We start from the raw sequence: 71063 nt of genomic DNA, 5'->3' as shown, positions 1-71063 counted from the left end.
ACAATGAATTTGAAATTCTCAAATCACGTAAGAGGCAAGTTCCTTTAAGTTTGAACAATGTGATCTTTATTTGTAGTTTTATTGATTGTTCTGTCTTTACATAAAAGGGACAAAATAATTACTGCTATTGCTTCTTTATTTTCGACGAGAAGAACATTTCCTTCTGCAAAGGTAAGCATGTTTACAAACACAAAGGTATTGTAAGATAGTCGTTGATTCTATAAATAATTGTTTTATACCGAAACTAGACCATTTTGTTCACGATTGTATCAACAGTATAAACAAGGATGTGTACGTAAGCAACATGTTCTTTGAACGTATTCATTTGTAATCCCAAATTTCACATAACAAATGTTGGCCGAAAATGTCATAAATTATTTGCAATACAGCCAAATGGTAAATAGTACCTTCATAATCCGCCTTCAGCGTTTGTCGAAGGAAATTATGCATTAAATGTAATTTGATAAAGTGTCCTTTATTCGCCCCAGGTGTACCCCTGCTAAGCCGTTCCCAATACCACCAGCTAACAAATCACTTTAAGCCATTTGTTTCACATCTGCTGTGTCATCAAAAACGATAATTTTCGCATTAGTACAACTCCAACGCGATATTTGTCTCAACAACTTTGACATTTGTTTTTATTAAACTATTCAAATAGTACCCGACACCATATTTGCATACGTACCAGTTGTCAATATTGAAAATAGGTGGACCACCTGCCCATCTGCGGGTATTTAGCTGCGTCCCAACATCGACTGCAGATAACGAACGGTTGGGGTTCCAAATCTAAAGAACCATTCGACAAAAGTATATTGATAATCGATCACTGTACAAATACCCTATTATCTTGTTAAAACATTGTGTTCTAATGTGGCTCAGACAAATGCTTTACGGACGTTATTTTACGCCTTGCCCTTTTACAGTTATCATCAACGCTGCGTGTTTAAGCTTTCTTGATGCTTTTTGTCATTTGATTAGAGAACTCTAACCTCTTTGATCATGTTGAGTTTGAGGCTATATACAAACATTAGACAATGCCATACATTGATACATATCGGGTTAGTAGCTTTTGATGTCGTCATGTAGGAACCTTGTTGTAATTTATCATTTGGTAATGTGGACATTATTCAATTCTTAGAATCATTCAACGTCATAATCTCACGAGAAGAGGGTCATAATCTCGATCGAGGGTTTGTATAAAAGTAAAATAACAAAGAAACGAAATTTAACATTCGTTTCTTTTTCATTATAGGTATAGCACTTTGTTGAGTAAGGAAATGCAATAAGACCTGATAAGAAGAGTTGCAATCTACAAATTATTAGAGTGGCGGGTAGTACCCGAAGGACAGGATCGCTTCGCAGACATCTGCTGCCATCACTGATTTTCAGTGATCCTTTCAGACGAGGGCTGGTCAAAAGGTTCTAAGCCTAACAAAACCAACTCTTGTGAAAGTGTTTTTAATTTTAGTTTCCGACATAATCTCCCTGCTTTTCAATACACTTCTCTTATCGATAGTGAAGCTTTTCAATTCCAGTTAGGAAGATGTGTTTTTGTCTTGTCGTATGAGGCGACTAACGTGATAGGGTGGTCAGGCTCGCTGACTTGGTTTGATGCACGTCATCGTATCCCAATTGCGTTGATCGATGCTAAATGATCGATGATCGGTAGTCGGTTTTTTTTCCATTTCTGTGTCCATTTGGACCCCTATAAGGTTCAACTGTCTGTCGAGAATACACAAACGGCCTTGCAATGAACTTCTCAAACAATGTACTACATTGACGAGTTCACTTTGTTATGGCCGATAGTTGAAAGTTAGTCAGGCTTAGAACTTTTTTCACTCGCCCTCGTATAATGTTGATCGCTATTTTTCCTTTTACTCCCAATGGAATCTGTTTCGTCTGGCTATTCTCTGGCCTTGACGTTACATGTACATGCTACAGGATAAAGAAAGGTTGTCATATGGGTGTGTGAGTCGGTTTCAACCCCGCTGTTGCCATTATCCCAGTCGTACTACGGCGACAGGGCACCTAAGGCACCATATTTTACCAATGTGGGAAGTCGAACCCGGGTGTTCGGCGTGGCGAGAAATCGCTTTTTCCACTAGACCTCACCACCTAAATGCACCTACCGCACCTAAATGAACCTACCCAACCTAAATGCGGCTACCCCCACCTAAGTGTGTCTGGTTGTGTTCATACCCCGAATGCATTAGCTTGCTCTCATTCAGAGGGAAGTAAAAATGTGTTTTAACTTCGCGTTCAAGATAATTGCTCTTAATATAATGTGCGTAGCTGCTTCTACTAGTTCTGACTAAAGTTGATTTTATAGTGCTAGCCCACTGAGATACCATGCCGCAGTTTAATATGAATAACCCACTCAGACACAGTATACTGGCTCCGAGCCGACCAGTCCTTGTTTTAGCCCTTTAATGGCGAGCGCCAGGCAGGGTACCCAGTACCATCTTTTGGTATGACGCAATCATGGATCGAACCCTGACCTTCCGCTCTCCGGGAAGACGCTCAACCACTAGACCACAGGGGCGTTCTTCTCCCATTCGGAGTCTGTTTCCAAGCAACCTGTTTGTCTCATTAATGATATTTCCCTTGATGTCGAACAGGTCGAAACCAAAACGACGCTCCATACATTTTTTTATCAAGATAGTTGCATGTCAAGCGTTAAGTTCGACATCCGCGGATCAAGTTTTCTTTCCTTTAACCTTGTACACGTCTAACCGGGATAGAATAGGTCTTCAGCAACCCATGCTTGCCGTAAAAGGCGACTATGCTTGTCGTAAAAGGCGACTAACGGGATCGGGTGGTCAGGCTCGCTGACTTGGTTGATGCATGTCATCGATCCCAATTACGTGGATCGATGCTCGTGATATTAATCACTGGATTGTCTGGTCCAGACTCGATTATTTACAGACCGCCGTCATAAGGCTTGAATATTGCTGAGTGCGGCGGTAAACAACAAACAAACAAGCAAAATCTAATCAAGCAATTGCTGTCACCGTGAGACCGTATCCGTAGCCTATTGCCTGGAGATCGGAAGGTATGTGGTTCGGTACCGAAAGACGTTACGAGATAGTACTTGTTGTTACCCTGCCTGACGCGAAGGGCTGCTCTGATCATAGTCAGTATATGGGGTATCCATGTTAAACTGCGGCATGGTATCTCAGTCGGCTAGCGCTATTAAACCGGCATAAGTCCGAGCTAGCCACACACGCACCTGCAATACTCTTGAACGTGACATTAAACCCCATACCACTTCCCCTCTGTCACTGTGAAATGGGTACCTGGTGGGTAAAGTATAGTCGCCTGGGCAAACACGGTTCCACGGCCTGAAAACAACGATTTTCGTTACTGCGGGAACGTTTGCCATAAGTTGAAGAAATAGATCGCATCTTTAGCCTGACGCTACCAAACATAAAACGCCAGTTAGAAATATGATTTTATTCCCTTTAATGCCCAAGCTTAGGAATAAGAAACAGAAACAAACATTGACATTGACTCCAAATAACATTGAAATGAGTTGGATATAATTAATCGTTTTCACTACATTTTTAGCGTTTGGTATTCATGACAATTTATCGATTTTATCCTGTATTGCCCTTTATTTTGAAACGTTTGAAAAAAGTATATTCATAGCGAAGATTTTGTTTGCTTGGTTTGTACTCAGTAACATTTTTTTTTTATAATAAATGGATATTTGTAAGGCGCTATAGGCCAGCTGTTGACATATGATCAAAGTGCTAACACCGTTTTAACAGTCAATGGATCAATGTGCAGTCAATGTTCTCTCCAAGGTCCCAAGGGGGTATCCAACCCACGCTGCCTATAAGGCGCACGAAGGTTAACACACATGTAACCATCCCATCCTACCAATTCACTGCTTGATGAACAGAGGCACATTTCGAACAAAGCCCTTGCCCAAGGGGACACCCTATGTGATACACGTGCTTCAAGTGCGGGGCAGGACCGAAGCCTCAGAAACTCCCAGGAATCAAAGTGCCGAACGGGTCACCTATTCAACTACTCTCATTGATCAACGTTGCTTAACTTTGCCTGTTGTGTGACCTACGCACTGCGCACTGGACCTTGTGCCACAAGAGAGATGTCTGTTTGCATTAGATTAACAATACATGTAGGCGACTATGCTTGTCGTAAGTGGAGACTAACGGGATCTGGTGGTCAGGCTCGCTGACTTGGTTGACACATATCATCGTATCCCAAATGCGTTGATCGATGCTCATGATGTCAATCACTGGATTGTCTGGTCCAGACTCGATAATTTACAGACCGCCGTCATAAAGCTGTAATATTGCTGAGTGCGGCGTTAAAAACAAACAAACAAACAAAACAATACATGTGCTCTGTTAATGTTTCTTCTATTCGTAGTACAGTGCCTTTATTGTCACATGTTACCACTGGGAAGAATCGATTTTGCCTATAAGGTCCTTGACGAAATCTCGACGAAAATTCATGACAATTGATTTATTGTTTTATCCGTCGAGTTTTTGTCGTATTGGGAATATATCTGCCAATTGGTATCAACGATATGTACTGTTACACCCAACTGAGGAAAAAACAGGCACGCGTTTTATTAAACCATTTCAAAACTGGCTATGATTTAAGTTGTTCGATACAAGTACTAGAATATGAGTTGATGTTGGTCTCAAAATTCCGATAATAGTGACGTAGCTTCTCTTTTCGATATACAGTAGACTACGGTTAAAACGAATTCGAGGGGACCACAAACTTTAGTTCGAAATAACCATAGTTCGTTATAAGCATACATACAACAAATGGTTGGGACTGAAAATAAGTTCGTTATAACCGTCAGTTCGTTATAAGCGTGATCGTTATAAACGTAGTTTACTGTACCTAAGTAGCCTTCCGTCTTGCTTAACATATTTCATGTGCCAAACGCACACGCACGCACATACGCACGCACATGCATACGCACGTAGAGATCTGTGTGTTATATTTATTTATAAACAGTTGGGAGGGTAAAACGTCAAAACATAAATATAAATACAGTGAGTTGGGGGTTTTACGCCGCGTAGTTCAGCCTTGCGTGACAACGGTATAAGGACCCATACCGAAACGTCACCTTTATAATAATTTATTGTTATCCATAAATGGTGTCTACTTTGTCATCCGTCAACTTCTAAGTAATGCCTATAAAAAAATTCAACACTCCAAAAGTATATGTTTTAATTTCATCGAAACCCGCTGCATATTTACACTGTTTTGGTTCAACCAAGTCATTTCTGGAAATCAACATAACATCTCCCATTGTAAGGATAACAGGTTGTGGAAATAGTGAAAAATATGCTGATCGAATTTATTTATCTCCGGGAGACACTCAGGCTCTGTGAGGCTCTGTGAGGCTCTGTGAGGCTCTGTGAGGTGAGGTGAGACGTCGCGTCCAAAAGTATTGCACTTATATAGCGACGTGCATGCCCGTGTATGTGTGTGTGGCTGCTTGTTCTTGGCCGGACTGATGCTGATTTATAGTGCTAGCCCCCTGATATAGCCGCAGTTTTAACGTGAATATCCCACTCAGACACAGCATACTGACTCCGAGCCGACCAGTCCTTGTTTTAGCCCCTTAATGCCGAGCGCCAGGCAGGGTAACAACTAGTACCATCTTTTAACGACTTTTGGTATGATGCGGCCGTGGATCGATCCCCGGACCTTCCGCTCTCTACCACTAGACCACGTAGGCGGTCGCTAGCACGAGGTGGTTGTATTTAAATATTATATGTATATAAGAGTATATGTATATGCATTGTGGTTCCCACCTACCAGGTATGATATCAAGTTTCTATGAACAGTCATTTTAAAAAGGCGACAAAACCTTTTCCATATTCATAAGAAAGATAAATATTCAAAAGAGATCTCATAAAAAATCGATTGTGCGATTCTGACTATATCATGAGCATGTGTTTATGAATCGCGAAAAAAACCGGTATTCGCGGAAACGTGAGTTTATCCTCCCCCAACAATGGCACCCGTCACAAACACAAGTAAATATATATAAATTGTAATTGCAAGAGAATATCCTGGCAGATTATCAACCGAAACATATTAAAATTTGGATAAAGGGCGCAATTGTTGTGAAATTTATAGGAATGGACCACTGAAAATCAGTGATGACACCAGGTGTTCACGAAATGGATTACGCATGAAAAAAAACACACAGGAACATGTGGTACAAGTCAAAATCAGGAATTGGATCGAACATCATTTTTGTCACTGATGAGTCCAATTGGGAATGTCATCAACATGTCTAGCATAAACCTTTTTAAAAGCAGCGCTGAGGCCTTGGGTGTTGTAACCGTCATTACAACTGAGCAAGAGTCGCGTGAAGCGCTTTTAAATCTTACCCGTGAAGATCCGGGGTAGAATAGGTCTTCAGCAACCCATGCTTGCCGCTGACTTGGTTGCTGCATGTCATCGATCCCAATTACGTGTATCGATGCTTATGATATTAATCACTGGATTGTCTGATCCAGACTCGATTATTTACAGACCACCGTCATATAGCTGGAATATTGCTGGAATATTGCTGAGAGTTAAACAAAACAAACAACAACAACAAACAAGCAAACAAACAAACATCTTTGAAATCTTGGTAGATTGTACCCCAGAAGTTGTGAAATGTAAACACCAAAGGTTGGATTTGCAGGAATATTGGAAAGTTGAAGTCATCTCTCTTGTCACAGTCTTGAAGGATTAATTGTCCGGAACTACTGGGTCTGATGTTATGTTGTGAACGGGCACGCCAGAAACCTATGATTGTGGGTTCGAATCACGGTTCATCCCGATTATGTTTCTAGGTTTGTCAGCACCATACCCGTGCTCGTGTGTTTCACCGAAGTGGTAAACGTCTGAGACCTGCATCACATCGGGCTTTCCTGCCACATTTAGCTGACACGCCGCGATATAACTGGAATACTGTTAAAAGCGGCGTTAACCCCAACTCACTCACTCACTAATTTTATAACCTGACACATGGATTAGTGGCCCCTTGTGCCTAGATTATCCTTAATCAAGGATTTACACAGAAAGTATTCGAGACAAGTGGAATTTATATCATGTGGATTCTCAGGAAGTTAAAGGACCAAACTGTTAACACATTTGATTTTTCAACTTTGTACACCACTATCCCACACGACAAACTTATCGGTTTAGATTGGACAAACACAATCAATATGTTAATAAACTTCAAAACATAGTGAATGAGTGACCCGGTTTCGATTCCCGACATGGGTACAATGTGTAAAGCCCATTTCTGGTATTCCCCGCCGTGATATTGCTGGAATATTGCTAAAAGCGGCGTAAAACCATAATCACCCACTCACTCCTTTAATAAAACTGTTAGCTTCGTTAAACGGTCAATATACAAGGGATTCATTTAATTTAATTGAAAAGTATATGCAATGAAGTACCTCGAGTTCTCACTTCACAAGTTGACTCGATTTGGTCTGTACTCTCATCTGCAAAGCTAGTGTACAATAGTTTGAAAGTCTAAATTTCTTCAGTTTTATCAACCGATTGTCTGGGCTCTTTTCTACTTCAAATTACAAGACGAAATACAATTATAAATCTCATAAATAGTTTCATATCAGAGAGAAACTGTTAGTCTAGATTTGACTGAATTGACTGACATTCAATACCACAGACATGGTGTCGGTGTCACGAAATGACTCCTCTGACAATGCAGCTATAATGAGATTATCCAGTAGTGCACTACAACACCTGAATTATATTTAATGAATGTTAATAATGTTATCAAGCAGACCTCAAGTTTCGTTTCATGTCTTCATAGGGTTATAACAGATCCTTGTCTAGTCTTGAAAACCTGACCGCCATCGTGGTCTAGTGGTAAAGCGTCCGCCCGGAGAGCGGAAGGTCCGGGGTTCAATCCCCGGCCGCGTCATACCAAAAGACGTTAAAAGATGATACCCTGTCTGGCGCTCGGCATTAAGGGGCTAAAACAAGGACTGGTCGGCTAGGAGTAAGTATACTGTGTCTGAGAGGGGTATTCATGTTAAACTGCGGCATAGTATCTAGGTGTGCTAGCTCTATAAATCAGCATCAGTACAAGCAGCCACACACACACACGTGCATATATAAGTGCAATAATCTTGGACGCGACGTTAAACCCCATTTCACATCACCACACTTCTTGAACACCTGTCTTGTAGAGACTGGAGAAAGTGTGGACAGTCAAGAAGAATTCATGCTCCTGGCTTCATTACGAGAAGATTAATTTGAAATTACTTTGAGCTATTTGAGTTACACTGGACACACGGAGAACCTATCAAACAGATAGAAAACCAATATAGCCATATTCCACACCAAACTAAGGCCTGTGTTTGAACAGTAATTGATTTCTGTTTTGAAAAAGGTAAGTTTGTAATTGATACCGTGTCATTAAACCAAACTAATATATCTTGAATGGATGTCAGTTCAAAGATAAAGTATCAACCGGGGTGGTATCAGTATGAGTGTTCTGGAGAGTGATACACTATACATCTCAATGCCGCTCTTCTATCCCTCCAGACCGCCTCCGTGCATCTCTTCCCGCGCTTCCCTATCGCTATCCGTTTCTCCCTCTCCCCTCTCTGTCAGCCCGTCTTGTTTTCCATTCTTTCCCTCTCTCCACCATATTCTTTCTATGGTATTCTGTCTTTCTCTCAATCAGAGAATCAACAACACCAAAAGAATATGAAAGGACATAAGTATTTGTGGCTTTGACTTTATTGCGAACGTTCAGCTCTGAACTCCAGATTTTCTTAAGCCTTCATTTGTACTTATTGTACATTTATCATTATTGTTATTAATATTATTGCTTTTCGTCAAAAGAAATACCTTATTTCATCAAAATTACATATATTCTGTTGTCTGTCCGTCTCTCTAAGTTAGTGTCTATTCCCACCTCTATTCTGTCTCTCGCAGTCTCTCGTTTTAACCCTCTCTCCCCTTTATCAATCCCTCTCATTCATCCTCCCCTCTTCTCTCTATCAATCTCTTCCCTAACCCTATCCGTTTCTCCCTCTCCCCTCTCTATCAGCCAGGCTGTCTTCCATGCTTTTTCTCTCTTTCCATCAGCTTTCTATGGTATTCTGTCTTCCTCTCAAAAGTGAATTACTCATGATTCGTTAATCCGGATTGTCTTAATCCGAACGATATGTTATGGAACGGAGCCGTTTGGATAAACTTTGTTACACTTTATATGTTTGTTACACGTTAGACAGAAATATTATACTTTAATCAGTGACTCACTTAATTGTTCAAAGACATAACAACCACAACGGCAGTCACGGTCAGTACTGAAAACAACCTCTCTGATGTAACATGAGGCACTAGGGACATAATCCTGTAATTACAAGTATGTATCAGGCATCTTCCAACAAACCAACAACATCAAAGAAATATTTCTTCATCGACTCCTTGGAATGACACGAAATTTTAATAATGTTTCATTTCGTCCAAATACCAGACACATACGAACCGTTTTCCTGTCTGCCAATTAGTATGATAGACATTTCTAAATTCGAATTCATCACAAAAATATCTTACAGTAAAGAACATGTCCATAAATTCTGATGTGTATTGGACCGCCTTCGTGGTCTAGTCTTAGAGCGTCTGCCCGGTGAGAGAAAGTCGGGGGCTCAATCCCCAGCCGCGGCATAGCAAAAGACGTTCAAAGATGGTACTTGTTGTTACCCTGCCTGGCGTTAGGCATTAAGGGGCTAAAAGAAGGACTGGTTCGCTCGGAGTAAGTGTACTGTGTCTGAGTGGGGTATTCATGTTAAACTGCAGCATGGTATCTCAGTGGGCTAGCACTATAAAATCGGCATCAGTCCTACAAGCACACACACACACACACAAACACACACACACACACACTGACACACACTGACACACACACACACACACACACTCACGTCGCTATATAAGTGCAATAATCTTGGACGCGACGAAAACTTTTAACAAACATTATGTGACTTGCAACCTTATACATGTATTTGATAAAAAACAAATTTGGATGAAGTAGAGATGTGAAATAGTCGGATACAATCGTAGAAAGTGTTTTGATCAAAGTACTGCAAGTAGATCAATAAAAAGTATGACATTGGTTTCACTGATGCTGTTTCTTGTTGTTTCTGCAGTCAACAGCTGCATCGAACTGTGATATACATGAAGTAAACTTACTTTCCGGCAAAACCTACTTACAGTGGTCATCGTGGCAAGACGATCCATTCTCAGTTGCAGAAAAAGTGGTTTTCCGCGCAAGAAATCCCGATGTCAGTTTTATTACAGTGGTCCTCGCAACATGAAGACCAACTCTCAGTTGTAGTAACAGTGGTCCTTGTTACAAAGAGACTCACTCTCAGTTGCAGTAACAGTGGTCCTTGTGACAAAGAGACTCACTCTTAGTTGCAGTAACAGTGGTCCTTGTGACAAAGAGATCCACTCTCAGTTGCAGTAACAGTGGTCCTTGTGACAAAGAGACTCACTCTCAGTTGCAGTAACAGTGGTCCTTGTGACAAAGAGACTCACTCTTAGTTGCAGTAACAGTGGTCCTCGTGACAAAGAGATCCACTCTCAGTTGCAGTAACAGTGGTCCTTGTGACAAAGCGATCCACTCTCAGTTGCAGTAACAGTGGTCCTTGTGACAAAGAGACTCACTCTTAGTTGCAGTAACAGTGGTCCTTGTGACAAAGAGACTCACTCTTAGTTGCAGTAACAGTGGTCCTTGTGACAAAGAGACTCACTCTCAGTTGCAGTAACAGTGGTCCTTGTGACAAAGAGACTCACTCTTAGTTGCAGTAACAGTGGTCCTTGAGACAAAGAGATCCACTCTCAGTTGCAGTAACAGTGGTCCTTGTGACAAAGAGACTCACTCTCAGTTGCAGTAACAGTGGTCCTTGTGACAAAGAGACTCACTCTTAGTTGCAGTAACAGTGGTCCTTGTGACAAAGAGATCCACTCTCAGTTGCAGTAACAGTGGTCCTTGTGACAAAGAGACTCACTCTCAGTTGCAGTAACAGTGGTCCTCGTGACAAAGAGATCCACTCTCAGTTGCAGTAACAGTGGTCCTTGTGACAAAGAGATCCACTCTCAGTTGCAGTAACAGTGGTCCTTGTGACAAAGAGACTCACTCTTAGTTGCAGTAACAGTGGTCCTTGTGACAAAGAGACTCACTCTTAGTTGCAGTAACAGTGGTCCTTGTGACAAAGAGACTCACTCTCAGTTGCAGTAACAGTGGTCTTTTGACAATGAGACTCACTCTTAGTTGCAGTAACAGTGGTCCTTGTGACAAAGAGATCTACTCTCAGTTGCAGTAACAGTGGTCCTTGTGACAAAGAGACTCACTCTTAGTTGCAGTAACAGTGGTCCTTGTGACAAAGAGACTCACTCTTAGTTGCAGTAACAGTGGTCCTTGTGACAAAGAGACTCACTCTCAGTTGCAGTAACAGTGGTCTTTTGACAATGAGACTCACTCTTAGTTGCAGTAACAGTGGTCCTTGTGACAAAGAGACTCACTCTCAGTTGCAGTAACAGTGGTCTTTTGACAATGAGACTCACTCTTAGTTGCAGTAACAGTGGTCCTTGTGACAAAGCGATCCACTCTCAGTTGCAGTAACAGTGGTCCTTGTGACAAAGAGACTCACTCTTAGTTGCAGTAACAGTGGTCCTTGTGACAAAGAGACTCACTCTCAGTTGCAGTAACAGTGGTCTTTTGACAATGAGACTCACTCTTAGTTGCAGTAACAGTGGTCCTTGTGACAAAGAGATCCACTCTCAGTTGCAGTAACAGTGGTCCTTGTGACAAAGAGACTCACTCTTAGTTGCAGTAACAGTGGTCCTTGTGACAAAGAGACTCACTCTCAGTTGCAGTAACAGTGGTCTTTTGACAATGAGACTCACTCTTAGTTGCAGTAACAGTGGTCCTTGTGACAAAGCGATCCACTCTCAGTTGCAGTAACAGTGGTCCTTGTGACAAAGAGATCCACTCTAAGTTACAGTAACAGTGGTCCTTGTGACAAAGAGATCCACTCTCAGTTGCAGTAACAGTGGTCCTTGTGACAAAGAGATCCACTCTCAGTTGCAGTAACAGTCGCCTTCGTCGCAGGAAGGCTTAATCTCAAATGCATGTACAGCGGTTCCCAAATGGGAAGAAGTTCACTCTCAGTTGCATCTACAGTTGTCCCAAGTAGGAAGACGGTCACACACAGTTGCATGTACTGTGCTCTCCGTCGCAAAAAAAGCCATTCTCACGTGCATGCATATGTGAGGCGAGGTGAAATGGAGGTTAACGTCGCGTCCAAGACTATTGCACTTATATAGCGCCGTGAATGCACCTGCTTGTGTACTAGCATGGTTATGATGGAGCAAAATTATAAATCTTGGGGAATCGAACCACCAGATAAGCGGATCCCGTCTCGCTAAGGGGCACAACTCTACAGATCACTGGGGAGAGTGATAGGTGAAAGCTCTGTCAATTACAAGACACATTATTTATTCGATATTTCAGAAGCTGCGGGTTTTACAGATTGATGTTATCACTTCTTAAAGGAAGAGTGGAGTGTTTCGACTTAAACAGCAATCGTACGTTGAAATAATACCAATTCGCTGTTTCAGATTTGTAACAATTATAATACATGGACGCCGACAGATAATACGACAAATTGGGCCTTATCTTTATAAGTCTGGCTGTTCCCCTGTAGCCACAAAAAACGAACGTCTATTTTGTTGCAGCATGGGTTCGATTTCTCTTTTATTACTTTTTTTGTTAAAAACAATCAAACGAAAAACAGCATACAGTTGTAAGTACAGACTAGGCACGTCAAAGGTGAAGGTTTTACGGTGATAGTTTTCTTATCAGCTAGCATTGAAGTCCAAATGTCAGAGGTGAAACGATCAATGTCAAGGTGACGATGGTTCCTTGTACACAAAAAGTGTCCCGATTTTGAAAAAAACATGTATACTTTGCAACGATCAACTGCATTGGTGGGGTCAGTGATGATATTTTTTTCAGATAGCTGGTTCATAAAATTCACAAAACAGTAGCAATGCAAATAATTCGCTAGCAATTTCAAATAACCCAACAAATCACACATTCGGAATTTATAAAGTCCACAAATGTCAATCCATGGTACTCCATCAACGATATGAAACGCCATCTTCAGAACAAATGGTCTCCAAACGAATCATGACCAACCATTTGCTGCAACAAGTTCAGTATCTCGGTTTAAGCCGGGAAACCAATTTGGCGTCAAGGCCAAGAAGTTCCAGAACGTTTGATGTTTAAGTTGGATTGTAATATAGTACTGAAACACTTTCGTCTGTCCTCCATGTCAGCACACAAGAAGTCGGATGAGCCCCGTTTACCGATGTTCCTCATCGAAACCTGGTCCGTCTCTCGCGCTGCCTTGCGGAGTCGGGCGTACAAGCGGAGATAGGTATAGAAACAATCCATCTGTTCCATGTCAGGAGGGCAGAGTGCCCAGGCGTCCACCATGTCCCTACCTCGCTTCACTGTTGACCATCGTCTTGAATATTCTGAAAAGTACAAAAAAAGACGTGTATCATCTTCTAATTGGATTCACTGTTCATGTCACTTCTGATTTCGCTCATCGTTAGGTACCGACTTACCATATCTTCCCAGTACCGTAATATAATGACTCATTGTGATATGCCATCCTGTGACAGTATCACTTAGGACTGAATGTTGAAGCAAAGTAATTACGATATCTGAGACGACAAATGCAAGGACTTTGTTGGACTGCAATAAGTATTTAATAAAAACTCGGAAATAGGTGGTCAGCAATGCTGAAAAAACACGGAGGATATTAAAAAATAAACCCACAAAACAATTTCTTCAATCATAAGAAATCATAAGAAATACTATGCATGTTCATGAATGCGACACAGTGTTAGAGCTAAAAGATACCACTTTCCAATGGTACGCTTTATCAATAATCATTATACATTCATCAAGCCATCTTCCCGGGGCAAGGGCGTTAACTGACCAAAAAAAATCAAATTTTTACCCTTGCCGAACGAGACAGGAATTCCGGAGTCTCTAATTAGCAAAGTAAGGTAGTGTGGCCAAGAAGTTTCACTTTAGCTTCAGGTGTATCGATGATATATCGTTCAATAACAATCAAATTGCCAATTCCCTTCCACTAATTTACCCACATGAACTAAAAAATAAAGGAGACCAGTGAGGCCGCCTCATCTGTTTCATATTTACATCTATGCATACAGATTCAGAGCGACAAGGCACTCTTCACAAGACTATATGACAAGAGGGATGACTTCAATTTTCCAATAGGCAACTTTCCCTTCATGTCGAGCAATGTTCCTTCAGCTCCAGTCTTTGGTGCTTACATTTCACAACTTTTGAGATACCAATCGAGCATACTCTGTCTACAAAGATTTCAAAGGGCTTCAAACGACTCTTGCTCAGAAATTGTTTGATCAAGGTTACAACATTCAAGGCCTCAGTAAATCTTTCAAACGGTTTATGGCAGACATGTGGAGAACATTCTACGCATCAGTGACAAGAGTGATGTCCGATGCATGTCCCTACTCTGACTTTTACTATTTGATAGTGATTCATAAACACACGCTCATGACATAGCCGTAATCCTCCACAACCGACTATGCTTTTGGCAGGTATTTCCTATGAGTATGGAAAGTAATTTGGGATTTTGTATGCAGATTTGATATTTTTTCAGTTTCAGCTGCAAAACCTGGTTAATTTTTTTATTTAAACGATGAGCCTAAAAAAGTGAAAACCGTCTTGCGACAATGTATTTTTGTGGCAAGCAATTTCTTTCTTTTTTCAGCAGTCTGAAGCAAAATTGTTCTTGAAGCATTTTCGATTTATATTTTAGACAAAATCCCAGGAAACACCCACGCCCCCAACCCCATAAGATCAAATGGTGGGCCCCTAGCTGAGGACCTTTATTCACTGGGATAAGCAGTCCCATGATACTGTCACCTAGGGTACTATATTTATAATCTTACAATATCCGGCGTACATTCAGATCATCTCGGGCACCGGACATGAAGTAATTCATTGATCAGTATTTTTGTGCTTTTCACTTCAAACTAATTTTACCTCTGTTCCTTTTCTGTGCTGTAATTTCCCATTAACTTCCATGAAATCAATTAATCGTTAAATTGAAAATAACAAAACGCCAAAATCACACAGTATGACTTACAAGATTGTGTGCTCAGACCCTTGATACGTACTTTGGACATCTGTTGATTCAAGCAAATTGATCATTTAATGGCTATTGATGTATCATTCACCTTTCGTAATGACATTGCTTTGATGGTTATTCTTGAAATCAGTTGACGTCCTGCTAACACGAGTGGGCTAGAATGGACGTATAGCCCATATAGGTAAGAAGTCGTCGGTGTTAATTTCCTTCCAATACTCATATGAAAAGGCTAGACTGATAATGTCAAACGAACTGGGTTCCATGTTGACTTATTCCGTGCGGAGTGACGCAAAGACTCGACGACTTCCGGTGCAAGGTAATGCGACATCGGATTCTTTGAGGTGTGGTTCACACAAGAAGATCACCTTCTCGGGTATAACATCAGGTATTTGAAGTTTTAATTATCCCTGGGAAGGTGCTTGGATAAAGGGACATCTAAGTATGAAATGGTTATTTCTTAACTTACTTTCCAATGGCTCAGCTTAATCTATAATGTGTTCAGAGGTCAGCCATATGACGTCCACGGACGTATGTGCACAGCTGGCGTCGGCACAATGACCTATCTGTTGAAAGTAATGTCGTGAACTTGTGAAGCTATTAATCAGACAATTATTATATGTTAGACATTTATTTTATTTCCACTATTAGTGTATGAGTGGGATTTAATATGTTTTTAAAGAAAGAAATTTCATTTTTCAGTTATATTGGGCTGGAGAGGAACAATGTTCTGCAGACCTTTGCTAATTTCCAGCTTTTGTCTTGACGTTCCAATTAGTCCTCTGTGTAAAAAACTAAGACCATGTGTGCGTAAGATCGGAACCATCAGTTTCCGCTATATTCATTAAACAACCTGAGTTGGCAGGTGGGGAAAACGTTTGAATGATCTTAATAAACCTCGTTGGAGCCAGCAAATTGTCCGAGTTCACCCTCAATCAAAGTGGAAGTGACGCAAGTTGTTGAGGCATATAATTACTTAAACAAGCATTGTCGCCTTTTACGGCAAGCATGGGTTGCTGAAGACCTATTCTACCCCGGATCCTGAAACGATGGAGCACACTGCCTTATCCTTGCGCCCGCAGACATGATGACGAACGTTGCGCCGTTACACATCTGTCGCGAAGATTTATATGAGAGTATTTCATGGGGTACCACACAAAACAACATTCAAGTCTTCTATTTTCACTAATAATTGTATACGATTTGGAAATTCATTAATAATAAGTACAATTTTGATGCAGCAATAAAGGTTTTGTGGGTGGATTTATGTAAATAGTTTTGAATGTAAATTTTTAGTAAGTACAATGAATCATTTAATAATTGATTCATCACATTTATTTCTTAATAAATATCACATTCATCTTTTATTATGATTATCGTATCACAATTTCTTTACAGTACTTGAAATCATTTGCCTTGTTGAAGCAGATGACCTAGGTGATATATTTTTAAAAATCAACATTTTTGTAAAAAATCATGTTTTATCGATATGACCTCGGTTACACAGTATGCACGTTTCTGCTCTTTTAAGCAAGAATGTAATTATGGCAAAATTCCCTTCCACTGCTTTACCCACATTAACTAGAAATAACAGATCAGTGAAGCCTCTTTATCGGTGTCATATGTAGGTTAATCGTGCAGAGTGACAAAAAACTCTCCATAAAAAGAGGGACGACTTTTTCAATAGTCAACTTTCCCTCTTTGTCGAGCACAATTCCAGTAGCTCCAAACTTTGGTGTCTACATTTCATTTTGAGGTACCACTGAGTATGCTCTTTCTACCAAACTTACAAAGAGCGTCATACGTCTCTTACTCTGTAGTTGTTTGATCAGAACTACAACATTCGAGGCCTTGGGAAAGATTTCAAAACGTTTAAGGTAACAGTGAGGAGGACAAATCCAAAGTTTATCCGATGCCATTCATCATTTTGACTTGTACTATAATATTATGTTTCTGTGTTTGTGCAAGTCAACACTAGACTTGCCTTTCCAGATGTGACGGTGTCACCGATGGTACAGGTACATGGGTAAACTCACCCATTCGAGAACATCTGCTACCATGCGTATTAAAAAGGTGGTTTATGGACACATGCTAATGACATGGTCGGAATCGTACAAAAGATTTCATATGAGTGAGTGAGTGAGTATGGTTTTACGCCGCTTTTAGCAATATTCCAGCAATATCACGGCGGAGGACACCAGAAATGGGCTTCACACATTGTACCCATGTCGGAAATCGAACCCGGGTCTTCGGCGTGACGAGCGAACGCTTTAACCACTAGGCTACCCAACCGCCCCGATTTCATATGATCATTGTCACTTTAAATTATGTCTTGACCAAAATTGTTTTTTCGCAAGAAAACAAACTGTTTTTCAAATATTCCAAGTACCGTCATACGTATACTAAATAAAGTGCCAAATTCAGTTAAACATCCAAAATATCCTTTAAGATGAGTGAGCGGAAGAGTGAGTGAATTAAAATTTGCCTGCTTTTGTCAAGGCTTTGTTAATTTATCACAACGAAATCCTATCAGACATTGGGACGTTTGCCTTGAAGTACGGAAAAGACGTAGTGATATTCGTCCCCAACATCATTTGACAGACTAATCTAGTGGTCTATTTTATAGGGCGTCAGTCCGGAGAGAGGAATGCTGGTGGTTCGATCACCGGATGCGTCATACCAAAAGACATTAAAAGATGGTACTTGATGTTACCATGCCTGGTGCTTAGCATCAATGGAATCTGTTCATTGTGTTTGAGTAATGGGTAACCGTGTTATACTGCGGAATGGTATATCAGTGGGCTAGCACTATAAAATCGGCATTAGTCCGGACAAGTACGTCTACCTACATACACGCACACGCAGGTACCTACGTGTACGCGTAGCTTCATAAGTGAAACAACCTTCAACGCGACATTTCCGCATCATTTACTTCACGTTACAGCAACATTCAAGCATTGGGGTGTTTCTCAATCATCCTGTCTCACAGGGCCATCTTCCCGAGGCAAGGGCGTTAACTGACCATAAAAGTAGCTAGACTTTTACAGTCAGTTAACGCCCTTGCCTTGGGAAGAGACCCGTGAAGATTCGGGGTTAGAATAGATCTTCAGCAACCCATGCTTGCCGTAAAAGGCAACTATGCTTGTCGTAAAAGGCGACTAACAGGATCGGGTGGTCAGGCTCGCTGACTTAGTTGATGCATGTCATCTATCCTAATTGCGTGGATCGATGCTCATGATATTAATCACTGGATTGTCTGGTCCAGACTCGATTATTTACAGACAGCCGTCATATAGCTGGAATATTGCTGAGTGCGGCGTTAAACAACCAACCAACCAACCAACCAACCCTGGGAAGATGCACAGGCCAAGCCGTGGCATGATATTCAAAAATACAAATATTTGATTGCTTATTCAGAGGGCAACCATAATAGATAATGAATCGATTGAAGAAGGATAAGTTCTTCCTTTGGAAGAAATTGAAATGTTGGTACACCATGTCTGCCGGTTGTTCTCGAAACATCATAGGAAGGATATAAATCTCTGTGAAAGCCAAATATAGGGCATTCCACGATAATCTAGTTTATAACGAAATGTCAAAGGTCACGAACATGTTTCCCAAACAACTAGCACAAATAACAGAACGTCAGTTATCATGTTCTCAAAGGACGACACGTATTCAGAGTCATAACGTATTGGTCTTTTCAACTTCTCGATTTAGCAACATGAAAAAAGACGCCAATTAGCCATTTTTTATGACGTTTTAAGCTGAATGAAAATTAAATTACGGGCATTAACCTGGTACTCTACTTACGTGACATTGACTGTTCGCATTCATTTCTGGAATGGAAACCTTAAGCTTTTCACACCGTATAGCATTGTTGAAAATAAATCCTACCTTAAATAAACTATACTTGATGAGTGTTAACTGATGCATTGATGATGGATTTATTTTTTTTATAATGACATGGAAAACAAGCAATACAAGATATTAAACCAGGATCAGGCCTAGTGTCTGTTTTCTAGATGATTTTACATCAATTATCGTCGTGTTACCAATAAGAACAGAAAATAGGATATCTATGAATTAAAAATACCGAACACATTATTTTTGGCTTTGGCTTTCAATACGTAGTTCACAAGAACACTGGGGAAAATGAAGTAGTCGTTGTGTGTCACGAGAGTTTGTTTAAAACTATGCACAAAATGAAAAAAGAAATCTTAAAAAAATATGCCTGTCACAATTCATCCGAAGGGAAATTAGTTGGTTTCATTTTCACACTAGTATGTTTTTACACCCGTAACTTTTTTGCATTTTGTGTTAATTTAACCATCTTTTTTATTTCTCTCAGAGCCTTTTGTGAGCCATATTTGCAATATGCCTGCTGTATAACAGCGATCTGTAAACAACCGAGTCTGATCCTGAACTGAACTGACGTGTATTTACACTCAGACCGCTATAGCGGCATTAGAGGTACACAATCATTTCAACAATGTATACATGTTCATATAAATATATACCACATACAAAACATCTGTGATGTCATTTAATTTTTCCTGGACTAAATGTGTAAGATAAGTAGCATTTTTAAAATTTTGTGAAAAAATGATGTTACTGAGTCCAAGTTTGTGAAAGGTTCGTTTGATTTCCATTTGTATGTTTATCAGTTATGTTTACACATTCTCCAGGTCGTCATTAACCAATACCTTTATACAAAGAAGGATAAATGGGATGATTTCCGGAGAGCAATGTTACCAAGGAGTATTTTATTCTTATTTTTTAGGGGCGGTCGGGTAGCCTAGTGGTTAAAGCGTTCGCTCGTCATGCCGAAGAACCGGGTTCGATTCCCGACATGAGTACAATGTGTGAAGCCCATTTCTGGTGTCCCCCGCCGTGATGTTGCTGGAATATTGCCAAAAGCGGCGTAAAACCATACTCACTCACTCATTCCCATTTTGGGTATGTTTGATAGATGGAGTCTTCCCCAGTTGCCATGAAATTTTGTGAGTTTTTTCTTGATGACAAAAGATGCCTTAGAAAACGTAACGTAAAATGAGATGCTTTCAAATCCTCATACTTCGCATCCTTAGAGATGAACTAGTGTAACCAACCTGACAAAAAGCTGCAATTGACATTCAAGTGATAAATTTAATTTCCGTCACATTGGTGGTTCGCAACATGAGCCGCGTGTACGTTGTCGGGTGACGACGATACACCATCAGCTTGGTCGCACACTATAACTACACGATGACCACCACGACACCCACAAGTACAGGGCACTGGGAACTTATCCTGTTCCAGTAGACCAACGCTGAAACAGTTGGCACCACAAGAAAAACGTCGCAAGTCACAATGATGAAATTTATTTATTAATAATAACACCGAATCATAGGCGGATCCAGAGGGTTTGGGAGAACCACACACACCTTTCAAAACCAAATTTAGTAATTGTAGGCTGGCACATTATCTGAGAAGGGATTTTTAATATTTTCGACCCCTCCCTTTTATAAATGCTGCATCAACCCTTGAACATGCTGTTATAAACAGGGGCCCGGGTGGCCCAGTCGTTTTAAGCGCTGCGATTCGCTATGCAGAGATGCGTCCCTTGGGCATGTCAGAAAACCTATGTGGGTTCGAATCCTGGTCCGCCCCGATTACGTTTCTAGGTTTGTCAGCACCATACCCGTGCTCGTTGGTTTCACCGAAGTGTTAAACGTCTTACACCTGCATCACTTCGGGTTTTCCTCCCACATTAAGCTGACACGCCGTGATATAACTGGAATAATGTTAAAAGCGACGTTAAACCCAACTCACTCACTCACTTTTATAAATTTGTAATTTTAAACACGTACTTTCCACTTCCTTTGTGAAATTACACCAAAATAGTTCTTGTTTTAAAAACGCGGACGGTCTGCTGACGACACAAGTCACTCTGTCCTTACTAACAGACCTCCTTGTGGACCCTTGCATTGCCAATGTGTGTCATTCTCTGGTACACGACTTGACCATTTGTCAAACGAGGCAGTCGGGTAAAGTGAAACCCATTAACAGTGACGGCGAGCAAGGGTTGTGTTGCTCTTTTTAATCTCGGGCAGAGAACTGTTGGGAATGATCTACTGGGTCAAGGAATTGCAATCATTTCGAGGACCTATATTTCTGCTTGCAGACAGAAGAATAGTTGGATCAAGAAAATACGGATAAAAGGTTTGCCTTGGCTTTTACAATAATGGTTCACTGGACATGGCGGATATCTTGGACAAATGTGTTATGAAAGAAATTGTTCGGCCCGTCTTTTCTAAGAAAAATGTTGTATGTCCTGTAAAGCTTTGAAATGCTTTCAGATTTTTTTTCTGGCAGACATGTGGAGCACATTTCAAAAGTTGACAGATGTGGGACAAACATTGTGTCCGAAAGCAATTCAATATTTTGATTTGTAACATATGTTACGGGTTTGGTTTTGGGTTTGTTTGTTTCTGTTTTGTTTTTTGTAGTTGTTTTTTTTAATATAATTTTTATTATTTTTTTAATGTTTGTTTTGTTTCTTTTGGGGCGGGGGTAGTGGAATATGTATAGATAATTGACTTGACTTGCATGTGTTTGGGACGGATGCCACCGGTGGAGCAGATTACGTTCACTGGAGCTATGATCATAATTTGATAATTGAAAAAACGACAAAAACCATTCCCTAACCCGTCCATTGTACGATTCCAACTATATCACATGGTTATGATATAGTCGGAATCGTACAATGGTCTCTGCGTTTAATGGAGATTTTTTAAGATAATGGAATGGTTTGCTGCATTTCTACTTTTATTGAAACTATGGCCGAAAATATATTCTCTCCCTCCCCCAGAATACAAAATGGCTGGTAGGTGAGGTGAAATGGGGGGGGGGGGGGGGGGGGGGCTTCTACTAGTCAGGACTAATGTTAGTTTTATAGTGCAGCCCACCACCACCATGCCGCAGTTTAACATGAATACCCTACTCAGACACAGTATACTGACTCCGAGCCGACCAGTCCTTGTTTTAGCCCCTTGATGCAGAGGAGCGCCAGGCAGGGGTACAACACGTACCATCTTTTAACGTCTTTTGGTAGACCCTCTGTCCACAAGACAACGGAAGCGGTTGGTACATTGCGACATGAGGAGATGATCGAATGACTGCTGCAAAATGTTTGTTCTGTCAACTACTTATATATCGAACTTCAACGACCAGGAACTGCAGAACTGCACTTATATCGAAAGTACTTCGATTAACGTTAACAGTAACGTTATTTGTCTAGGGACCCTGGAATTTGATTCGATATAAACTGATTAGACTGCACAGCAGTTTTGAAACAGATCATTCAACAAACAAACCAATTTGTTTCAATACAAATACATACCGATGGATTTCAATTACCACGCGGTATTATGTACAGCGTGAATTGTTTAACTGCGACGGGAAAACGAACGGTAATCAATACAACCTCCGGTCATTGCTCCGTCACACGACAGGAGTACTTCTGTACTGCAACAGATATATAAAACAACATTTATGGAACATTCTGGAGAAGTATCTGCTTCTATCCTTCCTACATGCTTTCATTGTTAGTGGTACATTTCCCGTACATTTCCTGGGCCCTGATCCACAAAGCGATCTTAGCGCTAAGATGATCGTAACTCCTATACTTTAACATAGACCTACGGTCCCGGAAGAAAATTGTTAAGAAGTCCATCCATGACCACGCAGAGAAGGAATGGAATACCCGAGTAACTCTTGATCAGGACCTTAAACATTTCAGGAAAATCCATTCCACCAGAAAGCCTCACCAAGCCTGGTTCATAGCAAAAGCCCACCCAAACATTAAGTGTGCATTCAATGTTCATTTGTGTGCCCTCTGGAGAACCGGCAGTGTCAGGAAGCTGCTTTCTCTGTGGTCTACACTACGACGACCTTCTTACATACGCCCTGTGTCAATGTGAGACTTTATGCTTGCATGTGGTGTGACATCATCAACATTGGTCCTGTGGAACACAGTGTCCATCTCCAAGATACATCCGACACCAATCTTGTCTGCAGTCTCCTGTCCTGTCAGCCTCCTGTTTCCCTGTCCAATGGGGATCAATAACTGTTCCAACTATCTGTGATAATCAGACTATATGATATGTGCAACTTCTAAAGTGACTCTTAATCCATGTTAAACCTCTCCTCGTCCCTGTTAACTTATAACATGTTTTGTACTCTCCTATGGGGGAATAAAAGCATATAAAACCAGTCTCGATTATCCGACAATCGGTCGCAAAAGGCAAATAAGCGGTGAAAAATATAATGAATGGATCACAAACACCTACATTTTATTATGCAAATTGTGTGAGTAACATGCTTACCCTCGTCGCGAACACCTTGTGGCATCGTTTATTTGGAGCGATCCATTCATAACCTTTCACCGCTATTTTGCCTTTTACACTCATTGGAATCAGTTTGGTTATCCTCTGATGATGACGTTTATATATATTTTAGATTTGTTGATAATGTTGACAGATTTAGTCGATCGTAATGACCGCGGCGTTCTCGTTACTTAACGCTACAGGACTGGCTAACCGTATCGCGAAGAACTCATGTCATCATGTCATCACTGCACAGGTTACTATGTTATTGTCGATCCAAACTTGTTTGACTCCAGTCGGTCTTTAAAGGTTTAATAACCGGACATTTTAATCGAAATCACATAAATTACGTACTGTTTGGTATTACGTCAAATACAAATAGGAGGTGAGGTGAGGTGAAATTGGGTTAAACGTCGCGTATTTGTGTGCGTGCGTGCGTGCGTGCGTGTGTGCGTGCGTGCGTGTGTGTGTGTGTGTGTGTGTGTGTGTGTGTGTGTGTGTGTGTGCTAGACCGAACTAATGCCGATTTTATGTCACTATCTCACTGAGATACCATGCCACAGTTTAACATGAATACCCCACTCAGACACAGAAAACTGACTCCGAGCCGACCACTCCTTGCTTTAGTCCCTTAATGCCGAGCGCCAGACAGGGTAACAACAAGTACCATCTTTTAACGTCTTTTGCTATGACGCGGCTGGGGATTGAGCCCCCGACTTTCTCTCTCCGGGCGGACACTCTAAGACTAGACCACGGGGGCGGTCCAATACACATTGGAATTTATGGACTTGTTGCTTACTGAAAGATATATGTGTGATGAAGAATTGGAATATAGAAATTAATATTATACTAATTGGCAGACAGGAAAACAATTCGTATGTGTCTGGTATTTAGACGAAATGAAACATAAAAATTTCGCGTCATTCCAAGGACTCGATGGAACACAGACGGCCTGATAGAGACGGGAGAGGGAGATTTTATAGCCTCCGATTGACCATTCAGATCGGGTAATTTCCAAATTACGAATTTCCATTAAACAAACAATCACGCAATAAAAGTTATAATTGAATAATAATCATTTACTTAACCATGCTTACTAGATTTAGAGTATTTCATGTCCAAATAAAAAATATTTTCTTCATTGTTATTAAAATTTTGTGACCGTAGTCATGACCCTGTGGAGGGGGTAAAAAAGTAAATGTAACATTTAACATTTGATACCTCACGCTGCGCGTTCGATTCCAAATTCAATTTCGCGCGTATAAATTCTACAGGTGACCTAACTCAACATTTAAAACACAGTGTGTTTATCTCCTAAATAATTGTGAATAACCGAGGGCCAAAATGATGGTTGACGGACTATACATGTCTTACATCAATATAACACCTCAGTTTAGTTTTGAGTGAGTGAGTATAGTTTTACGCCGCTTTTAGCACTATTCCAGCAATATCACGGCGGGGGACACCAGAAATGGGCTTCACACATTGTACCCATGTCGGGAATCGAACCCGGTCTCGGCGTGATGAGCGAACGCCTTAACCACTAGGCTACCGTGGTTTAGTGGAAGAGCGTCCGCCCGGAGAGCAGAAGGTCCGTGGTTCGATCCCCGGCCGCGTCATACCAAAAAACTAAAACAAAGACTGGTTGGTTCGGGGTCAGTATACTGTGTCTGAGTGGGGTATTCATGTTAAACTGCGGCATGGTATCTCAGTGGGTTAGCAGTATAAATCGGCATCAGCACGGACTAGTACAAGCAGCCCCACACACACACGTGCATGAACGTCGCTATATAAGTGCAATAATATTGGTCGCGACGTTAAACCCAATTTCACCTCACCTTTGACGAATCTCGTTGAATTCAAATTAATCCGTTATATACCTGATAAACGTCGGCATGTGTTTGTGAATGCTTAGTTGAACGTTTTACAATATATATGTATTGGTATGTATTGTGTTAAACACTAATACATTATCAGAGATCAGCTCCAGACATCAAAGATTAGACAAGTACTTTAATGTAAAGGGAATTCGAATTTAACATTTAAGTGATACGATGTTTCATATTGTTCAATTCTTCAAATAACTGGGGGCACGGGTGGCCCAGTCGTCTAAGGTGTCCAAGAAACGAGTGTATTTGTACAGTAGGATATTTGATGAGTGAGTGAGTTGGGTTTAACGCCGCTTTTAGCAGTATTCCAGTTATATAGGCGTGTCAGCTTAATGTGGGAGGAAAGCCCGAAGTGATGCAGGTCTCAGACGTTTACCACTCCGGTGAAACCCACGAGCACGGGTATGGTGCTGACAAACCTAGAAACATAATCGGGATGAACCGGGATTCGAACCCACAGTCATAGGTTCCTGGCGTGCCCAAGGGACGCAATTCATCACAGCGAATCGCGGCGCCTTAGACGACTTGGCCACCCGTGCGCCCCGTAATTAAAGAATGCATGCATACTCTCCAACTATTCCAAAGTAATCTGTCATCAGGAAAATGATGCATATATTCTACTTCCTTGTGATAAATGACCAATGTTGGAAAGTCGATAAAGGCATTCTACCCCATCAATCGAGAACAGCCACACAAGCTAACATCGATTCCGTCTTCCTAGCTCTCGGATCTAGGATTGTCTTTTAATTAACCCTACCCTATCACGGCAATAACCATTGCAGTGTGATAAGGACCTCACATAACTTGCATTGACCTACACGTTTCCATCATTTATCACAGTTAACAGAAAGGAGGCGTGTCATGATTATTTATGAACTGTAAACAAGAGCAACCATGATGTTCTTATTAGCAACATCGTCTAGCAGATATAACCTGTTAACAGCTTTCGTGCCGCCAGTATATTATATTTACCTACAATAACAACAATCTGCGGTAATTTGGCACACTAACCAACAATGATCACGACTCTTAAAAGTCTTGTTAGCATCGTCACACATATTTACTCCAGAAACAGCCCCGTAACTTGTCTCAACTTCTACTACGACGCAACAACATGAGGTGAGGTAAAATGGGGTTTAACGTCGCGTCCAAGATTATTGCACTTATATAGCGACGTGCATGCACGTGTGTGTGTGTGTGTGGCTGCTTGTACTAGTCCGGACTGATGCCAATTTATAGTGCTAGCCCACTGAGATACCATGCCGCAGTTTCAACATGAATACCCCACTCAGTATACTGACTCCGAGCCGACCAGTCCTTGTCTTAGCCCCTTAATGCCGAGCGCCAGACAGGGTGACAACAAGTACAGTCTTTTAACGTCTTTTTGGTATGACGCGGCCAGGGATCGAACCCCAGACCTTCCGCTCTCCGGGCGGACGCTCTACCGCTAGACCACGGAGGCGGTCCCAACAACATGACATAACACCTTTTATAATCACCCGGTAAATAGACACATATCTGTATAACAACATCGTGTACTACAAAATAGCGTGCTTTGTTTCACTAACAAATATATATTAAAAACTTCCAACATCCATGAGCTTTTTCAATGCATGTTTTCATAAAATTGGTATAACACTGGAACGAGTATAGTATTCTATATGTTCATTATGGGCAATGTCAGGGGACACGCCTGTTCGATGTGAGGAAAAGCAACAGGTTTTGACGACATCCCCGTCGAGGTGCTGAAGTCTGACGCTGTCGCTAAAACGCTCCACCTTATTTTTAATGATTGTTTTAGTACAGGAAAAGTTCCACAGATATGGTCGAAAGGCATCGTTAGTCCCATTCCAAAGTGTTCAACCCTGGACCCTAGAATATCACACTGACTACGTCCATTTATAAACTGTATTGTAGTATCCTAAACAGAAGACTTCAACTGTGGACAGAAGCTAACGACGTACTCCATGATGCACAGAACGGATTTAGACAAATGAGATCTACTATCGACAACGTCCAAATGCTAACAGCAATTACAGAAAACAGAAAAGTACAAATGAAATCTACATTTGTTTCCTTCATAGATTTTATGAAAGCTTACGATTGTGTAAATAGAGACATTTTATGGGATAATATTTCTCATCATGGTATTTGAGGCAAAATGTTAACTGCCTTACAATCATTATACAAGGGCGTTAAATGCAGTGTTCGAGTGAATGGCTTCTTTACTTCCTGGTGCACGCTAAACCGTGGCTTAAAACAAGGGTTATCTCCCTTGTTTTTTAACTTGTTCATAAATGATTTATTACATATCCTCAGCAGTCTTAATATTGGCGTAAATGTAGACAATTTTAATTTTGCAACATAAGCATATGCGGATGATTTAGCGTTGCTAGCTGAGAATGAAGCTGATCTCAGTCTACTGTTAGATGTTTTACATACTTTGTGTTGCTCAAATAAGATAGAGATCAATAAGGAAAAGGTCTAAAATCGTCCATTTTAAAAACCCGTCTGTCATACAGACGAAGCAGGTTTTTAATGTCGGAAATATGGTTTTAGACATTGCTGCTGAGTATAATTATCTTGGCCTACTGTTTACAGACCACTTATATTTTACTGCAATGACGCGTGCAGCAGCGACGTCTGCTAATAGAGCTTTGGGCCTGTTGATATCCAAAGTTAAGACAATAGGCGGTATGCATTTCCAAACCTATTCCAAATTGTATGATAGTATGGTGTGGTCAGTTCTGGACTACGGGGTGGCTATCTAGGGTAATTATGACGTATCAGCAATATCAGCAATAAATTCTGTAATGCATGTTAGATTTTATTTGGGACTCGGTAAATATGCCACTAACGTCGCTATAAATGGGGACATGGGATGGATACCGCCTGTTGTCAGACAGTGGAAAAGTGTAGCAAGACAATGGTGTCGCCTTAAGAATATGTCTAGTGTTGAATTGGGCTGATAGATACGTTGTATATGGTTGTAAAAATTGGAATGGTAGGGTAAGAAAGAAGTTTAGTTGTATGCATTTAGGACACCTGTTAAACGCAACAGGTTTATAGATGAATTTTCTGTTTGTACACAGGTGGAACAATGGTGTATGAATGAATATGTTGGAGTGATATGTCAAGAAAGGAAGGGGGGTGAAATGGGCACAACAAATTGGGAGTGTAGCGATGTTACAAGCAAGTACATGGGACAGAAGACTATGTTTCAAATAAGATGGCCAGAAACTATAGGTCGGCACCAGCCAAGTTTAGGTGTGGCATGCCCCCTATTCGAGTGGAAACCGGTCGTTATGGAGGTGTACCTGTCCACAACAGAAAATGTTTTAATGCATGTTATCCCTTATTCCTGGACTCTCTAGTTGTTATAATGCATATTATCCCCTATTCCTGGACTCTCTACTTGTTACAATGCATATTATTCCCTATTCCTGGACTCTCCAGTTGTTATAATGCATGTTATCCCCTATTCCCGGAGTCTCCAGTTGTTATAATGCATATTACCCCCTATCCCTGGACTCTCTACTTGTTACAATGCATATTATTCCCTATTCCTGGACTCTCTAGTTGTTATAATGCATGTTATCCCCTATTCCCGGAGTCTCCAGTTGTTATAATGCATATTACCCCCTATCCCTGGACTCTCTACTTGTTATAATGCATAGTATCCCCTATTCCGGCATTCTCTAGTTGTAATTATGTATATTAAATATGTTGGAGTGATATGTCAAGAAAGGAAGGGGGGTGAAATGGGCACAACAAATTGGGAGTGTAGCGATGTTACAAGCAAGTACATGGGACAGAAGACTATGTTTCAAATAAGATGGCCAGAAACTATAGGTCGGCACCAGCCAAGTTTAGGTGTGGCATGCCCCCTATTCGAGTGGAAACCGGTCGTTACAGAGGTGTACCTGTCCCCATAGAAAATGTTTTCACTGTTATGACAGCGTAGAAGACCAGGTCCATGTTTTGTTTCACTGCGTATTATATGACGATATCAGGGCAACTCTTTTTAATGAATGTATTACTAAATCTTATAATTTTTTAGATGTACCTGCTTTCGACAAACTTTGTTTAATTTTCAGTGAGTGTTTTATACTTGCCAAAGTCTGCTTTTTAATTCTTAATCGTAGAAGGCATCTTTTATAAGAATAACGTTTTACTATATCATTTTTAGAACATATATGTATGAATTTTATGATAACTTGTCTCTCCTAATTCTATAGAATGGTTCTGTACATTATGTCAATGTTCATTTGTACCGAGCTGTTTTATGTATGTACAGAAGTGAGACACTATTAAAATAAACTATTGTCTGCCTGTAATGGCCCTTTGGATGTGGATAATTCGCATGACCACTTAGTGTTTTGGACAGAATAATTGACATGACGTCTGCACTACGCTTTTTACATCAAATGACGTCGGCCTTTATACTGGAGACCAAACAGTAACAATAACCCACATAAAGAATGCATTGTCCGAATTGAATTGAAAATACTACGGGGGGGGGGGGGGGGTCAAGATGGTTACCTGAAATAGAGATATATTCTATATGTAGTTGTTTATATTGCGCTGCAGTTCTGTATGGGCGTATGTTGCTTGAGTGTACAAGTAACGAATAACTGAAATTGCAGATAATTACAGGTTATGAATAACTGAAATTGGCCTCCGCGGAGTAGGGCCTTAAGTAAAGTAATAAAAGCTTCAAACCCTTTTCTATATTCATAGGAAACCTCTGCCAAAGCTAAGTCGATTGTTCCTTTGCGACTATATCATGAGCATGTGTCTATGATTCACTATCAAATGGTGATGATAGCAGATGTTTGCGAGCAGGGCGAATCTGTTATTCGAACCTCTCATCTACGGGTTCGTCCCACCATGTCTGGAAAATTTAGACCACTGGGCCATTTTTCCTATAGCATGTTAAGATGTATCAGTTTTGTAACCCAGCAGACAAAAAAACCGTTGCTACAAGTTTACTTTTTTGGTTGAGGCAACGTTAGAAAATGTTCGTCATTGTTTGTTTGTTTGTTGTTTAACGCCGCATTCAGCAATATTGCAGTCATATGACGTCGGTCTGTAAATAATAGAGTCTGAACTAGACAATCCAGTGATTGCCATCATGAGCATCGATCCACGCATTTGGGATACGATGCCATGCATCAACCAGGTCAGCGAGCCTGACCACCTGATCCCGTAAGGCGGCTCTTACGACAAGCATAGTTGCCTTTTTACGGCAAGCATAGGTTGCTGAAGACCTATTCACAGGTCTTGAGTTCTGGTACATCACTTGAGTGTCTGGTTTGTTTCACACGCCGCCGTCGCATGCAGGAGCACACAACAAACACATACTTTTGGGGATACGATGCCATGCATCAACCAACACACGCATTTGGGATACGATGCCATGCATCAACCAAGTCAGCGAGCCTGACTACGTGATCCCGTAATGCGGCTCTTACGACAAGCATAGTTGCCTTTTACGACAAGCATGGGTTGCTGAAGACCTGTTCTACTCCGGAGCTTCACGGATCAGAAATTGTTCGTAATGTTACTACAACGTCATATTGTAAGTACAGCACGGGTATAGTTGACAGAACAAGAATATTAGACCACACTTTCTGATGATCCAAACACGGCCAATGGACGCAATTCCCGCAAAGACCACTGCCCGCATGTGGCCTCTTCTTTATATAGATAACACTAATAAAAGTAAAATGTGAAATGAAGATCATGTTAAACTCTTTCAACAAAGGCCTGCGTCATTTTATATTTTTCAAAACAAAGACGAGACCTCCCTCCCATAGCTTCAAGATTCCCATGCAACAAGGTTTCATGAAGTAGTGTTACCTAAACGCAAAAGCTTATGACATAATGACATGACAGAGCGGTACATAATTGAAGGGTGTGTAAGCTTAATGTGAGAGGAAATCCAGAGGCGATCACAGGTTGTTCCCGAAAGCCACGAGCTGGCATATAATCAGGGCGAATCTTGGATTCGAACACAAGAGGTTTGGATCCTGATTTAGCTACAGGATGCAACACAAGTGCGACACACACTCAGGATTAACAGGTATTAGTACATAGTAAACACATTAATTGTCCTCTATAAATGAGATCACTTAATCGTTGTTGACGGAACTTAAACTTTTAAATAATCGTTGGTTAACGATATAGTTACCCCCTATTTCCATACTCTCTAGTTACCATGTCTGTCATTCCCTATTCATGGACTCTCTAGTTACCATGTCTGTCATTCCCTATTCATGGACACTCTAGTTACCATCGCTGTCATTCCCTATTCCTGGACTCTCTAGTTACCATGTATGCCATTCCTTTTCCTGGACTCTCCAGCTATCATGTCTGTCATTCCCTATTCCTGGACTCTCCAGCTATTATGTCTGTCATTCCCTATTCCTGGACTCTCCAGCTATCATGTCTGTCATTCCCTATTCCTGGACTCTCCAGCTATCATGTCTGTCATTCCCTATTCCTGGACTCTCCAGCTATCATGTCTGTCATTCCCTATTCCTGGACACTCTAGTTACCATGTTTGCCATTCCTTTTCCTGGACTCTCCAGCTATCATGTCTGTCATTCCCTATTCCTGGACTCTCCAGCTATCATGTCTGTCATTCCCTATTCCTGGACTCTCCAGCTATCATGTCTGTCATACCCTATTCCTGGACTCTCCAGCTATCATGTCTGTCATTCCCTATTCCTGGACACTCTAGTTACCATGTTTGCCATTCCTTTTCCTGGACTCTCCAGCTATCATGTCTGTCATTCCCTATTCCTGGACTCTCCAGCTATCATGTCTGTCATTCCCTATTCCTGGACTCTCCAGCTATCATGTCTGTCATACCCTATTCCTGGACTCTCCAGCTATCATGTCTGTCATTCCTATTTCCTGGACACTCTAGTTACCATGTCTGTCATTCCCTATTCCTGGACTCTCTAGTTACCATGTCTGCCATTCCTTTTCCTGGACTCTCCAGCTATCATGTCTGTCATTCCTTATTCCTGGACTCTCCAGCTATCATGTCTGTCATTCCCTATTCCTGGACTCTCTAGTTACCATGTCTGCCATTCCTTTTCCTGGACTCTCCAGCTATCATGTCTGTCATTCCTTATTCCTGGACTCTCCAGCTATCATGTCTGTCATTCCCTATTCCTATACTCTCTAGTTACCATGTCTGTCATTCCCTATTCCTGGACTCTCTAGTTACCATGTCTGTCATTCCCTATTCCCGGACTCTCTAGTTACCATGTCTGTCATTCCCTATTCCTGGACTCTCTAGTTACCATGTCTGTCATTCCCTATTCCTGGACTCTCTAGTTACCATGTCTGTCATTCCCTATTCATGGACACTCTAGTTACCATGTCTGCCATTCCCTATTCCTGGACTCTCTAGTTACCATGTCTGCCATTCCCTATTCATGGACACTCTACTTACCATGTCTGTCATTCCCTATTCATGGACACTCTAGTTACCATGTCTGTCATTCCCTATTCCTGGACTCTCTAGTTACCATGTCTGTCATTCCCTATTCATGGACACTCTAGTTACCATGTCTGTCATTCCCTATTCATGGACACTCTAGTTACCATGTCTGCCATTCCCTATTCCTGGACTCTCTAGTTACCATGTCTGCCATTCCCTATTCATGGACACTCTACTTACCATGTCTGTCATTCCCTATTCATGGACTCTCTAGTTACCATGTCTGTCATTCCCTATTCCTGGACTCTCTAGTTACCATGTCTGTCATCCCCTATTCCTGTACTCTCTAGTTACCACGTCTGTCATTCCCTATTCCTGGACTCTCTAGCTACCATGTCTGTCATTCCCTATTCCTGGACTCTCTAGTTACCATGTCTGTCATTCCCTATTCCTGGACTCTCTAGTTACCATGTCTGTCATCCCCTATTCCTGTACTCTCTAGTTACCACGTCTGTCATTCCCTATTCCTGGACTCTCTAGTTACCATGTCTGTCATTCCCTATTCCGGGACTCTCTAGTTACCACGTCTGTCATTCCCTATTCCTGGACTCTCTAGTTACCACGTCTGTCATCCCCTATTCCTGGACTCTCTAGCTACCATGTCTGTCATTCCCTATTCCTGGACTCTCTAGTTACCATGTCTGTCATTCCCTATTCATGGACACTCTAATTACCATGTCTGCCATTCCTTTTCCTGGACTCTCCAGCTATCATGTCTGTCATTCTTTATTCCTGGACTCTCCAGCTATCATGTCTGTCATTCCCTATTCCTGTACACTCTAGTTACCATGTCTGTCATCCCTATTCTTTTATGTCTAGTTGTTATCATGTATGCTGTCCTCTATTTCTGGATAGACGGACCGTACCGATTCCTGATAACAAGCTCATTTTGTACTTTGTTTCAAGTTTCAGAAACTTTCGGATTTCCTAAAATTCTGTTGTGAGAGTTAATTACAACGATTTACATCTCTTTGAACATTATTCCAATAGTATTCAGGGCGTATTGGCTTAATGTAGGAGCCAAGGCCTAAATGATGCAAACATTGAACCTTTAAGTAAAAGCAACGGTTTACGAGGTTGTTAAAAAAAACACTGTAACCGCCTTCCTGGCAATTGGGAGACAACCTAAAATCAACGTGTTCTGTTAGCCCGATCGGGAGACACACTGTAAACAAGTGTATGTTTTCTACGTGTGCAGGAGGTAGGAGTGGTCAAGTCATCTAAGGCGCCGCAATTCGCAGTTAGAGTTGCGTGTCTTCGGTGCGCCAGAAACCTATAATTGTGGATTCGAGTCCTGGTTCCTCCGATTATGTTTCTAGGTTTGTCATCACCATACCCGTGCTTGTGGGTTTCACCGAAGAGGTAAACGTCTGAGACCTGCATCACCTCGGGATTGCCTCCCACATTAAGCTGACACGCCGCGATACACCTGGAATACTGTTAAAAGCCACGCTAAACACAACTCACTTACTCTACGTATGCAGGGACATACATCGTCATTACGATCTAGACATAGCCGCTGGCTTGATCTTTGTCTCATTATGACTGAGATACTGACAACAATCCACCAGTACAGCGACTCATGGGAGACACGTTCCACTGGTACCCTTGCCTCGTATAAAACAATTATTTAGAAGGTAAGGTCAGTTTCTCGCTAAGGGCAAAACAGTCTTGTACGTGCCCTCAATAACGATATGTAAATGGTCCGATAGATCATCGTCTTGCTTCTAATGATCGTCTCGTCATGCTGTTGGTAACTCTATGTCATTAACGTGTATATGGTAGCGCCGATAGTAAAGTACACCGCGAATCTGATTATTGGGGAAATCAATACGTTCGTGTAAATACTCGGCAGCCACGCCTTCGTATATGCAATTTCAAGTTTAAGTGCATAGTTTTATCACGTATTGATTTGATATATGTTATGTCGCATATTTATGCAAACTTATTCATGAGGTGAGGTGAAATGGGGTTTAACGTCGCGTCCAAGATTATTGCACTTATAAAGCGACATGCATGCACGTGTGTGCGTGTGTGGCTGCTTGTACTAGTCCGGACTGATGCCGATTTATAGTGCTAGCACACTGAGATACCATGCCGCCGTTTAACATGAATGCCCCACTCAGACACAGTATACTGACTCCGAGCCGACAAGTCCTTGTTTTAGCCCCTTACTGCCGAGGGCCAGACAGGGTAACAACAAGTACCATCTTTTAACGTCTATTGGTATGATGCGGCCGGACGATCTACCACTAGACCACGGAGGCGGTCAACTTATTCATGAATGGAAGCCGTTTTTTGTAACTTTGATTTTCACGCAGTTGCGCGCTTATCTAGTAGTGGTAGATATTTCTCTTGTATTTATGGTCATTTTAACCACCTCAATAATTGTACATATCTGGTTGTAAATCTTTAGTGGTACCGTTGGATAGCTTATGTTCAGCGCTTTAGTTTGCCACTTACTTCCACCGTATTGGTGAAGTTGCGAGTTTGCTATTCGGAATACACACTTTGTAATCTCACCTATTGCATTGCATTCCCCCGAATGACTCTGAGAGGTCGCTTTCTCCGAGGTCCGCGTGTCTCGTATAAAACTCTTTGCGATATCATGTGTCTTTACCCCCAGGTATCGTTGGACCATTTACGGGTCGTCTTGCAACCGGTTTGGTCAGGTCGAAGTTTTCGTGAGTAAGTGGTTATGGGGCAGTTTTCTCTCTGGTACTGACTTACTCTGGTGGTTTTGAGCTGAAACCTATTGGCTAAGCTTTTATACTTTGTACCCCGTTTTTGTAGTAATCCGTGGATAACCAACTTTCACGTGATTGCTTAGTTTTGGTCAAGTCCCTATTTACGATTAGGATTCAAGTTACTCTTTTGGTTAAGTACTTTTCTTAATGATTGTGAGTCAAGATACTTCGTAGGTCAAGTACCTTGTATTTTGGGAAAGTCTAGTATTTCCTTGGCCAGTATAAGTGAGTGATACCTTAATCCGTCTTATTGTCCAAAAGACTTAATTGGCTGTCTATGCATCTTGCCAATTATATTGTATTGATTTTGCTACTCTCCTTACTGTTATAAAGTTGCTTAGCTTATCAGCTTGTATAATTTCTCTGATTTAATTAATCAGTCATGTCTCTCAGTGGTGTAGTGGGTAGTATAATAATAGTAGTAGTAGTAGTAGTAGTAGTAGTAGTAGTAGTAGTAGTAGTAGTAGTAGTAGTAATAGTAGTCGCGGTAGCAGAGTTGCAGCAGCAGTAATACTAATCGTCTAAGTACTAATAGGTTTAGTGGTGCTGGTAGAAGTGTAGTCATAGGAGTAGTATTCGTGGTGGTATTCGTAGTAGTAGCAGCAGCAGCAGCTGTAATCGACAATTGATTGGTTAAGATCGGTGCTCGCAAGAAAACAAAGCTGCAATGTGCAGGGGATATTCGAAGATTCAGAGTTGCTTTGATCTGCTCACTCACTCACTCACTCACTCACTCACTCACTCACTCACTCACTTCAAAGAAGAAGAACAAACATGATATGAAAAACAGACCTTATCGCGCTTTAAACAATATTCAATAATAGTTGCATTATCTGTGTATGTATTTCGGTAGTCCATTTGAGCCACTCTAAATCGTTCAATTGTCAATGTTTCAAATAACAAAACTATTAAAAAGTTTAAAACGTAAACATTATTTGCTCGATTGGCTGGGTTCCACATGCCACCATTTACCGCCTCATTTACGAAAATAGGGTTGGAAGTCGGTGTTGACAGCTGATGTAACTATTTTGTAATGAAGTTATTGAGAGACAGTCCCCTGGGGTATAAATTTGCCATCTTGGCGTTTCAAGGACAACTGCCCAAAGACTTTCTTGGATTCAACGAAAGCACGAACGGCAATGGACTATAGACTGAAACGACATCAGCAACGGTAACTAACTTGTCGCATCAATTCAAAAACACCATTGTGGCATATGGTTTAAAAAGAAACAAAATCAGCGCTCTGTGATTATAGTTTCAACTTTTTCTACTCGTCAAAGTCATCTGTGTAGATATAACAGGTTAAAACCAACATAACTGTGTTGGGAATATATTAGTGATATTAGTGATAAATATCGCCAAGGTAGAGAAAAATGTACTTTCATTGGAGACATATTTATCACAGAAATGACATTTACACAAGAATTTCTCGTAAAAAGTATTTCAATTAACGTTTACTGTTAGGAGACAAGGCAGGGTGGTTTGAGGGAAGTTCAACAAGTCATTAAAAAATGTTTCTGCACTCAGTTTAAAGTTTTATGAATATAGGAAAAGGTACATAGGGAAATAGGATTTGATACAGTTCTGGGTAGGAGTGGGTTACTGGGCTGTCGTGGACGCCGCTAAGAACAGCATTTCGGTCATCTAACATGGAGTCTTAGAATTTACTGTTATGTCAAGATATTTTGATAAATTGTGTTGTGGTCATTACATGATGGCATTGAGGTATATCCATACACAAAAATTAATTAAGCAATTGTGTCGCTGCGTCAAGTCCGAACACAATCAGGGGTCTGTGACCTTTGGAAAATGAACAAACTTGAGGAAATTGTGACATCTGGTACACGCAGAAAAAGGGCTCCGCACCAATGCCTTTCATGAAGATATGGGTACAACAATAGGGAAAGATGCCCGTCCTATGTGACCGTAACGAGGTGGGCAAGTTGAGTTTAAGCGTGGCCGGCAAGCAGACCCTCATACTGGACGGCCTGTGGCGGCAGCGACATCAGATGATTGTTTGTGTGTTTGTTTAACGCCGCACTTAGCAATATTCCAGATATATGACGGCGGTCTGTAAATATTCGAGTCTGGACTAGACAACCATTGATTGACATCATGAGCATCGTTCCACGCAATTGGGATACGATGACATGCATCAACCAAGTCAGCGAGCCTTCCCACCCGATCCTGTTAGTTGCATCTTTCGACAAGCATGTGTTGCTGAAGACCTGTTCTTTACCCGGATTTTCACGGGTCTCAACATCAGAAAGGAATCCACAATACAGTGACAACTAAGCATAATATTGCTGGTTCTGTATGCCTTTCCCAGGAATGATTTCATTTCATTATCACAGACTCTTTGGCAAAGAAGAAAGTATCAGCTCGTTGTCTTCCAAAGCTTATGAAATATGATCAAAATGCACCAGGCACAACATGTCTCTTGATAAAGCTAGATCTGTTTGAAGCTGATCCTGAAAGGTTTTTGTCATCATTTATGACTCTGTATGAAATCTGGGTTCCAAACGTCAAGACCAAACAACAAGCAAAACAGTGGAAGCATTTGACATAACGACCACTTAAGGCGCCGCGATTCGCTGTGCAGAGTTGCGTCCCTTGGGCACGCCAGAAACCTATGAGTGTGGGTTCGAATCTCGGTTGGCCCCGATTATGTTTCTAGATTTGTCAGCACCATACCCATGCTCGTCGGTTTCACCGAAGTGGTAAACGTCTGAGACCGGTATCTCTTCGGGCTTTCCTCCAACATTAAGCTGACACGCCTAAATAACTGGAATACTGTTAAAAGCGGCGTTGAACCCAACTCACTCACTCACTAAGAAAGCAAAGACTGTCCCATCACCTGGAAAGGTTATGGACATCGTGTTCTGGATTATCTTCCAAAAGACCAGACAATGAACGGAGTAATACGCTGCACTTGTGAGGCAATTGCAGGATGAAATTAAGTCTCAAGATAAAAGGTGTCCTCTTGCATCAGGGCAATGCACCAGTGCTCAAATCAGTCATTACCATGGCAACAATCCACGATTGTAGATTTGAACTTCTTCAGTACCCACTCTATTCTCCTGAGCTGTCTCCGTCAGACTTCACCTGTTTCCAAACATGACGAAAGCGCTAACCTGAACCCATTGATCTACTTGCGAAGTATTTTCCTATTTATTACGTACACACCAATGTAGTGTGGAAATCATGTATATGTATATTGTTAAGCTATAGTCGTGTGTTTAGAACCATACATTATATACAAAATAGCAAAAGAATATGGTATGCTAGACAAAAATATATTGGTAAATATCCTTTACTCCCCAGCCCCCAGCACCACCACTACAATGTTCGGTCCATCAGCAAACAAGTGTGATATCTCTTGTGTATACGTTACGGTTTTCACCTTTACTTGGAGTCATGCATCTTCGCTAGGCAAGTGAGTTAACTAACTATAAAAGTCCAGTTTCCACCCTTGCCGAACTAGGCTGGTATTATGGAGTTACATTTTGGCTGGACTAAAGAGTCTATGCATAGTCCAATCAACATCGCGCACCGAAATCTAAATCCGGTTCGTAAACTGTCGTGCAGATTTCGATCGATTGCAGGATTTGCAAAGCATGTGCACCACCAACTCGTTGTCAACAGATATTTTCCAAATCTTTTCATGTTTTTAATCAAGGTGATTTGATGCATTTCGCGATGTAAGAACCGTTTTATCACAATATAGATCTTGATTATCAGACTTGGTGCCACTATTTTGTGTGAAGCAAACGCAAGTGATACGAGAGTCGGAATCTGATTGGTCCATCGGAGAGGCTTAGAAGGGACATAACTGGTAATGGCCACTGGTGGCGCTACGATCGAGCCCAGTAATTCCACCCTAATTCGGCAAGGGTGGAAACTGGACTTTTAAAGTCAGTTAACTCTCTTGCCTCGGGAAGATGGGAGCCATGCTAATGTTTCTAAGTGTGAATGTATGCGAGAAGCGGACTTAGTTCACGGGTATTGTGTATGATGTTTATAACATGGCGTGTGTCAACAAAATAAACCCAAAGGCAAAGGGCAATGTTCGTAGGAATGTTACTAATAACTGAACATTAATAATATATAATGTATTGACATATAAACCGTATAGATCAATATTCCGTATGTAAACACAACAAACACGTTGTCAAGTCAGACCAGTGCAGCTTGATGCCGTTCAGTGGGTATTGGGGGCAAAGTTTCTTTCACTTTCAAATCACTGTTCATCGCTAACGGGTAAAGTCAATAACTAGACATTTTACCATATTGTATGTAAATAAAAGCGACAAAACCCTTTCCATATGAAAAACAAAAGCAGAGTCGATTGTATGATTCCGACTATATTATGGCAATGTATCACTATCAAACAGTGGTAATACCAGATTTTTCGCGAATGGGTGACTGTATTCTGGCACCCACCACAAACACATGCAAAGGCATGTCAATTGTTCACCAGAAAAAAACAAGGGAACAAAACTGGGAATTGCATCGGACATCATTTTTGTCACTGATGCGCCCAGTTTGGAAAAGTCTACCATACAACATTTTTAAGGGACCCGTGAAGATTCCGGGGTAGAATAGGTCTTCAGCAACCCATGCTTGCCGTAAAAGGTGACTATGCTTGTCGTAAAAGGCGACTTACGGGATCGGGAGGTCAGACTCGCTGACTTGGTTGATGCATGTCATCGATTCCAATTGCGTGGATCGATGCTCATGATTTCAAACACTGGATTGTCTGGTCCAGACTCGATTATTTACAGACCGCCGTCATATAGCTGGAATATTGCTGAGTGAGACGTTAAACAACAAACCAACCAACCAACTTTTTTAAGGCCTTGAATGTTGTAACCTTGACCAAACAACTTCTGTGCCAGAGTGGTATGACTCTCTGTGAAATTGTTGCTCGATTGTACCTCAAAAGTTGTGAAACACCAAACACTTGAGCAGCTGGAATATTGCTCGACATATGGGAAAGTTGACTCTCTTGACATATAATCTCATGGAGAGTGTTTTGCCACTCTGAATCTGTATGCATAGATCTAAATATGCAACAGATGAGGCGGTCTCACTGGTTTCCTTCGTTTCTTGTCCAGTGGAAGGGAATTGGCTATTTGATGGTTCCTGAACTATAACAGAGCATCGATATACCCGAAGCTTAGGTTAAACTTCTTGGCCAAATTACCTGGTTTTGACTTTGCTAGTCAGAGCAGATATTCCGATTTGTATGCATTAAGAAACAGACCAGCAAGAAGGGGGGCACAAAATAGCATCAGTTAGAAAAATAATGAATTTGTTAGAACAAAAGCACTAAGATGCAAAATATAAATTTTATAGAACAAAAACATCTGTGAGCAAAATATAAAATTGCTGACAGTTAGATAGAACACGATTCTCAAGAAATCCCTTGGGGCCCATTTACAGCGCGACTGATCACCAGTACTCTTAAATCTTACAAGAAAAGAGAACTTGGTCGCTGAACATGATAAAAACACCACCACCGCAGTTACGCTGAGTAACGAGAGATCAAGAAAGACACAATTTTATGGATAACAACTTGGCTTCTAGCTATGTGTTTTCTGTCCATCGTGTTGTGATAGCATCATCCTTGTTGTCACACCTACCTATGTTATCCCACTCATGTATGCCCTTGTTGTTACTGTTAATCCTCTACTGTTAATCCTCCACTTGCTATATATATTCTGCACTATGTCCCTCATTCAGTCTTGCTTGACAGCGGTATAAGGATCTATACCGAAACGTCGCTTTTTACAGTATTAAAGAAGTTGTTATCCATAAAATTGTGTCTATCTTGTCATCCGCCAACTTCTAAGTAATGCCTATCAAACAAGTTAACGAGAGATCGATTATCACCTGTTAATATGCGCTCGGGTAGCCTGGTGGTTAAAGCGTTCGCTCGTCACGCCGAAGACCCGGGTTCGATTCCCGACATGGGTACAATGTGTGAAGCCCATTTCTGTTGTCCCCCGCCGTGATATTGCTGGAATGTTGCTAAAAGCGGCGTAAAACCATACTCACTTACTCGCCTGGTAACAGTCACATTCCCACCTGAAATAAACATTATGTTTGCTAGCTACATAGTTTTTAGCTATGAAATTTCAATACTTAAACAGTCAGCAATAATAAACTACCTAAATCGTCCGACGGTCAAATATCCCAAGAGATTTGAATGTATGTACACCATTATATTCCCAACTAATAGGAGGCGAATTTCATGTTTTAATTATTTTTTGAATCAGACATAGGAAACGACTTTTAGTGTTTATTTCTATAAAGAGCGCAATTAAAAAAATACCGTAAATTGTTTCCACTGTTTTAAGTTCTTAATACACGCTGGTAATTATTTGTAAGTGCATAATGCCATCTTGCTGCACATTTATTATATGAAGTGTATATGTTAACTCATGGTGGTTTTCTGATTAATAACGAGAGTTCACATACACGGAATAAGCAAACTGGGAATGAACTAGTGGACCTTGACAATCAATGGCAGTACAATAGGACACTAGCGCAAACCTATTTCTGTAAAGACTATTGAAAGGTGTGATGACAACCGCCCATGTGGTTTTATATAATAAATGAGTGGGAGACACTAATTGGATACACTTTGGATATAATCGATGTAGCATTATCTTCCACTCTGAATATTATGAATGCTTAAATAGCGGGTTGCGTACTGGACGTGAAACAATGGGTGTTATTACGGCTCATCTCATTTAGAATTTGTGTCTGCTTTCGAGAAGATTTTGACGTTGATTCATTTAATGCTTGTATTTTCTCATACTCTTGTCTTCAAATCGGATTTCGATCTCCAAATCGTCAGTATAAAAAAACAACATTTGGCCATCTTTTTGATACAGGACCTAAAATTTGTCAGAAGGAAAAAGAGGCATAATTTCATATATACATTCATACATATATATGATATGTACAGGTGATCGCTGGAGTGTGTAAATACATGATGACGTCACAGTTGTAATTTATGACGTCATCATAAGTATGACGTCATATTATATGTCATTGTCAGTTACACCGAAGATCTGTCATGAGACAGCGAAAGTACAATGTATGAAACTGATATAAAGAAGATGATGGACTAACGTGGACTTTATTATTTTAGTATTTTATCTCTAGTCTCTGGTTTGATTCCCAACGTAGGTAAAACATGGCAAGCCCTTTCGAGTGTGCCCGTCGCGATAAGGTTTGAGTATTGCATGACATGGTATCAAACCAGGCGCACTCCCCTTTTTCGTTTGTAATTGCCACAGCCTGAGATAATAGAAAACGTTTCATTTTAATTTACGTTTTTAAGGAATTGTGGGCGAATTTGAAATGATTACATGTAAGGTCAAAATCCACACGATATCCCCCGAGGCTACTCAGACTTTAGATAATAGGTTAAACGCTATAGCAATTCATCACAATCGGAGACATGGGAGGGTATTATGTCTCCTGGTCTCAGTCACACTAAGGTCGTTATTGTGATCCTTGAGAAAGCGCTCGGAATAGGTAAATGAGAACTCTCCGTTAAACGCCGCTTTGAACAGTATTTCAGTTATAAAATGATGTGCCAACAACAACAACAACAACAACAACAACAACAACAACAACACCAACAAACGTTTATTTCGCTTCAAGGTCATAGCTATGACATATTGAAGGTACAAATGGAGATTTATGGTGACACGGGGCATGAGACAGACGTGCGTCAACTATACATTTAACTGCAACAGACTCATAAATTTAATTAAACATCTTGAGGATTTTTTTTACAAACTGTGCTAGTTTTCTTTGTTCTAATAAACTTTCAGTATTTAGTAGCATATCAAGTGTTATCGTACTAGGTCTTGTAAAGTACTTCTTTCGAATATATTGCTTACGCAAGTTATGCAGAAAAGGACATATTAGTAGATAGTGATATTCGTCAGCTAAGTCATGTTTATTACAGTGACTACAAATTCTGTCTTACCGCGGTATATTTTCCCATCGTTGGTAATCTATGGTTTGTGGATCTTATTTTAGTAATCGGGATCGAGTCTTAAGGGTAGCGACAGCAGATAATTTTCTAACTGGATTTTATGTTTAAATATTCGGTGCCAGCTTCATATTAGAGTGAGTAAGTAAGGTTTTACGCTGCTTTAGCATTATTCCAGAAATATCACAGACATTAGAAAGGAGCTTCTCACTGTCTGCGGCGTGACGAGCGAACGCGTTAACAACAAGCCTACAACACCGGCCCGTTTCATTTGGGAGGAAAATGATGCATGGCATTGACGTTTGGCAATTAGGTGATCCCTAAAAAGGTTATGCTGCTGACAAAGAAAGGTACATTATCAGGACGACTTTTGGTTCGAACCACATCCTTGCTCGCTTAACCAATGCAACTGTGCACAGCAAATCTCGGCTCCTTAGGCCACTGAGACATCCGCCCAACAGGTGGTTGAAGTTACTGGCATGGACAAGTGGTTGGTCACGGGAACCACATGTGGTAAAGTGACTGAGTGAGTTGGGTTTAACATCGCTTTTAACAGTATTCCAGTTATATCGCGGCGTGTCAGCTTAATGTGGGAGGAAAGCCCGAAGTGATGCAGGTCTCAGACGTTTACCACTTCGGTGAAACCCACGAGCACGGGCATGGTGCTGACAAACCTAGAAACATAATCGGGGCGAACCGGGATTCGAACCCACAATCATAGGTTTCTGGCGTGCCCAAGGGACGCTACTCTGCACAGCGAATCGCGGCGCCTTAGACGAATGGGCCACCCGTGCCCCCTCATGTGGGAAAGAGACCTAACCAGAGACATACATTTATACTGGTGTAGAACATTGTGGTGTGGCAGGGTGGGAGGAATATCACAGGATATTTCGCTGGTGCCCAGAAGATAACTGGAGATAGCACATAATGTGTTAGGTAATTGCAAATGAAACTATGTAAAGGTTGCAGTGAATGTGCAATAGTTGCAGGATGACATGGCAAGCTTCGTTCAAACGTGACGTCATTCTGAACAAAACACCGTGACGTAAATCCGCGGCCGATTGATGCGGCATGTTTTGCCAATTGAAAAATGATATGGGAGGATACGGATGGGACATATAAGGCATACCTTGCCAGTGGGAGGATACGGATGGGACATATAAGGCATACCTTGCCAGTGGAAGGATACGTATTTGGACATATAAGGCATACCTTTCCAGTGGAAGGATACGGATGGGACATATTAGGCATACCTTTCCAGTGGAAAGATACGGATGGGACATATAAGGCATACCTTGCCAGTGGAAGGATACGGATGGGACATATTAGGCATACCTTTCCAGTGGAAAGATACGGATGGGACATATAAGGCATACCTTTCCAGTGGAAGGATACGGATGGGACATATTAGGCATACCTTTCCAGTGGAAAGATACGGATGGGACATATAAGGCATACCTTTCCAGTGGAAAGATACGGATGGGACATATAAGGCATACCTTGCCAGTGGAAAGATACGGATGGGACATATAAGGCATACCTTGCCAGTGGAAAGATACGGATGGGACATATAAGGCATACCTTGCCAGTGGAAAGATACGGATGGGACATATAAGGCATACCTTTCCAGTGGAAGGATACGGATGGGACATATTAGGCATACCTTTCCAGTGGAAAGATACGGATGGGACATATAAGGCATACCTTTCCAGTGGAAAGATACGGATGGGACATATAAGGCATACCTTGCCAGTGGAAAGATACGGATGGGACATATAAGGCATACCTTGCCAGTGGGAGGATACGGATGGGACATATAAGGCATACCTTGCCAGTGGAAAGATACGGATGGGACATATAAGGCATACCTTGCCAGTGGAAAGATACGGATGGGACATATTAGACATACCTTGCCAGTGGGAGGATACGGATGGGACATATAAGGCATACCTTGCCAGTGGGAGGATACGTATGGGACATATAAGGCATACCTTTCCAGTGGAAGGATACGGATGGGACATGTTAGGCATACCTTGCCAGTGGAAGGATACGGATGGGACATATAAGGCATACCTTGCCAGTGGAAAGATACGGATGGGACGTATAAGGCATACCTTGCCAGTGGAAGGATACGGATGGGACATATAAGGCATACCTTGCCAGTGGAAAGATACGGATGGGACATATAAGGCATACCTTGCCAGTGGAAAGATACGGATGGGACGTATAAGGCATACCTTGCCAGTGGGAGGATACGGATGGGACGTATAAGGCATACCTTGCCAGTGGAAAGATACGGATGGGACGTATAAGGCATACCTTGCCAGTGGAAATGTATGGACCAGCAGTGTTAGGAACGCAAGAACGATACGTATCCAGAGGTGCGGAAGAATTTGTTGACGTGTCCTCCTCCACGTAAACTATCACAGTCTAACAAACTCACTGATGGCTACTTATCCAGAACGTTAGGGCACAATATATTCCACTTTATACATTGCATTTTGTCAAGGATCTCTCGAGGATGTACCAGTTACATTACTACTAGCAAATCACGTTGAATATCAAAAAGAAGAGAATGGCCAACAAGCAACAATGAATAACAAGTTACATGTCTCAAGTTATAGAGTAAACCGTGACGCTCACACCTATCGTTTGTGAGTCTCCGTTGTTCCTAGTTTGGAATAGGTTGGTTTTTTTCTACACGACCTATACACTGTTAAACATGTGTTTAGAATGACATGTTTAGGTCTTAATTACGGACGATTTTAGGACTAAACACATGACATCAGCCATCGTCTCACAGCCTAAACACCACCAAAACACAACATCCTCATAATCTAAACATGTTGAAATTTTAAACACTGAAATATATGTTTCGATTTTAAACAAGTTTGAACATGTTTAGATTTTAAACATATTTAAAGTCTAAACATGTTTTAAATTTAAACACGTTCAAACAAGTTTAGAATTTAAACTTGTGTCAATAAAATGCATATAATTAGGCATCAAGTCAAATATGGATAAGATGATTAATAAATATTGACATTAGATGTGCAAGTCAGATTCACGAGGACTTCCTTAACATATATACGACCAGAACTTACACCGAACTTGGTCGGACACAATGTTAAAATAAAGATGATAAACTTAACCCATAGCCGACTAGGAAAAATGACACTTGCGACGACAACAGTCTCTGTAGCACAAGTGGTATCTTCAAGGATTACATATGATTAGGATACAGCTCCATATGACCTGGTTGGTTGGTTGGTTGGTTGGTTTGTTGTTTAACGCCGCACTCAGCAATATCCCAGTTATATGACGGCGGTCTGTAAATAATCGAGTCTGGACCAGACAATCCAGTGATTAATATCATTAGCATCGATCCACGCAATTGGGATTGATGACATGTATCAACCAAGTCAGCGAGCCTGACCACCCGATCCCGTTAGTCGCCTTTTACGGCAAGTATGGGTTGCTGAAGACCTATTCTACCCCGGCGTCTTCACGGGCCCCATATGACCTGGAGTTTAGATATCAATGACAAGGAGTTTAGATATCAATGACCAGGAGTTTAGATATCAATGTCTTCATAAATGTTTTCTTGCCGTATGAGTACTATTTCAATGAAAATGACAATGAATCCATATCTGACTACCACGATAGACCTGTAACTTTTTAAGCTACCCAAACCCATAAATTAATCCATTCATAATGCTAAAGTAACTTTCTATTCATATCGATAATTGAAATAGCCAGATGTTCCCATCATTTGAGGAAGGAAGACTTATATTTCTATTCGTTTCATATTTACTCGATTAGAAATATAAGCGCCCAAACTATTTCCATACTCATGAGAAGTCTCTGCTTTTATTTATGTCTGAGAATCTATATCTGTACTACCCCCGGCACAAGGTATATTTACTCTGAAACAATTACGTAAGATATATTATTATGCTCTATGTTTCTGGAGAACAAAAGCAACAAAGCCCCTTCCAAACCCTTTCGAAATCTCTGCTATAAGTAAGAGTAGTTCCATAAGGAAAAAAGGCAATTGTTGTAGTAACATTGTCAATAACACATATACTACGTCACTAATAATTAATACGACATCACATATGATGAAATCATAGGTATCCCACGTAGCCTCGCGGAAACTGCTTCACACTTTGAGAACTGTGGTTATGTATTGTGCACATGCTGGTCATATTCATGTTTCACTTAGGGGCGGTCGGGTAGCCTGGTGGTTAAAGCGTTCGCTCGTCACGCCGAAGACATGGGTTCGATTCCCGACATGGATACAATGTGTGAAGCCATTTCTGGTGTCCCCCGCCGTGATATTGCTGGAATATTGCTAAAGGCGGCGTAAAATCATACTCACTCACTCATGTTCCATATTCATCAGAAATAACTGCTAAAAGCAGTGTTGATTGTACAATTCCGACTATATCGTGAGCATGAGTTTATGAATCACTATCAAATAGTGATGAAACCAGGTGTTCGCGAAAAGGTGAGTGTATCCTGACCCACCGGTGGCACCCGTCACAAACACATGTAAAGCCAAGTCAATTGTTCACAGCAAAAACATGTGAACATATTGTTCTAGTCAAATAGAGAATTGTAACGGACACCATCATTTTGTCACTGATGCGTAAAACACGTGAAATGGGTCAGTATCACCTGGCTAAACACACACTCACAATAATCAAAACACGTTTAGATTTCAAACAGTCTGAGGACAAATTAATTTGATATTGAGTTCAATTTGTATGAGGATAATAAAATTTAAATATATCAGAATATATCAGTATTATGTTCGACGATGATCGTTATGATGATCATCAAGATATGGTTATTATTTAAGTGTGTATTTTGGCAATCATACTTTTATTGAAGTTAATGCTGTCCATGATACCACAATTTAGCTGTTTCATTTTGGTGATGGCAGACTGATTGAGTACCTTTACGTCATAAGAGGTGCATCTAAAAGGATGGATATATCGCAGATGGGTGAGTGGGTGAAATGGGGTTCATTGCACTTATATAGCGACGTGCATGTACGTCTGTGTGTGTGTGGCTGCTTGAACTAGTCCGGACTGATGCCGATTTATAGTGCTAGCTCACTGAGATACCATGCCGCAGTTTAACATGAATACCCCACTCAGACACAGTACACTGACTCCGAGCCGACCAGTCCTTGTTTTAGCCCCTTAATGCCGAGCGCCAGGCAGGGTAACAACAAGTACCATCTTTTAACGTCTTTTGGTATGACGCAGCCTGGGATCGAACCCCGGACCTTCCGCTCTCCGGGTGGACGCTCTACCACTAGACCGACACAAAGGCGGTCGGATATATCGAAGAAGGTACGGACTAGATGAGTGAAAAACGCCAACAGATCATCCTTAAGCATTACGGTTTTATTTTCGGTTTACTGAGGCCATTCTGAGCACTTGCTATGGCAACAAATTCAGACACCTTTATCTCAGGTTACAAAATAACGCCGTGAAGCATAAAAAGGTAAGATTGAGACCTAATAGCAGCATTCCGAGAGTTACCCAATCCAGGAAATATCCCCCAAAGCCACATTGTCAATCGCGTTTATTGTTTTTCAATCCGAATAAGCTCTGAAATGAACAAAAGTGGTCCTCCGGAAGAGGTTGTGAAGGTTTTAAAGCAGAAAAAATACTTTCTGTGAACATCGTCAAAAATGTTTCGATCAAGTCACTGGATCTAGTTTCTCTTTCTACATTAAAATACGAATTCTCTGAGTAGCCTTGGTTTGTATTTTATATCATATGCAGCAGCATGAAAGAGCCACGGACGGTAGAGGAAGACTAATTGGACCTGGCACAATATGACTTAAATCCTTCAGTGTGTATGATGTCCCATTGAAATATACTTCTTTTGGTTTGTTTAGATCTTATATTATAGCAAAGCAACTCCCCCAACAATCTAATAATAAACATAACTATTTTTGTTGCTTTTGTTCTTAGTACAAGAGGTTAGTTGTTAAATAAGGCGGCAAATGCAATGGTATACTATAAGCACTTGACAACTTGTTCTATTAATAATAAAGTAACAAAACCCTTTCCATATCCAAAAGAAATCTCTGCAAAAGGCAGAGTCGAGTGTACAATTCCGACTATATCATGTGTTTATGAATCACTATCAAATAGTAATGATACCAGGTGTTCGCGAAAAAGTGAGCGTATCCTGACCCACCGGTGGCATCCGTCACAAACACATACAATGGCAAGTCAATTTTCACCTGAAAAAAACTTGGGAATATATGACACAAGTCAATATAGGGAAATCGCATTTGACATTACTTTTGTCACCGATATACAGTGATATATGGTTCTTAAGCCGCTTATAACAATAGTCCGGCAAAATTTCGGCGGGGGACACCAGAAATGGGCTCCACACATCGTACCCATGGCACTGATATACATTGTACATGTTTGTAACATGTGCGTTAAGATTCTATACACGAACCTAAGCACTTTCCTTGTACAATAATTTTAACGCGTTGAAAGCTTAGAAATGTTTAGATCCTGAACACTTAAACATGTTTAGGCCTTAAAACGCGTTAAAATTATGGGACAAGGAAAGTGCTCAGGATTGAAACCCATTTTGTGTAGTGTACCGCAATATGTGTTGTGATTACATCATTCCTGTTTCAGAGGAACGACAATGGTATCAGCGTATCATATATCAACGTGTTAATTCATTACTGTGAATGATGCGTACCCTCGACCTGAGATCCTCATTGACAAAGGTTAATGGTATATGCCATGTGCTAGGGGATAGACGTCAGGCAGCCCACGCTAAACTGCTAGTAAAAGATACTAGATACACGTCGTAAAAGTATTTTCGAGTCTTAATTCGACATGTATATATGTATTTTCATATGGCTTTCAAAATGAGATGAAAGTCAAAAACAGTTAAACTGATGTTAAATATTTGTTTAAGAAATGTATGCTTCATTCAATTGTTAATCAAGACTTTGTCGTGTCCCCCGATTTCGATGTACTTTGAGTTTTAGTATGAAACATTAACACTTATTTGGTACATAAACTTTAAAATTATTATAAGAGGACATATATGTATAGCATAAACATGTCACAAATCTAAGCAATTTTTAATGGTTATTCACATAAGACGATGTTAAAGATATGTTGTAATCATGATCCCAAAAAAAACAAACTGACATTACGAAGTAGTAATATTTCCAATAAGTGAGTGAGTGAGTATGGCTTTACCTAGGTCATCGGGAATTATCTATAAGATATTTACTTTCGAGCAATTTCAGACATATATTGAGGTAGCCGATTTTCCAAATTATAACACTTTTCTATGAACCACTTAAAAATGAAAGTAACCATGAACTGAACTGCAAAATTTGGTTTGGTAGGTTTTTCACTTAAAACAGAATCTCATACTATAAACATTGTGAAAAAAGTAATGTTTATCTCAAAAGATTGTATGTAGTTGGGACGGCCTCCGTGGTCTAGCGGTAGAGCGTCCGCCCGGAGAGCGGAAGGTCCGGGGCATTAAGGGGCTTAAACAAGGACTGGTCGGCACTGAGTCAGTATACTGTGACTGAGCAGGCTATTCATGTTAATCTGCGGTATGGTATCTCATTAGGCTAGTGCTATAAATCGGCATCAGTCCGGACAAGTCCAAACACACACACACACACGCGCGCGCGCGCGCACGCACGCACGCACGCACGCACGCACGCTATATATAAGTGCAATAATCTTGGACGCGACGTTAAACCCCATTTCACCTAACCTCACCTCACCGTATATAATCCTGAAAGTACCGAAGCTAGGGGGCCAACCATGCGATTTTCTAGGGATAGGGAAGGCCTGGGAGTTTATCGCAAAAATATATTGTCCCCGAAAATACTTGCAAAAACTAATTATGCTTTAGGATAGGAAACAACCGACATTGCCTCCCACAAAAATATATCATTGCAAAGGGTTTTTCTAAATATTTCGGATCATATTTTTAATTAAACTTTTATCAGGTTTTGCAGCTGAAGCTGAATACATCTAGTCTCCTACAAAATCCTAGGCCCCTTCCAGAACAGCAAATTGTTCGGTCCCTTGTGTCCCGGACAGGCAACCAGGACCATACAGCAATTGTCATAGAAGAGATAAACAACACTATTTTCATAGTTTTTGTAGCCGGGGAAGGGTGTGGCAGCCAAATAGAAACGACAAAACCATAATTATAAGGAATCGTTGCTGATCATGAAAGCAGAGTCGATTGTACGATTCCAAGCACATGAGCATATGTTTATAAATATCTAAAAAAAAAAGTATTTAATAGTGATGAGACCAGGTGTGAGCGAAAAGTTGGGCGATCTTGCCCCACCTGTGGCATCCGTCACAATACATGCAAAGACAAGTCAATTGTTCACCTACAAAATCACGGGAACATATAGTACAAGACAAAATAGGAAATTGCATCGGACATCACATTTGTCACTGTTGCGTCAAATTTGAAAGTGTGTCCACCTTTTGAAAGCTTTACTAAGGACTCGCACGTCATCACCCTGACCAGACACCTTTTGAGCAAGTGAAGTATGATACTAATTGAAATCTTCTCAGAAAGAGCATGCTCGATTGAAACTTGAAAGTTGTAACATGTAGACACCAAAGACTGTAGTTGTTGATGTATTTCTCGACATAAAGGGAAAGTTGTCTGTTGGAAAGTTGAAATCATCTTTGTCGATATTGTTTTGTCACTCAAGATTTTTATGCATAGATCTAAATGTTGAAATGTTGAGCGATTGTACCGGGAACTGGCCATTTAATCATTATTGAACCACCTCATATCATCGGTTTATCTTAAGATAAATAACCTTCTTGGCCAAATTCCCTTGTTTTCATTTTGAATATGACATTTTCCGTGAATTTGATAATCCTTAGGAGAAAGACACACGACACTTTGATATTTCATATATGAACGAAGTTTCAAAGAGTTAAGTTACATAGCATGATATGTTGTAGAAAGTCTAACTGAAACACAAATATCTGACGCTCAGCTTTTCGGTGAAACCACCGACAGCGGATATAAACGTACCCTACAAAAAAACACAATGTGTAAATAAACATCTGGAAGGCAATGTACATGGGAATATGATTATAGAAAATGTATAATTTAAAAAAAATGAACTTCAAAAGTTTCAGTTTTCTACAAACCTTGATAACGTTTGACTGGGTTGTCTCCTACGGGAAAGGCAGACGCAATAACGCACACACAGGCAAGGATTACACAGATTCTGATAGGTTTAACCATCCCGTGGTTGACGGGTGTTGGCCGGGCTGTCCTGTATACAACCCGCATGCCCAGCCTCCTCTCGCCGCCGTACTTTGCTAGTGGACGACCTCTCCTCACTGCGTCTATTTATCAATTCATATATGTGTAGGTGCGGTGACGCGCCACATACACTACATCCTTCACACGCGTCGTACACTACTACCGCTTTCAACCAAGCAACGGCCTGTCTGTTCTTATGGTAACGTAGTTTTAAAATGCATGTGATAGGATGTCAACAAAACGGCCGCGCCTATCTCTAGCAGACAATTGTCGACTTACAATTGTTCCGCTATTGTCACGATTCCAGCAAAGCGCATTGGAGAATTGAGAGCTCTTAGGCGCGGGGGTTGTTTCTATTGTGAGGCAGTGGCTTCAAGGCGGTAATCAATCGCGCTCTTAATATATCTGATATCCTTTTACGAAGGATGTCGGTAGATAACGAGGCTGGACGAGAACTTTGGTATAGTATTGCATTTTTCGGATTCAAGCCGGATTGATCTAAGCGGGATAACATGTAGTAAATAAACGGGCACGATTCCGAGTTTTGTCTTTGGGTATGAATAATGCGTCGATAAGTGGCAGTTTGTCTCACGTCTTCTTCCTTTGAAATCGCCATCGGGAATATGTACATTGTGTTCAAAAGTTAATAAACCGATAATAAACATTCTTCAGAAACGTATTTTTAGAAAAGCCAGACATAAAGATCTTTGTTATGCTTCGGATATAACTTTTCTCCGCTTTCGTAAATCCACAAATAAACTTTGGTGTCTGTTTTTGGTAGAATGGATTTGTTAACAAAACTCAGATAGTGTTTTAGGAGCAAATGACCCTAATTCATTCAACATAAATTCAACATCAATATCAGTCGCGTGGAAATCTGTATAACCTTTCAAATGACTTCAAGTGCATACGGTAGAAGTTGATGACCAACAACAGTACGCATGCAGAAGCACCAAACAGTGTTGTTTCTTCAACCCACTTGGTCACCCCGAGGAACATGGCAACAACAGCTTTTCTTCCAAGTACTACGACAAACAACACCCACTCTGTAACCAGCCTCCTGGGGATTCCTGGAGAGAATAGTTCGCAGCAAGCTATGAATATTATGTATTTATTGACTCAAAAGTTTTCTGGTTTTGTTGTAAAAGGCATTTATTTTGTATGTTGAATATTTATTTTCGTGAAAAGGGTATTTTAGTCACAGATAACAACTCCATAAATATATCACTTTCACACACCATTCAATCGAATTAATCCTTCAGTTAAAATTAAGAGAAAAATACGAGGACTGGTCAAAACGTTTTAAGCCTTACTGTCAACTAGGGGCCATTACAAAGTAAACTAGTTAATGTAGCACTTTGTTTGAGTAGTTCACTGCAAGTGTATTTGGCTTGTTGAGGCCGTTTGTATATTGGTGACAACAAGTTGAACGTGATAGGGATCCAAACGAGTCAAGTTTTTTACTTCAGAGAAAAGTACACCCCAAGAAATTCATGACCGCATGTCACAAGTGTATAGGGATAAGTGCCCTAGCTGTTCCACTGTTAAACGTTGGGCAGCTATATTTAACTTCTTTGAGTGGCATTTAGAAGTGGGAATGGTAACTAAGACAAAATTGTTATGGATGAGCAACTTCTTTATTACAATTGGGCGACGTTTCGGTGTAGATTCTAACACCGTTATCAAGCAAATGATACATTTGCTTGATAACGGTGTTAGAATCTACACCGAAACGTACTTTTGCTTGATAACGGTATGAGAATCTACACCGAAACGTCGACCAATTGTAATAAAGAAGTTGCTCATCCATAACAATTTTGTCTTAGCTATATTTAAGGCTGGGATAACAAGCCTTGATGGTGACCCTAGGTGTAGACGGCCTTTAACTTTCATCGACGAAGATTCAATCAAGGTTCAAAATTATACTGTCAGATAGACGTATTACCATTGCCGAACTTGAGGAAGACACAGGTCTAAGCCAATGGATCCACTGAAACTATTTTTCATGAACATTTACAGATGAATAAGATGTCTGCTCGTTGGGTGCCAAAGTTTCTAAATTCTGATTCTGACATTGCCAGAGAAAAGTTAGAGCTAATTGAGGAGGAGTTCGTCAAATTCAAAAGAAGATCAGTAAGGGGTGATGAAACATGGGTCCACACTGTGATCCCGAGTCAAAACGTCAATCCATGGAATGGCACCATTCCACTCTCCGACACACAGATTATTAGCTGAGTTTTCTGATCCTAGAACTAACACACTCAAGAGTGAATTATCCTAAGATCACTCCCCTCCCAGGATCAAAACATTCCCATCAAGATGTAATCCATCCTCCTCATGAACAAATCACTCCCCCCAAGACAGAATGCAAAATACATGTTTATTTATTGTCCTGCTAGAACGTCCAGAGTAGTAGTGGACGATCTGCAGCCTAGCGTTGTTGTGGTGTGCATCTGTACTGCACATTTCTTTTGATAAGGCACGGAAGAACCAGTTGCTGCAAATACCTGGTAAGCCAATACCCCACACCCAATTGTCTTAGTTGGTTAGGTTGTTCAGTGGAGTGGGAATAATTACTGCCATGACATTAATATTGACCTTTGTAACAGTCGTGAAGATTCCGGGGGTAGAATAGGTCTTCAGCAACCCATGCTTGCCGTAAAAGGTGACTATGCTTGTCGTAAAAGGCGACTAACGGTATCGGGTGGTCAGGCTCGCTGACTTGGTTGATACATGTCATCGATCCCAAGTGCGTGGATCGATGCTCATGATATTAATCACTGGATTGTCTGGTCCAGACTCGATTATTGACAGACCGCCGTCATATAGCTGGAATATTGCTGAGTGCGGCGTTAAACAACCAACCAACCAACCAACTTTGTAACAGTTTAGAAATGGTGGTCCTGTTGGGAGAGTGGGATCACTGGCTTTGCTTATACTTCAAGGACAGGTGTAACACTATGGGGTAATGTGATGTAGGATGTTTGTTCAGTCCTTTTGAGTACGATACACACAAGTGTTTCACTCGCTTCTTGTGGCCCTCTGGCCTCGTGTCATGAGGGCATCATTAAGAATCTGGCCTGGTTTGCTGCGTGTCGAGGACGCTTGTTCCACCATGTTGGTGATGGTCTCGGTGGCGACTATAGTTTGTACTGATCCACATTTGTTTCTCGGATTTTGGGATTATTCTGCCCTGGTGTCGCCAAGGGAAAGGAAATTCTGAGTATTCTTTATCGTAAATATCATATGTTAGGAATTAAAGTAGTATAATGCGGGTCTTTGAATAATACAATTTCAGGAAACCGGCCTATTTGATGCATAGTTCCAAATGATGTATGGATATTACAGTTCCTGCCTTGAAACCCATTTATGAATTTTATGATAGACGTGTACCTATACTGGTAAAACGTGTGAGCAAATAATTGTATCTAAACTAAGTAAAGTACGTCAAAAAAGACAAGTGCATGAGATAATGATCGGGCAAATATGGGATTCGAACCCTTATCAGCGGATCAATCTTACAGCTAAGGGGTGTTTTTGGTTAAAGAATACATATCAATTTCTTGACAGATGCACTTTTTGTTTAACCATCGGGAACGACAGAATGTATTTGGCACCCATCATGCATAAAAAACTTGTTTTAGCTTCTCATTTTGGAGGCATTTGACCCCAAGGCAATGTTCCTGTTTCACTATAAACCAAAGTGCAACCAGTCATCACTTACATGCCATTCTGCATTCTCACTTGTACGCAACTCACTGACACTGAAGATGGTACTTGTTGTTACCCTGTCTGGCGCTCGGGATTAAGAGGCTAAAGCAAGGGCATGTCGGCTCGGAGTGAGGTATACATGTTAAACAGTATGGTATCTCGTTGGGCTAGCACTGTAAAGTCGATATTAGCCTGGAGTAGTACAAGCACAAGCACACACACACACGCACGCACGCACGCACACACAATCACGTCGCTATATAAGTTATTTTAGTGCAATAATCTTGGACGCGGCGCTAAATCTAATTTCACCTCAGCTCACCTCATTGAGATGGAGCACAAGGCGCGCCCGTATTTCAAAGGCTGTCTCGTCTCGAAATGAATGTGAGGATAGCTTACTGTACTACATTGGTTCGACTCCCACTGATAAACGCCCCCTCACCCCTGGTCTTTCTATCAATGTCCCCTGAGTCATTCGAACCCCAATACATTAACAGGGACCCGAAGACTGATTGCTTCCAGTAGTCTCCAGAATCAGGACACAGAAATAAAGACGGTGGTCACTATGCCACCAGGGGGCGATGGCCATTATGTCTGCCCAATTTATTTCCCCGCCCCTTGACCCGCATGCGCAAAGGTATATTCCGGCTGCAAACTACTTCCTCCATGACGCCCCGTTTGAATAATAGATATATTTCCATAAAGGATCCATTTATCAACAAGCTTTGATGAATGCAACGGAATTACATCCTCGCGCAGGAATATATCTAAGCGTGGCCATAAGAATTTGCGAATCTTGTGGAGGTGCCACTTGTCGTTATTATTACGCGATATTTGACTCATATCGCCCGTTGTATCGCATCCACATTCCACACAATCAGTACACCAGTCCGACAGAAGCTCACCCACTTTGTAAGTTACTGTTTTCAGAAACCGCCAAAGCAATTCAAAGGCGCATAGTGAATAAACCGTCATTGGATTACCACTTTTTGAGCTAAATGTTTTAATGTATGTACAGGTTGTGATATATGTAAAGATATACATTTTGTTTCAAAAATGACAGGATAGGATTTATCATCAGTTTCCTAACTACAGTTATAGCATACATTCCGACACCTCTGTCCACACTGAAACGTGCTTGTCGTAAAAGGCAACTATGCTTGTCGTAAGAGGGGACTAACGGGATCAGGTGGTCAGGCTCGCTGACTTGGTTGATGCATGTCATCGTATCCCAATTACGTAGATCGATGCCCATCATGTCAAACACTGGATTGTCTGGTCCAGACTCGATTATTTACACACCGCCGTCATATAGCTGGAATATATTTTAAACAACAAACAATCAAATAATTCTAGATTTATCAGCACCATACCCGTGCTCGTGGGTTAACGTCTTAGACCGTGATATAACTGGAACATTGTTAAAAGCAGCGTTAAACTCAACTCACTCACTCACTCACGCACTCATTCTCTCGTCGTTCTTAAAGTCATTGCAGAAATGTTGAGATATATTGTTTTCACATGCAACTAAACAAGTCTAAAGGGAATGTGAGGTCCACAAAAAATATCTGTTTTCTTAAAAGAAAGTTATTTATGTGTTATTCAGGAATTCTATGTTTTTATTACTTGAAAAGGTAATTATGTATTTTCTTTACATTGGAACAGTGTCCCTCATTTCGTAAGTCGATGGCTTTATGTGATGACTAATGGTGATTGAACCTACTTAGGGTCCCTTGTTCCGGAATGTAACGCAAATTCTATTCATGTATTTGTATAATGTGTCCATTTCGCGAAATAAAGTAGTCAACGAGACTTCTGTCATTTAAGACACACGGCTGATTTGTCAAGCTGCATGTTGAAACACTTGCGCGGAGAAAAAGACCATATTTTACGTTTGTTATAACTGTATTCTGTTTGTATTCAAAACTGCCGTGGAATCCCTACCGGAGGATGTGTGTGCGGGCATATATGCGGGGATAAGTGTGTGTGTGCGTGTGTGCGTGCGTGCGTGCGTGCGTGTGTGTGTGTGTGTGTGTGTGTGTGTGCCAGTGTGTTTCACATTGTCTTTGTATTTCTCTGTGTCTTATGTAAGTGTATGCGTGTGTGTGTGTGCGTGTGTGCGTGCGTGCATGCGTGCGTGCTTGTGTGTGTGTGTGTGTGTGTGTGCGTGCGTGTATGATTAGTAAAAAAATATTTTATTATAAGTGCGTGAAATGAAAGTTTTATTTTTCCCACTTCCAATCGTTCATATAATTACAACCAGCATATGATGTTGAGGAAAACAGTATACAATGGAGGTGGTACATCTCTCAGTCATCCGCAGGGTACAGGAGCAGATGTGTGTATTTCATAGTCATGCTTCGCGGGATGTAGGTTCGACCTGCAGATGACCCCAGTGAGGTAAATGTCCAAGATGTGTCCTACTTTCGGACTTTCATCAGACAAGACACAACATGATGTAACTGAAATACGGTGTTTGACGGCGTTAAACCCAACTCACTCACTCACTCACTCATCCACGTGGATATCAGGGTGTCGCATAACTATATTGAATTGTCTTTTTGTTTCCTCGTTGTTTAACTCAGACATATTCCAGCTGTGTGACGGCGGTTTGTAAATAATCAAGTCGGGACCAGACAGTCCAGTGATTGACATCATGAGCATCAATCTACGCAAATGGGATACGATGACATGCATCAACTACGTCAGCGAGCCTGACGGGCCTTTTCAGTTTGTCGCCTTTTACGACAAGCGTGGGTTGCTGTATAGCAATTCTTACCCGGAACTTCACGGGTCTCATTGCGTAATCTGGTGAAGCAGGAGTCATGTATAATTCTGTTTCATTTCATGACAACTTCCCCTGCCATGTAAACCCCAGATGAATCTCCCCGTGATGTTCTAAACAGATAATCTCACCGGTACCTTTCTGTATCAAAGATCCTGTGGGGGACATTATTCAATAATACATGACACTCATCCGAACATTAGCCGATGCATAAAAGGAACAAGTTGAGATGGTTTCGCAGCCAGCATGCCGTGAACGAAAGGTTTTGAACATCAGAGTGATAAAAGATATTCTTTTGTCATCGTGTATGGAAATGATTTTAGATGTATCCTTACCGAAACGTTTACATTAATAACATACATGTTGTAATGGAATCAACAGAAAACTGTTTGGGTGATTTGTATTGGTATGGGAGTGATGGTGCGGGCTAGTATGCTTTTGTATCGTTGAGGAACTCCATCATTTATCGCAATATTCCCACGACAGTATCCCAGTCAATCTATCAAAGTTATGAAACGTTGAATATTTAACAGATTTAATGACATTTTGTAAAGGAAACGAAGTAGACATTACGGGATCGAGGTAAGTGCGCGTTTATGCTGATATGTCCCCATTAGTTCACCCAGACATACACAAATTATGTTTTTTAGCAAACATGAACGATTTATCAATTTCAAGTTAACATATTTTTTACATCTAAATACGATTAACATAATTTTATTTATAACTGTTTACACTTCCTTCCTTTACTAGTCTCTAGTAAAGTGATTCGCAGAGTTGCGTCCCTTGGGCACGCCAGAAACCTATGATTGTGGGTTCGAATCCTGGTTCGCCCTGATTATGTTTCTAGGTTTGTCAGCACCATACCCGTGCTCGTGGGTTTCACCGAAGTGGTAAACGTCTGAGACCTGCATCACTTCGAGCTTTCCTCCCACTTTAAGCTGACACGCCGCGATATAACTGGAATAATGTTAAAAGCGGCGTTAAACCTAACTCACTCACTCACTCACTCACTCACTCTAAAGTGTGACTTGGGAGCGGTAATAATCAAGTGCGCCCTGTTCAACAATCGCCACAGTGACCCAATCGTTTATAATTTGTTTGAGTTGCATCCGTTCTCATCCAACCCATGGTCACTAGAAATTCGAAAAGAAAGACAAATGGACAGGACATGCTTTTAAAAACTGGAACATTTTGTAATGGTAACTGACATAAATGGTTGCGAACCTAGTGTGAATATACAAATACCATTAGTGAGTCTGTGAGTGAAACTACTCTGCGACAGATCATATATTTACATTACAGTCCATTGCTCAGAGATATTGTTGTAGGAAAAAAGATAAATTCTGTTGGCGACTTTTTCAATCCTTTTGACACTCTAAGACAGGATGACCTCATACATCATTTGACCGCCTCCGTGGTCTAGTGGTAGAGCGTCCGCACGGAGAGCGGAAGGTCCGGGGTTCGATCCCCGGCCGCGTCATACCAAAGGACGTTAAAAGATGGTACTTGTTGTTACCCTGTCTGGCGCTCGGCATTAAGGGGCTAAAACAAGGACTGGTCGGCTCGGAGTCAGTATACTGTGTCTGAGTGGGGTATTCATGTTAAACTGCAGGATGGTATCTCAGTGAGCTAGCACTATAAATCGGCATCAGTCCGGACTAGTACAAGCAGCCATACACACACACGTGCATGCACGTCGCTATATAAGTGCAATAATCTTGGACACGACGTTAAACCCAATTACACCATCATAAATCCTTTACAAGAAGCTGGGTTGTGAGGATTTATTTTTCAATATTACCACATCTATGTATAGTATGCTTTTTATCTGTGTAAGAACCTCTAGCAGCCTGTCCAAAAGAAATCATGTACTGTCTGTACCTGCCTTTATGTCCCCAAATGTTTGATAACATTGGTATCACTCAGTGATGTACAAGTGAGTGAGTGAGTTGGGTTTAACGCTGCTTTTAACAGTATTCCAGTTATATCGCGGCGTGTCAGCTTAATGTGGGAGGAAAGCCCGAAGTGATGCAGGTCTCAGACGTTTACCACTACGGTGAAATCCACGAGCACGGGTATGGTGCTGACAAACCTAGAAACATAATGGGGGCGAACCAGGATTCGAACCCACAATCATAGGTTTCTGGCGTGCCCAACTCTGCACAGCGAATCGCGCGCCTTAGACGGCAGGGCCACCCGTGCCCACTCATGTAAAGTGAGAGTGGTAAGAGTATATATATATACTGATGATGTTTCTCTCTCAGACAGGACAGAAAAAGATCATTGCCCTTAAAATATTTTACAATTAAACAGGTATAAAGGTATATCTAAAAGAAATACTACAGTCGTTGTATTTAAAGATGGTGGTTAACTTCGCTCCTATGAGAAATGGTATGTTAAGGTCGAACAAGAGATGAAACTCGCTCAGCATTACAAGCGTGATGAATGAGTCAGATTCATCTTGCAACTCATTTTCATGACACTTGTCATCAACTATCAGTTATTCATCTTCCATCTTACAGATTACCACATTAAAGTTACATTACGTTATAATCTTTAGATGACAGTGGGCGTATTACATAGACAAGAAAAGTTAAAGATATACCTATTCAGAGTGGAGTTGGTTCTGTGTAGTCTTGTGAAGACGTAATGAGTATACCTCTACTAATTTGTTACATGATACCTTGCAGCATTAATTGCAGTGCACTGTAGATAAGTCATCATAATGCTATTATTAACAGATTAAAACACTCTCACATTTAGAGAGAGATTTATGTTCCGACATCCTCAGAGATTTGACAGTAGTTGTCGCTCGACTTAGATGCAGTGATGTAAAAATAGCTGTTGAAACATGTCGTTATGACAAGGTGATGTATAACCAACGCCTCTGTATACATTGAAAATCTAACGGCCTACACTTTTTTGAAAATGAGACGAAGGTTTCCTGGTGTGTGCCTATTACTCAATAGAAGTACATCTCCAGGCTCGTAACCGTCCGTCCGTCTGTTTGTCTGTCTGTCTACGCAATAAATATCACGCCTTGAACGATAACTGTTATCAAACATGCCATCGAAGTGGTCGATATATCAATTGGCGCGTCGCCGAATATGTGGGCTGGGTTGGAATCCGGGTCACAGCTGCAACAGTATTGAATACAAGCGACAAAACCCTTTCATTATTCAGGGTAAATCTCGGCCAAAAGCAAAGTCGATTATACGATTCGCAATTGTTTATGAATCACTATCAAATAGTGATGGGACCGGTGGCAGCCTTCACAAACACAAGTAAGTTCACCTGAAAACAACAACAACAACAACAACAACAACAACAACAACAACAACAACAACAACAACACAAAATGGAGAATTACATCAGACATGATTTGTGCCACTGATGCGTCAAATACGTCAAATGCTCCTGTTTCTGTTTATTGGTTGGTTTGTTGTTTAACGCCGCACTCAGCAATATTCCAGCTATATGACGGCGGCCTGAAAATAATCGAGTCTGAACCAGACAATCCAGTGATTAATATTATGAGCATCGATCCACGCAATTGGGATCGATGACATGCATCAACCAAGTCAGCGAGCCTGACCACCTGATCCCGTTAGTCGCCTTTTACGACAAGCATTGTCACCTTTTACGGCAAGCATGGGTTGCTGAAGACCTATTCTACCCCGGAATCTTCACGGGTCTCCGACCATTTGATATTGTAGGGTGGGCCGGAGGTGGGGGGAGGTGGCGCTTGGATTTTATCGAAAACAAAATAATTATATTTCAGGCTTTTGAAAGGAAGATCAAATTGCCTGCAACAACACTTACATTTTTGCAAGGTGTTTTCGAATAATCAACATCTGGCTCATGGTTTTAAATTTAAATTTAAAAAAAAAAATTTTTGGTTTGTAACCGTAGCCGGAATTGTGTTTTTAATCTCGATAGAAAATCCAATATATGTAAATTAAAGTAGGTTAATCTTCTCTAAAAATTTGTTTGTTTGTAACGCCATACTCAGCAACATTCCAGCTATATGACGGCGGTCTGTAAATAATCGAGCCTGGACCAGACAATCCCGTGATTCATGTCATGAGCATCGATCCAAGCAATTGGGATACAATGACAGGCATCAAACCAAGTCAGCGAGCCTGACCACCCAATCCAGTTACTCGCCTCTTACGTAAAGCATAGTCACCTCTAACGGCAAGCATGTGTTGCTGAAGACCTATTCTACCCCGGATCTTCACGGGTCCTTCTCTAAAACGACTTTCCAGCCGCCGAGAGGATTCATTGGTCAGAAACACCTAACTGCGGAAATCTACAGACCATGGATTAGTTACACTTTTATATTTCCTCATCGTGCTTGGTTTGATCACGTTATATCTTCAGGCAACTGCTGTGGTTTTATAGGCAAACGGCTTCTCCTTGGGCTCGTTCAACAAAGCGACATTGTCACTGCGACCACCATGAGTCTATGTTAGAGTACAAGAGTTACGACAGACGTAAAAGGACGGCCCGGTGTGGCAGGATTAAATCACTCCCCTAAAATGTCAGAAATCCTAGAACTGACACACTCTTGAGTGAAATTATGAACAGGATAAAACATGTCTCCGGGGTTTTGGTAGAAAATGTAAAACCGGTTTTATATTTTCAACGAAAACCTCGGAGGCGTGTTTTATCTAACCTATGAACCGTCTATATGCAGGAAATACCAGACAAAATAAGAAAACATCGACATACCTTATAGTGAAGCAATACAGTGTATCGGGTGTAAAAGTAATTCGCTCAAAGCGTGCGAGAGAAAAACCACGTGCACGTGGACCAGATGGAGTCATGACAGGATGAGGTGAACAACTTCTCATCACCTGACCCAGGAGCTCAGTAGGAAAATAGGTTACAAAACTTAACGCGATATGTGAGGATGCAAATTCGATTAACGTCATGGAATTTCCATGTGTAAAGAATTGTAACATTTAAACAATCACCAAACACAATTTTGTTCACACCAAGATGCAAGTTAACAAAACGTTAATTATAAAACCTAGGTAAAACAATTGAAATGTAAAACCACAAGGCAGGTTTAGAAGAAACCCATTTCAAAATCTAGGTTTGGCATTGAACCACTTCAAAACCTGGGTTTGGAAGTGAGTTGGTCACCAGGTTTACCCGAGGTTGTCACCACCCTAATGCAATATACCATCCTAATGCAATATACCATCCTAATGCAATATACCATCCTAATGCAATATAGAGTAATACGGTGATAGATTTAAGCAAGGATCAAATCACTCTCAGGATCAAAACTCTCCCTGAAGATTATAATCAATCCCCATAGAATAAAATCCCTCCTCACAGGAAAGAATGCAAAATACACATTTATTTATTGTCATGCTAGAATGTCCACAGTAGTATCTGCTGTTGTGATGTGCCTCTGTACTGCTCATTTCTTTTTGATAAGGCACGGAAGTGCCAGTTGCAGCAAGATGTAATCAATCCTCCTCAGGAACAAATCACTCCTCCCGGGAAAGAATGCAAAATACATGTTTATTTATTGTCCTGCTAGAACGTCCACAGTAGTAGTGGATGATCTGCAGCCTAGCGTTGTTGTGGTGTGCATCTGTACTGCTCATTTCTTTTTGATAAGGCACGGAAGTGCCAGTTGCAGCAAGATGTAATCAATCCTCCTCAGGAACAAATCACTCCTCCCGGGAAAGAATGCAAAATACATGTTTATTTATTGTCCTGCTAGAACGTCCAGAGTAGTAGTGGACGATCTGCAGCCTAGCGTTGTTGTGGTGTGCATCTGTACTGCTCATTTCTTTTTGATAAGGCACGGAAGAACCAGTTGCTGCAAATACCTGGTAAGCTAATACCACACACCCAATTGTCTTAGTTGGTTCAGTAGAGTTGGAATAATTACCTCAATGACATTGCCATTGAATGTTTTAACAGTTGATTTATGATGGTCATGTTAGGAGAGTGGGATCACTTGATTTGCTTATTCTTCAAGGACCTGTGTAACATTATGGGGTAATGTGATGTAGGATGCTTTTCTAACAATTTTAAATACTTACTTGGGGAAATTGGACATGAATTAAAATGGGGGACACAGGGAATAGATATATAGATATAGAATATACTACTTTGAGCAGGTCAAACTGACCAATTGACGAAAATAAGTAATGAGTGAAATACAAGAAATCTTCAATAAGAAATAAGTTTTTTGTTTTTATTATTATTATTATGATTATGATTATGATTATGATTATTATGATTATTATCAATAGTCTACCGGAAATAAGTAGGTCCTAATTGTAAATGAATGAATTTGGAAAATAGACTTCCTGTAACAAGAAATAATGTTGTTTACAACAAAAAAAAGAAATGGCATTAGTAAGAATCATGAAATTTATCAAGAAATACCAGTCAGCTTGGAATGTTCAACCAGGGTGACACTGTCTTGTAAAGATGCCCTTGCCACTGAGGTTATCTATAGTGAAGTCTACATCCCCCACATGCACGATAGATGACCACAAACTAGTCGCCACCAAGATCATCACCAACATGATGGAACAAGCTTAAACATCATCATTCAGGTCAGATTCTTGCAGATGCCCTCATGACAAGAGACCACCTGAAGCGATAAAGAAGAATACTCAGCTAATAATATTTAGTTCAGTTTATATTTCCTTTGCCTTGGGGACACCAGGGCAGAATATCTCAAATCCGAGAGACAAATGTGGATCACTACAAACTATAGTCGCCACCAAAACCATCACCAACATGGTGGAACAAGCGTCATCGACACGCACCAAGCCAGGCCAGATTCTTGATGATGCCCTCAAAACAAGAGACCACCAGAAGCGATGGAAACACTAGTGTTTCGAACTCAAAAGGACAGAACCCTGGAACAATTCCTTGATCCCATGGCATGGATCCGACTTGCTTAGAACCTTGCATAACAAAGGACATAGATACGATGCCAACAGGAACAATTTATCTGTTCATTATTGCTTCATAGGGTAATCGAACCTGGGTATTCAGCATTAGGCTACCCCTCCACCCCACTAGAGTAGGAGAAAGGCAATGTTCTGAACTGAGCAGATATGTTTGTACTGAGAACTTTTAATTTTGTTTAATAGGTTTCTATTTATTTTGTGTATTTTATATTGTTTTATTGACATGCTGGTACTGAAAGGTGCTATGTTGGGAGAATGGCTAATGGCGGCGTGAATCTACACCTATCTCCTTCCCTCTTCCCCTTGCTCCCTCCCTCCCTACGTCTCCACTCACAGATCGCTCATTCATGATCCAGATTCACCAATAAACTCTCACACGTCATTCACTGACTCACAACAACTCGCTGACTCACACAATATACTCACTGATTCACACAAACTTATTCAATGACTCACATCAACATACTCACTGATTCACGCCAACTTACCGACTCACACACAATGACTCGATGACTCACACAAACTCACTCACTTATTCACACCAACTCACTCACTTAAGAACCTGTATTGATCCTAGCAATAGCAACTGACAAGACAGTTTTGTTACACAGCAATGCTTAAATGGTATTACACCTAATTTTGATTTTTGATTTTTGTTAATAAATATCTTTCAATGCTAATCTAACAAAAGGGAGCGTTTTGTGATCCTCTAGTGATCACTCTGATGCATATGTGATTTGATCCTAATGAGGGACCTGATCCGATAGGGATAGCCGGCCGGCTTGCTCCAGAATGAAATTCTGTAATAAAAACGACAGATAATGTCTACTAATGTTAACATTTTCACATGTCTCCAAATGTTAATATTTTAACAGGGGCGGTCGGGTAGCCTGGTGGTTAAAGCGTTCGCTAGTCACGCCGAAGACCCGGGTTCGATTCCCGACATGGGTACAATGTGTGAAGCCCATTTCTGGTGTCCCCCGCCGTGATATTGCTGGAATATTGCTAAAAGCGGCGTAAAACCATACTCACTCACTCACTAATATTTTAATATGTTCGGAAATACATACATGTTGGCATATAAAAACATGTTCACCCGACGCTCTTTCTCGTTGGGCCGTTTCTCTGGATCTTGGTTCGAATTCAAGATTCACCGGCTTATTGTTCTTGACTGGTCAGCGCCATCACGCCTCAGTTTCAAATGCACTGGTGGTTGTATCACCCGCAACTGAAACCTAAAATCATAAGGTAAACGTATTGTAGGTACAGTAAACTACGGTTATAACGAACTCAAAGGGACTACTAATTTTACTTCGTTATAACCGTAGTTCGTTATAAGCATATATACAGCATAACTACAGCAAATAGTCGGGACCAAAAGGTAAGTTCGTTATATCCGTCAGTTCGTTATAAGCGTGTTCGTTATAACCGTAGTTTACTGTATATCAATCATATTACATCTTGGTACATCTTGGTGAAGTAATCAGCGAACGATAAATCCTTCCGATGTAATATTCGTCATGTTGGCATGGTGTAAGTTGACAATGAGTTTTACTTTTGGTGTTTCACTAGGTATGTTTCGGTTCGTATGAGTTCGGATGCCAGATTATGATCACCTTACCAAAACTCGTCGATTTAATCTCTTGCGTTCCTTTGGGTGTTCACCTTGGGCTTAGGGGCGGTCGGGTAGCCTAGTGGTTAAAGCGTTCGCTCGTCACGCCGAAGACCCGGGTTCGATTCCCGACATGGGTACAATGTGTGAAGCCCATTTCTTTAGTCTCCCCCGCCGTGATATTGCTGGAATATTGCTAAAAGCGGCGTAAAACCAAACTCACTCACTCACCTTGGAGGGGCGGTCGGGTAGCCTAGTTGTTAAAGCGTTTGCTCGTCACGCCGAAGACCCGGGTTCGATTCCCGACAGGGGTACAATGTGTGAAGCCCATTTCTTTAGTCTCCCCCGCCGTGATATTGCTGGAATATTGCTAAAAGCGGCGTAAAACCAAACTCACTCACTTACCTTGGCCTGACACACCATGATATTATTGAACTATTGTTCAAAGCCGTTAAACCCAAATCGCTAAGTCACTATCTTTGGACTATCAAGATACTAAAATATATTTGACCGTGTTATAAACTGAATTGATGTGTCGTTTTGCTGTCCTTGATACTAAATGCATTCCCCATACACAAGGATGTACGGTTATTGTAAACGGTTCTATTCACCACAACCAATCTGTATCTCTTGTGTAGTCTTTTTTGTAATTCTCTCCGTCCTTGTCATGTTTCAGGGCAGTGACACATGTGCGCCCCTTATCTGGACCAGGATCCGCTGGTCTTGGTCTCGAAGCTGACACGCTGTGATTCTAGTGAAACTGTGTTAAAAGAGTGTTAAACCCAACTCACTCACTGTTTCGCTGTTCCTCAGTGAACAAATTCATTGATAACGTAACCTACTTGTTCTACAGCCCCTTATTTATGTATTTGGTATGCTCCAATACCTCACAAACGTTCTTGATTATTACATTAGCTTCGCTATTAAATTACATGTCATCGTCTTCATGTCAATAAAAGCGAAAACAAATGTCAATGATCATTTGGAATATCGGCTAAAAGCAAAGGCCATTGTACAAATACTATTTGTATTCCATAACAAATGCAACTGATAGCAATGTAAATTTTTACTGGGCGTGTACTTATCGGCAAACACGATTATCGGTGTAGTTATTTCTTTCAAAGACACCGAAGAAGATCACTCATGGGAAAAATCGGGTTTAAACAACTTTGTTAATATGTAATAACAATAAATATCGCAAAAAATGCATTTTAGAAAGGAATTTGACAATACACTAAATGTTTACATAACAGAAACGCAAGGCATACATTGAGAGGTAAGGGTTGAGCAAATATATATAACCCGACAAATAGCAAAAAATAGAAGCCACCCTGCGTGTACCTTATCTATGCGATAAAGGTAATTGGAAAGAATTGGCGTTATCACGTCTCGCTCATGCGCAGTTGCGTTAGCATTAGGTTAGTGTTTACCTCAAAACTAATTATAGTCAAGTTGACAATAAAGAGGGCGTCTGCTGAACATTTAAATGATTTTATGGTGTGATGACAGCCAAAATGGGGAATTTATAATGTCGATAGTCCATTGATGTGCAATACAAGAGTGTATGAATTGGCGGTTGTTCATAAAACGCATATTACAAAGTCAAAAACGTTATGGATAATGAATGATATTGTGAGGATTTTCTTCCATGTAAACGGATTCGCGTGAGAGGTAATTGTCTTGGCGATTTCCGTCCGCTGGTCGGCGATAAAGCATCGTTTAACATTTGCGTGGTCAAGGGCGGACTGACACAATCAAAGGCGAAGTGTCTATGCGGAATGATGGCTTTCTTCCTCGCACGCTCTTGCCATTAACTAAACACGCCAGCTAGTATTACTGACAGGATACAATGAAATATGTCAGTTTCATCAATGTCAGCCCAACCCATCTCGTTAACGGCGAGACCGCCTCCGATGTCTTTGGGAAAGTGCGTCTGCCCGTAGAGCGGAAGATCGTAGGTTCGATCCCCGGCCGCGTCTAACCTAAAGACGTTAAAAGATGGCACTTGTTAATCTGCCTTGCGTTGAGGGCTAAAAGAAGGACTGGTCGGCTCGGAGTCAGTATACTGTGTCTGATTGGGGTATTAATGTTAAACTGCGGCAAGCATCTCAGTGGGCTAGCGCTTTATAATCGGCATTAGTCTGGACTAGTACACGCAGACACGCAGACACACACACACACACACACACACACACACACACACACACACACACACACTCACTCACGCCCGCTCGTGGATATATATGTGTAATATTTTTTAAAAGCGACGCTAAACCCCCATTTCACCTGGCCGCCTCGTCACCGACCACACTCGAGTTGTCGAACACGCAGAATCGACTCCCATTCGTGGCACTTGGTCCTGTGCACAGCGCACAGGTCATAAATCAGGTGAAGTTCAGCAACGTCGGTCTCGGAGAGTAGTTGGATGGGTGTCCGCAGCTTGATTCCTGAGAGCTTCTTAGGCGTCGGTCCTGTCCCACACTGAAGCACATGTACCACATGCGGTGTCTCCTCAGCCAGGTGCCTTTCTTTAAAATGTGCCTATGTTCGACCAGCAGTAAGTGGGTACCCGGTACGATGAGATGGTAATGACTGTAAACCTTCTAGTGCCTCATGGGCAGCTTGGGTTGTATACTCCCCAGGGAGCTGAGAATGACAATCGAATGCTCACTCATCCACTGACCGGGGTAACAATAGTGTAGCGCCATGAGCATCCCCTTGGTGAATGGAATCTGGCGCATTATTATTATTATTATTATTATTATTATTAATCCTGATCACCCGATCGGCACGCAATTGGGATACAATGACATGTATCAACCAAGTCAGCCAGCCTAACGACCCGATCCCGCTAGTCGCCTCTTACGACAAGCA

General features: G+C 41.1%; 1 protein-coding gene across 1 annotated transcript; it reads right to left on the bottom strand.

Annotated features, from left to right (window-relative positions):
- Positions 1–12769: 12769 nt before the first annotated feature.
- On the bottom strand, positions 12770–53383 carry LOC124150775. Its single transcript, XM_046522842.2, has 2 exons — positions 53008–53383; positions 12770–13584 (listed from the first exon to the last, which is right to left on the bottom strand). The coding sequence occupies exons 1-2, from the start codon at positions 53150–53152 to the stop codon at positions 13298–13300; spliced, it is 432 nt and encodes a 143-aa protein (XP_046378798.1). The 5' UTR covers positions 53153–53383; the 3' UTR covers positions 12770–13297.
- Between the last annotated feature and the right edge of the window lie 17680 nt (positions 53384–71063).

The sequence above is a fragment of the Haliotis rufescens genome, unplaced genomic scaffold (genome assembly GCF_023055435.1).
Source record: "Haliotis rufescens isolate VD_foot unplaced genomic scaffold, xgHalRufe1.0.p SCAF_6, whole genome shotgun sequence".
NCBI classification, from domain to species: Eukaryota; Metazoa; Mollusca; class Gastropoda; order Lepetellida; family Haliotidae; genus Haliotis; species Haliotis rufescens.
Note: the sequence above shows the minus strand (reverse complement) of the source record. Positions and strands in the feature narration are given on the sequence as shown.

Bases quoted from the DNA above. Each gene is read 5' to 3' on its own strand.
- LOC124150775 (XM_046522842.2), bottom strand. From the start codon at position 53,152: ATGCGGGTTGTATACAGGACAGCCCGGCCAACACCCGTCAACCACGGG. The intron at 13,585-53,007 runs GTTTGTAGAAAA...TGTACTTTTCAG, and splicing joins CCCAGTCAAACGTTATCAAG to AATATTCAAGACGATGGTCA.